Here is a 71,806-nt window from a genome sequence, read left to right on the forward strand (position 1 = left end):
TCAATATCTTGAACTCCAAAAATCAGACTCTTGCACAAAATGAGATAAAAGTTACTCATCTATTACATTTTTTATGCCATTCTTTTTATTAATATATTATAAAAAAATAATACTATATCTTTATATTTGAAAATTTTCTTTTAAATTTTTTTATTTTACTTATAATAAGATGATCCTATAATTACATATATATTATGACATGTTTATAATCATAACGAAAATCTTTCTTTCTTTCTTAATCTTCATTTTCAATCCAAGTCTATCATAACATTATTTGTCCTAATGTATGTGGTACACTTTCCTTTTTTAATTTTTGTCAAAACAAATTTCATATTTTTATATTAGAAATAATTAACTTTAAAATTCTCATTTTTATCATGTGATGTTTTATGGCCACCCAAATGTCTAAGAGCGCGTTTGGACATAAATATTTTTTTCCTTTTTTCCAAAAATATTTCATTTTTTTCGAAATCAGCATTTGTTCATAAATTTTTAATTTTCACTTGAAGATACATTTTGGAAATTTTCGAAAATTTGAAAAACTCCAAAAAATTATTTTTCAAAATTTTCACTCAAATCACTCACAACTAATAATTCTTAGTGGGCGTTTGGACATAAGAATTGTAAAATTTCAAAACAGAGTGAAAAATTCTTTCAAGTGAAAATGGTATTTGAAATTTAGAGTTGTGTTTGGACATAAATATAATTTTTGGTTATTTTTGAAGTTTTGTGAGTGATTTGACTTAAAATTTTGAAGCTTTTTGGAGTTTTTCAAATTTTTAAAATGCATCTTCAAGTGAAAATTAGGAATTTTATGAACAAACGTTGATTTCGAAAAAAAGTGAAAATTTTTTGGAAAAAAAGGAAAAAATTTCTTATGTCCAAACGGGCTCTTACACTGTGTTTGGATCGTTATTTTCCATCGTTTTATAATGTATTGTATTGTACTGTACTGTATTGTATCGTTTTGATGGATACAATGTTTGGATAGACTGTATCGTTTGTTGTTGTTAAATAACATCTTTATTGTTTGGTTTGACTGTATTGTATTGTATTGTACTGTACTACTAAGTTTACTAAAATACCCTCACTTATTTTAAATACGATGCTTATTAAGAATTAATCATAAAAACAATTTATTCATTTGACCTCCGCATCTTCCTCACATGGAATCATCATTCTACTATAATAGCGAAAGCCCCAAATTGATTTCACACAAACAAACAAAAAATTCACAGCCCCATCAAAACAGTATAGACAACGGACCTTGAGTTCCTGACCTTTAATGTAGCAAATAATCCATAACTTGAAGTGCATAATATAATAAAATTTCTAGCAACATGACATATAAAATTCATATCGATCTAGTCAAAGTCTATAAAATCCTCAATAGCTAATGCACAAAAAATATTTAGTCTAACTCAATTGCCAGGTGACGACATCAAGGTCAGTAAAAGAAATTTGCGGTCTTCCAATGGATACCCAATCACTGTGCCGCACAAGTCTGCATGTTTGCAAAGAAAAATATAAGCTTTCATGTGCATACTAGGCTCTAAATCCAACACTTGTACCATTTGCCATATCTCACTCTCAGGAATGGGTGGCATAGTTGAAAGGCAATTAATTGCATTAACCAAATTATCCATCTCACCTCTCAACATAGCAGTCATGCCTTCAAGATGATCATATTTAGATTTTTTATTCCTGCTAGAAGTCGGTACCTCTAAATATGCATTCGATTTACGTGCTTCCTGAGTTGATTGATATTGCTCATGTTGTCCATGTTCCTCGATATTTTTCAAAGAGGCAACATTCATGGAAATTAGTTCATCTACCTCATCAATAGTTAATGAACTATCACTTGATTTTCTCAAATTATTATGAGCACCCCTTTTTACCATATCTGCTCCAGTCTCAGCTTGCTTTCCAGTAGCTTTATCCCTTTCATATAGCTCAATTAGTTTATCATAATTTTTAATCGGCTTGTTTCTCCATTCACCAGCTTCAGGCTTAGCCTACACAAAAAAAGTACAATATAATAATGCAGAAAATAAGATAAACATTATAAGATGCAAAAAAAGAACAAAACTGCTAAAAATAAATGTACCTGTATTAATTGATCCCATACTTCAGATTCAACATTCCACATATTTGTGTTGGAATCCCATGCAAACCCGCTCATCCCATTTTGAAAGGTGTCATAATACTTGCTAAATTTTGTTTTAATATTTCTCATTCGTGAACTCTCTCTTTGATAAAAACTTTATCTGAAAATTTTGATTGCATCTCTTTCACTATATTGTCAATAGTGTGTGCAGTAAAAGTTCCACCAACATGTTTCCAAGTGTGTGCTCATAATAGAATACATCAATTAAGGCATCATCCATAGCATTTGACCAAATACAAACAGAAGTGTTATCTGAAAGATTTGTATCGCTTGAGGATGTCTTTGACCTTTTCGGCATATTGATAACTATATAATTAAGAGATATTCATAAGACTTAATGAAAAATTTATCAGACATTATTTGTAAGAGTTATAAAATAAAATAAATGCATAGTACATAATATATTTTATTCAAATAATAGCCGAAATTACTTTCAAACAACATCAAATAAATAAACACAAAAAAATTCGTTGACTTTTTCTCTCCTAGAAGATTAAACTTGATAATTTATCAACTCCCCCTTCTAAACTCCTCATTACTTTCCCTAGGATTTGGTGGTTCTTCATGCACATCATTATCATTCATAAGCTTTGCATCAACTTGTGCAAGTAACTCATTATTTGGATCTGCACCTCTTAAGTAGTTGTGCAAAATACAACATGCAAAAATAATAAGCTTTTGGGTTTCAACACCATATGACGGTTTAGTTGAACTAGAAATTATAGGAAATCTCTTTTTAAGAACTCCAAAAGCTCGTTCAATAGTATTACGCAAAGATGCGTGTCGCAGATTAAATAATTCACAAGGATTTCGAGGTGGATTTCGTGAATACTCTTTCAAGTGATATCGCTCCCCACGATAAGGCGTAATAAGTCCACTTCTCAACATCAATCCAGCATCAACAAGATAGTATTTTCCTAAAGTTAAAAAGTAAAAGCTTTAATTATTTATTCATCACATCTAACTTTCCCTAGATAAATATATGAAATATTTACCTTCTGGAAGTTTTAGCGGGTCTTGTCTATTTAACGCTTCTTTCATGATTCTTGAATCAGATGCCGTCCCTTCCCAACCAGCCAACACATATGTGAATTTTAAATCAAATGTGCATGTAGCCAATACATTTTGTGTTGAATAATCTTTTCTTCCACGGTATCTGGGTGTTTCACGTTGTAAAACTTTAATACGTATATGTGTTCCATCAATCGCACCAATACAATCCTGACATTATTATAATAAATTATATGCAATCAACCTTGAATTTAGCTAAAAGTTCAATAAAATTGTATTTGTGTTCATCTTAAAATATGGGTAAAATCTTGGGCTGCTGGCAATTTCAGAAGGAACTTGAGAGCCATCAGGTTGTTTAATAAATTTTTCATATAACTCCAAGATTGCTCGTAGGACAATATGAAAATGACGACTAACCGACTCCCCAGATTGTCGAAAGATGAAAGCTAACTCGCGATTCGTCGTATTATGTGCTAATAGGTAAAGTGGTTTTGCAACTTGCTCTTCAATTGTAGCTTGAAGTGTTGGTCTAAGATCACCCTCTCTAACTAACATCTCACATAGATCGGTAAAAGCTAAAGGAATCATTCTTATAATATTACGACAAAGTTCAGTTGAGAATAAATGACTCAATAATTCATGTCTAACTTGTTCACTTTCCAGTCGTATACCATGTGTGATTGTACGTCAGTCATTTTCAATTTCACGTACATAAGTCCAAAACCAAATAGCTACTAAGCAAGCAATATATGTAGCTAAAGAGCTCACTTGTTCCAATATCTGTCTATTATTTTGATTATTCCGATCAGCCATCTATAATAAAATTAAGTGAGATACATCAACCAATTAACTACGTAAAATAAATATGAACCAAAAATAAACTCTTCTTCATAGAACACATTATGAAGTATGAAGGAGAATTCAGATACATACTAATAGGATTGTACAAAAAAGAGAATTCTAGTCAAATATTTCATCACATTACACTAAATTAATTAAGTAAATAGAAAAATATATAAGCAAATTTATTTGTTAAAACAGAAGCCACACATAATTCATGTTTTATATTTTTTGTCGGTTTTGACTGTATCAAACTAATAACTTCGTGCTACACTTTAAACCTTGATACTAACTTGAAAAATTATATCACCAGAACATATAGTTTGCAAATATCATAGATGAACTAACCAGAAAAAATACACAAGAAAAGAGATGGAAAACTACCGTATTGTTTGAGAAAAAGTGTTATTAATAAGTTATGGAGAAGACAAGGTACGAAATTGAATAGATATTTAGAAAAACAAAATTTCAACCAAATGTCACCATATAAATTATTTCAGATTTTTGGGATGCAAGCAAAGATAATGCTGTAAATATTATTGTCGTGTATATAAATAATACCTTTTTCAGCCAGTTTTTTCTAGGCACTTATTATTTAGAGGAAAATTCCCATAGCAACAGGGGAATTAATTAAGAAAAGAGATGAAAACTAACCTGTAAAAACTTTGTTGGAAAGAGACGAAAACTAGGGAAGTACATCGTTGACTAGTTGCACGGCAGAAAGAAGATGGAAACAAAGTACTTATTAGTTTGGTGAATATAATACAAATAATAGGGTAAAGGGTAAAATTGAAATATAGAATAATAAGTGTGGGCATAATTGGAAAGGAAAATACGTAACAATCCCACCACACCGATTTGATTGTTTCATAAAATGGGGTTTTTCATTGTTCCGGAATAATGAATTTAACAATACGATACAATCAGTTTTATATTAACAATCAAAACAAACATTGTATCTGAAATAACAATACCATACAATACAACCAAAAACAACCATCCAAACAATACGTTAAACTCCATACTCAATTAGAGTGCACATAAATTGAGACTAAGGAGTATCTCTTATGCCTTTTACCATTTTCTTTCTCCTTTACATAAAATTGTGGGGTTGAAAATGGGGTTGGGGGGGGGGGGGTGTTGTGTTTGGTATCTTTGTAATTAGGGAGTAGTACAAAAGCACTTTTAGCAAAGGTCAAGAAATAACAACCCCCAACTCAATCAGCATGCATACAGAGTCAGCTCAGTCCCCATTCTGATGATGGCCGCTTTGGCCGCCAAACAACACAAAGTCACAAAATCAAAACAAACAACACTTCCTCCTCTGCTCACCTTCTATGACCCTTTCCCTCTTCTCTATTCTCCTTGGTTTCTGTTCTCACCTATTTATTTTCTCAACTTTCTCTCTTTTGCATTCGCTGAAAAGAAAGAAAAAAGGTAAAGACTTTCTCTGTTTCTTTTGCTGTGTAAAAAAAAAACCATTTTGAAGAAGAGAAAAGGGTGTCTTAAAATCTTGATATTTTATAAAAATGGGAAGCAAATGGGCTAAAGTGAAGCTGGCCTTAGGTTTGAATCTTTGTACTTATATTCCAAGAACACTTGATAATGATGATGAAGATGATAGTTCTCCCTCTGTTTCTGATCCTGAGAAGAACTCCGGCGCCGCCCTTATCTCGCCGGCGACGGCTGACATTCAACTTGCTCCTCCGGCCACGGTGCCTCATGGGTCGAAGTTGTCCAAGAGCTTTAGTAGGTCTTCTAAGGTATATCTTTGTCTTGAAAGCTTTTTGATAAGTTTTGGAATTCTAGTATTTATTTGGTCAGTATGCAGATGTGTTTGGTTGGTAAGAAAATTTTGAAATTAATTTGTTTTGGAGCTGAGTAAAGAAGATATCTATCAATCTAGTAGTACCAGTAATAGTTTTTATGCTTTTCTTTAAGATTTTTGGTATTCATTTTTTGTTTCTTTCCCTCTCTCAATTTGGATGGAGTTACTTTTGCTTCTTTATTCTTCTATTTATGTCATGTAATATGTGGCAATCCCCTATTTCCTTTGGTAGATTTTGATTACCTGTTGTCTGCCTTTTTATGATTGGTGATGATTCATGGTACCCAAGTACTTAATCTTTCATATTGACTAAATTCTTACGGTGACTAACAAAAGAACAGAAGAAATGAAATGGTAATACTAGATAGAAAGTTTACCATAATGTCATTTTGTGTTTGTTATATTTGACTTCAAAAATGTTGATGCTTCCCCTTTAGTTAATTGAAAAGAAAAAAGCATAGTCGTCGTTGTATGTACAATTTGAACTCTTTTTCAGTCTTTTAGCATATTGATTTAGGTGTCTTCTGTTGCCAAATCACTCACATGATAAGTCTATTCAATTTTTTAACATTACTAACTTGAGAATTTTTTTCTTGTGTTTACTTCATAACTTTTCAAGTTGAGAAAAGTGAAGAGATCGACTATTTTGAGCTCTTGCATGTGATTTGTTCGTAAAAGCCCCTTTTGCAAGTGTGTGACTCGTTATAGCATCTCATAGATATTCTTTTCAATAACTTGGAAAAAGAGGTGGTTGTTCAGCAGCTTGCTTATTAAATATCCGAAATATGTATGCACATTTTTTCCCATTTGCTCATGTTGGTAGTCGGTTTCCATCCTTTATTTACATTTTATGATTTCTCGAAGTATAAAATGAACGCGTCCAAGATAAGGCCTGCATTTACTATATGTGTCCTTTTCAGGATCTTTGTTATTTTCTTTCACTAATAGAGGCATTTTACATATCTTGGACAATTTGAAAGGTGGCTTTTTCTGCAACTATCTTTGTAGACTCTTCATCTTAAAGTTTACATACTTATCCCAACCAAGAAAGGAAGCAGGAAAGTTGTGTTTCTCTTTAGCACAGTTTAGGTCATTGGCAGGGCCATAGATCTATTTTGTGGCTGCTGAAAGTGGCATAAGGGAACAAAATTTTGATCAATAGGGATGCTAATCATATTCTTAATAAGATTATGGATGGCCATCTTTTCATCTTGTTAATTTAGATGCCTTATGTTGTCATACCACTACTGTTGCTATGTCCTCAAGCTTCTTTAAAACTGAACATATAATCCATTTTTGATTGTGAAATGTGCTTTTAACCCAACTACTGTGATGTACAAACGGCGGCCCTTTATTTCTCGAGGAGATTAATAAGTTTAAGCTCAAGTTGCAGTTTTTTTCTAATTTCTTTTGTGTTGGTGATCTTATATGGAGCACTTTGGCCAAATCCTCTATATTCAAATGCGAGCCCTTTTAGGAGTACTATTTGTCTGGTAAACCAGTAGTGTTCAGTATGGGCAGTGCATGGTTCTCTGCAGGCTTAATTTCGTTCTTATGACATTGAAAATGTTATTGGCGTTTCTTGTCTTCTAGGACTGTAGTGTATTACTGTAATAGTTGCAGAACTAAAAATATTAGTTTATGCATATCTACTGCACTCTTTGCCTCATATTGTCATGGTTCTTTGCATTATAGTATGTGATGCATTTTTTCTGATTGTACCTTTTCCCACAATTTATGCTATCTCATGTCATTAAATTGTTTTTACTATTCTATTCTTATCTCACCAGTTAGTAGTTTCAACTTGCAGAGAACGTGCTCTATATGCTTGGCTTCAATGAAGCGAGGGGATGGTCATGCGATATTTACTGCTGAATGTTCACATTCATTTCACTTCCAGTGTATTGTTTCAAATGTAAAACATGGAAACCAAATTTGCCCAGTATGCAGGGCAAAATGGAAAGAAATCCCTGTTCATTTTCTCAGCCTGGATACTCCCCTTGGGAGGGCTAGAATCAATCCTGTAGGCTGGCCCCAAAATAATGCGTTAACGACAGTAACACATCGTCCACCAGTAAGTCGTCCAACCCCCAATCGGCATATTTCACCATTATTTCAGGCTCCCGAGCCTGCCATCTTTAATGATGATGAACCTGTGGGTCAACAAGTTGATTCTACTGACAAAAGTGCTTTACATGAGAGTTCAATAGACATTTGTGACAGTAGAGCTGTAAAGATTGAAACTTTTCCAGAGGTTCCCGCTGTCCCAAGGTCTATACCTACAAATAATTTCTCTGTATTAGTTCATCTCAAAGCTCCTGGTTCAGTTTCGGTTCAAGATCCCTGCAGAAACGAGGCTAGTTTGCCCAAAGTATCCCACACGCCTCGTGCCCCTGTTGACCTTGTGACAGTTATTGATGTAAGTGGAAGTATGGCTGGCACCAAACTTGCACTACTAAAACGGGCTATGGGTTTTGTGATACAGAATCTTGGTCCCAGTGATAGATTGGCAGTAATCGCCTTCTCTTCAACAGCTCGCCGCCTCTTCCCGCTTCAGCGGATGTCTGAAACAGGACGGCAGCAAGCACTACAAGCTGTAAACTCCTTAGTTGCTAATGGAGGAACCAATATTGCTGAAGGCTTGAGAAAGGGTGCCAAAATAATGGAAGACCGCAGGGAAAAGAACCCAGTTGCTAGTATAATTCTGTTGTCTGATGGTCAGGACACATATACAGTCAATAATCATGGTAGTAGTAACCAGCAGCAACCCAATTACAAGTTGCTTCTTCCCTTGTCTATTCACAGCGGAGACAGTTCAGGGTTTAAAATTCCAGTGCATGCTTTTGGGTTTGGTGTGGATCATGATGCTTCATCAATGCATTCAATATCAGAGATTTCAGGAGGGACCTTTTCTTTTATTGAGACAGAAGATATAATACAGGATGCATTTGCTCAATGCATTGGTGGGCTCCTCAGTGTCGTAGTCAAGGATCTGCAGGTAAGCATCGAGTGTCTTCAAACAGGAGTCCAGCTTGGCTCTTTGAAAGCTGGAAGCTATCCAAACTGTTTAATGTCTGATGGAAGGATGGGATCAATTGATGTTGGAGATCTATATGCCGATGAAGAAAGGGACTTTCTGGTTTCAATCAATATCCCCGCCGAATCATTGAGCCCAGAAACTTCACTTTTGAAGGTTAAGTGTGTCTATGTGGATCCTTTTACGAAACAAACGGTTACCCTCAGAAGTGAAGAACTTAAAATAAAGAGACCTGAAAAGGTTGTACAAGAGCGTGTTTCAATCGAAGTGGACAGGCAGCAGAACAGACTCCGAGCAGCTGAAGCAATGGCTCAGGCGCGAGCAGCTGCTGAGAAAGGAGACCTAGTTGGTGCAAGTTCCATCCTAGAAAACTGCCGAAAGTTGTTGGCGGAGTCAGTGTCGGCTAAATCTCAAGAGCGGCTCTGTATTGCACTTGATGCTGAGCTCAAGGAGATGCAGGAGAGAATGGCAAGCAGACATGTATATGAAGCATCAGGAAGGGCATATATATTGTCCGGACTAAGCTCACACTCATGGCAGAGAGCAACAGCACGAGGTGACTCTACAGATGGATCAAGTCTCGTCCAAACCTATCAAACCCCATCAATGGTAGAGATGGTAACTCGCTCTCAGGCTACACTACTTGGTAGCCCATCTGCTCAGAGATTTGTTCGACCAGTATGGTCATTAGCATCCCAGCCGAAACCTAGGTAACAGTACATAACCAGGGAGGGTTTCTAATCATAAGAGGTTACAAATGTACTTCATTTGTCTCTTAGTATAATTAGTTTTGGGATGGAACTAGAGAAGTTTTTTAATGTCAATATATTCCTGTCTAATCTTGTAAAGGACTAAACTTTGATCAAGGGGAAAATGGTAAGGGTAAAATATAAATTTTAGAAAAGTGGGGGGATGCACTAGTTAGGTTATTGCTTTTTTGTTGCTTTTCTTTAGAATTTTGTAGTTAGTGAGTGATGTACACAAGCAGAGGCGGATCTAGGATTTAGAGGTTGCGGGTGCCATACTATTTTACGAACATAGATATATTGCTATTTATATGATCAAAGTAAGGTTTTCATTTGATCGGTTTGATCCATGTTGAGTTTCGATTAGGACTATTCATCTTTTCTGAGTTATATAGACAAATCGAACACGCGAAAAGAATTGATATTAATAGTTATGACAATCTAGAGCAAAGTATAAACTTTCAAGATATTATTACATCACAAAAAATAGGAGAAAATAGTTTGAACCAAAATTAATAACTTTAACATTCTTGAGAAGATAAGAAAAGACTTACCAATTTAATGACCCTAGAAATTGAAACTATAGGAGAAAATAGTTTGAACCAAAATTAATAACTTTAACATTCTTGAGAAGATAAGAAAAGACTTACCAATTTAATGACCCTAGAAATTGAAACTAGTTTAATCCTGTATATTTAGCAAATTGTAAACAATGCCAATACATTAGGCACATTTACACCAATACATTTGACTGATTCTTTTCCTTTTCTTTTTCTTCAATTAACTGAGCAACCAAAAAATGTTAGGGAAAATTAAAATAGAAATAATTAACACAATGCAAATATGTACATAGTACATATAGAGGACTCGAAAAAGCAGATGTGGAGAAAACGTTTTTGTCTATGAGCTTTAATTTTGTTTTGGTTGTTATTTGATTAAAGGAGTTGCTTTCTTTAGTTTAAAAATGAAAAGGATATTGTTATATTTAAAAAGGTAAAGAAAAATAAGGAAATTCAGAAGATGAAAATATATGAGGCTGAAAGCCTAAAATTGAAGCTCAAAAAATTTAAGTATCTAAGGCTGCAAAGCCTAAAACTGAAGCGATATAACTTTTAAGAGTAAATGTTGAATTGGATTCGAACACGAGCATCTAGATACAAAATCAAGTACTTCACTAGTGGCACCAAACACATGTTCGCTAATCCGGGTGCCATCGATTGGTATATATCAGATTTCTTCTATATATACACAGAATTATATAAGTTTCGGTCGAAGGTTGCGGGTGGTGTGGCACCCCGTACTCCCTTAATAGATCCGCCCCTGTACACAAGGAAAGATTTGTCTCAAAGGAAAAATGGGTATGAGTAATTTTGCGGGATCTACCCTGTGAAATTTCATCTATATATAGGTGAAGGTGATCCTATACAAAAATTAGTCTTTTTTGCATGGCTTCTTGAATTGTTCCTTTTGCTTTTCTCTAACTGTATGTAAATCAGTTGCTTTCAGGTGTCTGGAAAGTTTCCTCTTTTATTCAAGATTCCAATTGGCTTAATTCTAATTGTATAACGACAAGCATTGACAATGCAAAAGCTAGTCAGCTTGTCCAAAGGCCTTTTCTTTTGTTTCTTTTTAAACACACACACACACACATATATATATATATATATATATATATATATATATATATATAGGTGTGGGGGTTTTACACGGAGGAGAGATTGAGTTTTTTTTTTGGCAATCCACTAGGCAAGCGCCTAGGGCTAGTTTTTTATTAATAAAAGAAAAGAAAAATACAACAATTAGGAAAATTACAAATAAGGGGGACAATATCACCGATATTGTTACCCATATGCCTTGGCTATATGATCACTCCTTTGCGCCTCACATTGCCTTATGATGGCAGCCTCATGTAGAAGATTCATGGTGTAGCTGCCGGCAAAGTCTCACGAGGACATATAATCTTATAGCCGTGTGGATATTTTCCAAAGGCATAGGACCAAGGCAACACAAACCGTGTTAAACCTTACCTTACTAATCCTATTGAGGTATAAAAAATAAGAACTGGAAAGTAAAAAATAAGATTATATTAGATTACTAAACCTTACCTACTAGCCTGCATGTAAAAAATAAGAACTGGAAAGTACCAAATATTCAATAATCGTCACAAAGTTTATAACATACTCTGTGATGATATTACAAACGAGTATACTAATAAAATGATACAATAGAATGTAGTAGGAATTAAATTCTTGTCTCTTCTTGTCCATGCTCAAGACTTCAAGTTGTACCTCTTTGTCGTCTTCATCAACCCGCTTCAAAATGTATTAAAAAAAAATCATTTCTATTTTGAACGGTTGGACCTCGTGGATGTAGTTGGGGCAGCCTGTTTTTGTTTGGCAACTCTCATTGGAAGTCGTCTAACATTTAAAAAATCACTAACCTTGTCGTCCCAACTATTTTTCCTTGTATGAGATTTCCTATTTTTTCCGCTATGCATAGGTGATAAATCACCTTTTCTTGCTGCCTCTGCCCTGCACTGTTGTAACATTGCATCTTCTTCTCCTTCTTCGAAAATTTCTCTCCCCAAGTTCACAGGATGTGGAGCATTTTGGACGACATCAAATGTCACCGAGGCATTTTCACCTTGTGTATTTGCAACAATTACCTTGTTTTTTTGTTGTTGTATGCCTTGATTCCTGTTTTTAACCCCGCAGCTAGTGCGAAGAGCATTACTATTAAGAGAGTTTACTGGTTTGGGACTTACCATGGCGTCGAGTAATTTTCTGTCCTCCACAGTAATCAATGACTTATTTAAATCATGTTGCTCCTTTCCAGCCATTGAAGGCATCATTAAATCAGTTGAACTGGTTGCATTTTGTTGTTGCTGACCATTTTGTTGTCCTGAGATTGAAGTCATCAGTGCTGCCCTTGATGTGCTCGCAATTTGCTGCTGAAGTCATCAGGGCTTGCAATCTGCATCTGCTGTCCAGCTTCAATGCTTGCAAAGTATTTCTGCTGATGCTGCCCAGATTTACTTGCTACTGCCACTACCATCGAGTTGGCTTCAGTTGTAGTTGCTTCACTACGCTGCTGCTGTCCAGTGGTTGACACTGCTGCTGGATAATTTTGGTTATTACGTGTTTCTGCATTTTGGACTACGTTTCCAGCTGCTGCATTTTGGCGAGCAACAACTGGAGAGTTCCTGGGAATGAAAGCTGGTGCATTGAGGTTTAATGTGCTTTTTTGGCTCGCTGTTGGTAAACCATCTGGTTTAGGCAGTGTTAGTGAATCGAATTCTTCACCTGCACTCTCCTGATCGACCTCATGATCTGTCTCTTCAGATGAGTACCCATAAAAACCATCACCCCGGTCCTCTTCATCGTCCTCCTCACGTTGGTCAAGCCAAAGCTTGGATTTGATAGCCATCTCCCTCACCTTTGCTTGTATGACATTGTTGTTATTCCCAGTTGACAGCATAAGCTGCCCAGATTCACCTTCAAATTCCCCAAAAGACTCCACTGATTGTGAAGGTATTTCAAAAACCGAAGTGTTCAAAGTGACAAAAGGTTGTTTAACCACAGAAGAATTCATCATCATTGCATTTTGTGTATCTTTGATGATTTGTTGGACATGAGGATTGGAAAAGTGAGGTTTATTGGAACTGTGTGCCTCAGTCTTTTGCGCATCAAAAGGAATAATGTCCTTCGAAACAAATTGTCGTACCTCTGTGTTCTTGGAATGTTGCTGTTGATTGCTACTGACTGGAGCCTGTGATTGCCATTTTTTTGGAGATGTATTCCTCATCATAGCTACAGGTGCATCGTTTACCATTTTAGCTAGATCCATGTTGGAAATAGTCTGTGTTGGTGTAGCTGCTACATGTATTTGACTTGGCTCAGCACTGTGATTATCAATACTTGCGACCCCAAGTGGAGCATCTATGTCCTCTGTATTTTGCTGCTGCTTTTCACCACCTGTAGAACTGATTTTTCCAGCTATTGAAAGTGTGTCATCATCCATATATTGCTCCTTATTTTCAGCGTCCTTTGTAGAAATCTCCCCCTCATTCACCAAAGCGTCAAAAGAGTTCGAGATCCCAATGACATTTGATGGTGCAATCTGATTTTGAGGACCTGAAGTTTGCTTCTTGCTAGGTGATTTATTCACCACTGAGACTGAGTTCAACTTTTGAATTTAAAAGGATGAGAGTGAAAAAAAAAACTATGTCAAAAAGCATGAAATTAGAAAGGATTAAAGAGGGGAAAAGCTAGGTTAAAAAGGGAAAAAAGAAGCAATCTTTATGACAGAGTGATGGTAAGAGGACTTTGTGCTGTAGTTGTGAGGCTGCATGGTTTAGTAGGGGAAAAGTTAAGAAGGATGAAAGGAAAAAAGAAGCAATCTTTATAATTCATGACAAAATATGATTCTGTGCTGCAATTTTTCTCTCATTAATCTGTGGCCCATTCATTATGATTTATACCCCAACTTTCTTTAATCTTTTATAACTCATGACAATGTATGTTAGCCATGTCATAAACTTTACCACTTCCAAGAGAACTCTGTCCACCTTTCTTCATTGTTACTGTTATAAAAAAGATATATTTTAAAATGTTAATTTTTGTTCACATAATTTGACTTTTGATAAACAAAACACGACAACTAATTTGTGACCCAAGGTGTAATTCTCTTTCGTATTTTGAACTTCAGAACTTTTCAGTACAGCGTTTGTTTGAGGGGAATCTGAGCCTTCCTACTTTATTTTTTTGATATGGTAACAAACACAACAATAAAACTCTATTGCTATAAACCCTAACATTTGGTTACAAATGGAAGGTCCTTCATTAAACTCTATTGATGAAAACAACAAAATGAGACCCCTATTGAACAAGAAAATGGATAAGACTAATATGCCCAATTTTGAAAACTGTACCATCCTGGACAGATTACCAATTTGAATAATTCAAAAAATAAGTATCTGAAATCCCTAACTTGTCAGGCTTCGCTGAAATTGGACACTGGGTTTCACAGAACACTTCCATAAATATTCACATTAATGCCACAGCTGACTTTCCTCTGGATAGGTTAGGTTGTTTCAGGAAATTTAAAATCCCAAAATTGGCTACGAGTCACTTATATTCAGCCTTCTTAGAGCTGCATATACAACTAAAAGCATACACAATGCAACAGCCGATCAAAAAAATTTCACCAGTTAACTCAAGGAAAGGAAGAGCTGCACTGCTGGTATATTATTGCTAAAGCGAATCCCTACGAGCTCCAAAATTATAGCACAAAAGAATCTAAGTAACCTTTTCGTTGTTTTATGAGCTTTCCTTTGGCTTAGGGATTTTTTTATATTCATAATCATTAATATCCACCTTCTCCTGCAAAGCCTGCAAAGGACAATAGGCATCAAGGTAAGCTTAAGAAAGGAATTCAACACAAGCACACATGCACACTTGAGGAGAATATTTGTACCTTTAGTTCTTCCTCCAAGTTAATTTTTTTGGGGTTATATGCATTGACAGGTCCAGCCCTGGAAAGAGCTTTTCTTGTTTCGATGATTTCCCACTCTTGATCGTCCTTTACTTTAGCAATATCCTTGCTGAACTACAAAAGTTTGCACCACTTAGTCTCGAACCAGGGCAGAAAGAAGGGGACAACATCTTAAAAGACATTCATGAGGCCCGCATATGGCATGAGAATAGGGAGAACACCAAAAGCTGAGAATTTTGCTTATCTATGAACTGAAGGGTGGGCATGAACCACAGAATTACATCCAGTGAGGGGTAAGAGATGGCTTATTTACCGTCTGGCCCTCATATTGCCCCGTAGATTTGGGCGGACTGAAATAGCCCATTAAAATTAAGGGCTGCGCTTGAGCTAGAGAAATTTAATCTAGCATGATGTTATTAGTTAGTAGCACTAATGAACTATAGACTATAGTAAGTTATTATTGCATTAGCAATACACATACATACCATCATCACCATAATGATCCAGAAGACAAAAGCACTATAACATCAGTGTATGAAAAGATAAAAGTACAATGATCCAAAACAAGAAGATATACATGGAATTTAGGTCAAAAAAGTAAGTGAATTTTTCAACTTGAATTATTGTCAAACTTTTTCTGCACCATCAATATACTTTCACCTTTTGACTTATTACATTTGCTTTGGCATTTGTCATACTTCAATGATGATTCTCCTCCAAATATTAGTTTTTTAAATAAGTTAATTAATTTCATAGAAGACATCAAGAAGACGCAAAAACTACAATGCAAGATAAGGAACTAACAAAGTCCAAAAAAAGTTTCCGGGGAACTAACAGGGTAAAAGCTAACTTCAACCATATAGTTACCTTTTACAGTGTTAACTATGCAGGGTAAATGTATGTTAGTTAGTTTTGTTCTCTGTTGATGGCAATATTAATTATAAATCTAATGGACTATAAATAATTCATATTCCAGCGCTATTACGAAATATAAGGGTCTGGGATACTTGAAGTTATTTGGACAAGCTATGTTTATATTCCTGCAAATTTAACCGTCTGTTTGCATGTTTGATTGTCTAGAATGGCCAGTTTAATCCTTTGAATATTGGAGTCACAAAATTGAGGAAAGATTCAGTAGTCCCTCCAAAGGGTGCTACCATTAGCCCCATTATACATGGCTCCGTCCTCTGAATTTGTATTATTGACGAAATAACAGTCAGAATGGCTGGAAGAGTGAAAACTTATTACCATTACATGAGATGATAATGAAAAGAGTTCTCCATGCCTTTTAATTCTCTTTATTTCTTGATATTTTTTCTCTTTCCCGCAAAGATCATGCCATTATATGAGATAAAGTCAAAATGAACCATAGAGAAAATAAAAGAGAGAAAAAGTTATAGTAATAGGTAGGTCATTGTTGTGCTTATCATCAGCTGCAATAGCTTCTTTCTTCCACTCATTGACTCTTAATGCTTTGATATATGTAAAATCCTACCAAGCACAATAAGATCTACCCATGAACCACTACGAATCATCAATACACAGCCCTTAATTATTTCACGAATAGGCAGCACCGATCCAAAGGCTAAGCAAGCACAACTTGCAAGTTGTCCAGGTGGAAGGTGATTTGAATAGGCGAGATATCATAAGCTAGTAGCTACACACGATATAGTGTAACCGCTTAACTCTGTTAGCAATACTAAGATAAGTCATCTTACACATTTTGAAGGTTAGTACTTCTCATAATAATATGCAACTAATTTTTTTGTTTATTTTTATAACCGTAGTATCCTGCCAACTCGCGTGTACCTCGATTAAGTCCACGGGATACCTGTTAACTGCCACCAGCACAGGTACATGGTAACTCTGTCCACCACGGCTTGGATAGATGGAAGAGTGGTTTTGCCTCTACTTGGATTTGAACCTGAGACCACATGGTTCTCAACCCACTTCATTGACCACTAGGCCGCTCACATGGGTGCAACAACTAAATCTTATCTATAAAAATCCACAGCGCAAGAACACAAAAAGACCAAAACAAAAAATCACCATGGATGCCATTCCACTCATCAATCATTCAGGATGAACCTTCTTTTTTCGGGGAAAAATCTCATTACACATGCTAGAGTATCATTGACCCTAAACCTTTAGGGGTCGTTTGTTATGATGTATAAGAATAATGTTGAATAGAGTGTATTAGTAATGCAAGCATTAGTTATGCAGAAATTATTTCTTATCAACTGTTTGGTGTGGTATTAAAAATTAAAATGCGTTGAATAATTTTAAAAAAAATTAGTTGTTTACAAAAATGCTCTCCATATTCTTTAGCTTTAAAGGACATCAAGGACAATTTTGTCTTTAACCATACTAATGCATGCATTAATAGCCTTGGTATTGCTAATACCATGGTTTGCTATGTATTAGTTATACATAGAATAATGCCAAATATGTTGTATAACTAATACTTGTATTAGTAATACATAGATTGAAAAAGTGTACCAAACAATAAATTAGTAATACCAAAAGCTAATGCATGCATTATTTTATCTAATACATCCTACCAAACGACACCTTAGAGGTTTCACAATCCCATGCCCCCTACGGAGTTGAAGCTACATATGAGTCTGCAATATCTAAGACCCATATCGATTAACATGTAAAGGTCCTCTCCATCTGACTTCCTCAACCTATGGACTCAGATGTCTAAGAATTACCCAAAAATTAAATAAAAATTACTACATTTTAGCTACTGCCAAGGAAGCAGCAACTAGGAAAGCTTTGAGAACCCAGAGAAAAAAAGGCATCAAAAGGAAAGCAAAGAACTGCGACCTAGATATACAATACAAGTAAATCAAAACAAAGCAAAGAAAATAGAATCCAAGTCCAAACTTGCAAATGCAGGTAGTCATAAAAGGACTAGTTGGAATACTTTTAAAACATGAAAATATGACCCTACAAAGAGCCTCCACTGTAGCAGAAAGGTAGACAAGGTAAACAAGGACAAATTACATAAAACAGGCAAACCCCCTTAACCAACATGTTTTCTGAGCTAGGCTCAAACACTTGTCAGGATTGTTGGTAACGACTCTTACATAACCTATGGGAAGGCAAACTATTTTTAGTTGTATCATTTCATAAATGTGCCAACAGAAAGGCAGGACATGCAAAAACTTAGAATAGGTTATGTCAGTTTGTAAGAGTTACATGAACATCAATTGAGTAGTTTGACATTAAGTATAACTAACCTGCCTTGCAGAAGTTGGCTAAGACCAATAGATCCAAGCACCGTTAGTGAGATCATAGGAAGTCCATATCTCATAAATGGCGATTTCCTTCCCAATCTTTTGTATGATGAAGTTGGGTTCTGAACCTTGGAAGCAGAGGAGGCTGCACGCTCATTTACTTTATTAAGCTGACTCGTCATGGTCTGAGCAGTTGTCATTGGTATACGTCAGGAGGTCCCCTCCTTCACAATCTCCAACTAGGCAAGAAGTTTATAATAATCAATCAAATATTTCCGGGATTTCCTAATCAAAACATGAACTTTCTCTGTTCACAAATTAAAGGTTTTTTTTCTCCTCACAATTGAGAATTAACAAACACAAAATTTAGCACAGCTCAGCCATCAAACTCCATAGGAAGTTATTTGCAAAAGAATGCAATGCCACCCCACTATACATTTTTGACATCATCTTCCACAGTAACCATTGAAGAACCAACACTATATCCAATTCAGAATTTGTCCATCAGCTTCTATACTACTTTGGTCCCACTTATTTAATGGGTTCAAGGCGCACTTCGAAGAAAATAGTTACAGGGCACACAAATTCGGCACTTTCTAAGACCAGAATGCAAAACTTGCATATATTTCAAACGAAGGAAACCTATTGAATTCAATTTCAGAAATAGAAGTCCTTCATTGACAACAGGCACCAGCAAATAATTCAATTTAACACTACTCAATTGAGATGATCAACACCGAAAAGCCGTAAGAGAAACTAAAGCATATGGAGAAGGCAGAAACAAACAAATCAAAGAACAGAAACTAAAGCAGAAAAACAAGTAAATATAAACAGTGAGATACCTTACCAAATAAAAGGGTCAGAGGGTATAATCGAGAATCCGAGATCGAAGACAACCAAACAAGGTAGGGCAGGCAGGCGGCGCACGGCCGAAAGGCAGGTTGATTTGCCAATGGCGGTGAAGGATTATTTTTGACAGATTCTGGGAAAGAAAAGCAGGATCTTTCGTCAGAAATGAAATACCTCTCAAAACTTAAATTCCTATTTTCTTTCTCAATTTTTTTTTTTGGGTTGGAAAATAGCTAAATGAGTGAGTCAAGATATATCAGGCCTTTTTAATATTTTAAAATTAGTGTATTTGTTTGCGTTTTATGCGGTTATTAAAAAAATAGTAATGTTATAACTTCTATGAACAAAAGATGCTTACTAATCGTCCATGTTTATATGATTTTACCATATTTTTTCTCTTTTTATGATTATCTTAAAACAGTATTCGAAATTTTTTTATAAAAAAATCTTTTTATGATTTTTTTAGATCTTATATATATATATATATATATATATATATATATATATATAATTAACGGGACAAATTGTTGGTATCCCCGGTTTGAAACAATTCGTTCAAAATCATTTAGATCAATATATGTTACTTGAACGCAATTTTTTTTTAAAAAAAGAACTAATGAAAAAAGAGAAAAAATGATAAAGTAAAAAACTGGGAATATAAATCTAAGATCGATTGCTTTCTTTTCTTTCACTAAGGACTTTTTTCTTAATATTTTATTTTTTACTATTACTTGCTTATACATATACTCCCTCCGTTCTAATTTATGTGAACCTGTTTGACTGAACACGGAGTTTAAGAAAAAAATGAAGACTTTTAGAATTTGTGGTCCTAAACAAGTCCAAATGGGGCCCAGAGTATTTGTGTGGTTATAAAAGCTTCTCATTAAGGGTAGAGTTGTAACTTTAAGTTAAATTGTTACCAAATTTAGAAAGGGTTCATTCTTTTTGGAACGGACCAAAAAGGAAATATGTTCACATAAACTGAAACAGAGGGAGTATTTCGTAAAGTTGACAATTTTTCAATTCTATCAAATAAAAGTTAATAAAAAAAGTGAAAAGAGAAGGATAGAAACAATACAAGAATTTGAAGGGGAAAAAAGGATCAATTCAATGTATTTCTCTCTTATTTGAGTACTTATTCATCCAATCCTTCTTCCTTTTTAGAACTTTAAAATATGGAGTTTCTGTTCGTTTCTTTCTTCATTTTCTTCACCCTCAGTTTAACACAACCTACTGATCTAGACTCGAAATCAAATATTGCACAAAACATGCATGTAGTGAACTTCTTCAATAATAAATGAAGACTCTTCAAGTAGTATAAACCTCAGAAGAATAGGACCCTTTTTATGAAGACGCTTTATGGTCAATCTTCTACGATATTGGTGCCAAAATAATGGAAGACCGCAGGGAAAAGAACCCAGTTGCTAGTATAATTCTGTTGTCTGATGGTCAGGACACATATACAGTCAATAATCATGGTAGTAGTAACCAGCAGCAACCCAATTACAAGTTGCTTCTTCCCTTGTCTATTCACAGCGGAGACAGTTCAGGGTTTAAAATTCCAGTGCATGCTTTTGGGTTTGGTGTGGATCATGATGCTTCATCAATGCATTCAATATCAGAGATTTCAGGAGGGACCTTTTCTTTTATTGAGACAGAAGATATAATACAGGATGCATTTGCTCAATGCATTGGTGGGCTCCTCAGTGTCGTAGTCAAGGATCTGCAGGTAAGCATCGAGTGTCTTCAAACAGGAGTCCAGCTTGGCTCTTTGAAAGCTGGAAGCTATCCAAACTGTTTAATGTCTGATGGAAGGATGGGATCAATTGATGTTGGAGATCTATATGCCGATGAAGAAAGGGACTTTCTGGTTTCAATCAATATCCCCGCCGAATCATTGAGCCCAGAAACTTCACTTTTGAAGGTTAAGTGTGTCTATGTGGATCCTTTTACGAAACAAACGGTTACCCTCAGAAGTGAAGAACTTAAAATAAAGAGACCTGAAAAGGTTGTACAAGAGCGTGTTTCAATCGAAGTGGACAGGCAGCAGAACAGACTCCGAGCAGCTGAAGCAATGGCTCAGGCGCGAGCAGCTGCTGAGAAAGGAGACCTAGTTGGTGCAAGTTCCATCCTAGAAAACTGCCGAAAGTTGTTGGCGGAGTCAGTGTCGGCTAAATCTCAAGAGCGGCTCTGTATTGCACTTGATGCTGAGCTCAAGGAGATGCAGGAGAGAATGGCAAGCAGACATGTATATGAAGCATCAGGAAGGGCATATATATTGTCCGGACTAAGCTCACACTCATGGCAGAGAGCAACAGCACGAGGTGACTCTACAGATGGATCAAGTCTCGTCCAAACCTATCAAACCCCATCAATGGTAGAGATGGTAACTCGCTCTCAGGCTACACTACTTGGTAGCCCATCTGCTCAGAGATTTGTTCGACCAGTATGGTCATTAGCATCCCAGCCGAAACCTAGGTAACAGTACATAACCAGGGAGGGTTTCTAATCATAAGAGGTTACAAATGTACTTCATTTGTCTCTTAGTATAATTAGTTTTGGGATGGAACTAGAGAAGTTTTTTAATGTCAATATATTCCTGTCTAATCTTGTAAAGGACTAAACTTTGATCAAGGGGAAAATGGTAAGGGTAAAATATAAATTTTAGAAAAGTGGGGGGATGCACTAGTTAGGTTATTGCTTTTTTGTTGCTTTTCTTTAGAATTTTGTAGTTAGTGAGTGATGTACACAAGCAGAGGCGGATCTAGGATTTAGAGGTTGCGGGTGCCATACTATTTTACGAACATAGATATATTGCTATTTATATGATCAAAGTAAGGTTTTCATTTGATCGGTTTGATCCATGTTGAGTTTCGATTAGGACTATTCATCTTTTCTGAGTTATATAGACAAATCGAACACGCGAAAAGAATTGATATTAATAGTTATGACAATCTAGAGCAAAGTATAAACTTTCAAGATATTATTACATCACAAAAAATAGGAGAAAATAGTTTGAACCAAAATTAATAACTTTAACATTCTTGAGAAGATAAGAAAAGACTTACCAATTTAATGACCCTAGAAATTGAAACTATAGGAGAAAATAGTTTGAACCAAAATTAATAACTTTAACATTCTTGAGAAGATAAGAAAAGACTTACCAATTTAATGACCCTAGAAATTGAAACTAGTTTAATCCTGTATATTTAGCAAATTGTAAACAATGCCAATACATTAGGCACATTTACACCAATACATTTGACTGATTCTTTTCCTTTTCTTTTTCTTCAATTAACTGAGCAACCAAAAAATGTTAGGGAAAATTAAAATAGAAATAATTAACACAATGCAAATATGTACATAGTACATATAGAGGACTCGAAAAAGCAGATGTGGAGAAAACGTTTTTGTCTATGAGCTTTAATTTTGTTTTGGTTGTTATTTGATTAAAGGAGTTGCTTTCTTTAGTTTAAAAATGAAAAGGATATTGTTATATTTAAAAAGGTAAAGAAAAATAAGGAAATTCAGAAGATGAAAATATATGAGGCTGAAAGCCTAAAATTGAAGCTCAAAAAATTTAAGTATCTAAGGCTGCAAAGCCTAAAACTGAAGCGATATAACTTTTAAGAGTAAATGTTGAATTGGATTCGAACACGAGCATCTAGATACAAAATCAAGTACTTCACTAGTGGCACCAAACACATGTTCGCTAATCCGGGTGCCATCGATTGGTATATATCAGATTTCTTCTATATATACACAGAATTATATAAGTTTCGGTCGAAGGTTGCGGGTGGTGTGGCACCCCGTACTCCCTTAATAGATCCGCCCCTGTACACAAGGAAAGATTTGTCTCAAAGGAAAAATGGGTATGAGTAATTTTGCGGGATCTACCCTGTGAAATTTCATCTATATATAGGTGAAGGTGATCCTATACAAAAATTAGTCTTTTTTGCATGGCTTCTTGAATTGTTCCTTTTGCTTTTCTCTAACTGTATGTAAATCAGTTGCTTTCAGGTGTCTGGAAAGTTTCCTCTTTTATTCAAGATTCCAATTGGCTTAATTCTAATTGTATAACGACAAGCATTGACAATGCAAAAGCTAGTCAGCTTGTCCAAAGGCCTTTTCTTTTGTTTCTTTTTAAACACTTTCTCCCTTTTCCATTTGTATTTGATACTAACTTATTGCAGGTGTTCGGTTGGGGCTTCAAGAAAACTCTTCAACACGAAGATCTTAGGTTTTTTTTTGGCAATCCACTAGGCAAGCGCCTAGGGCTAGTTTTTTATTAATAAAAGAAAAGAAAAATACAACAATTAGGAAAATTACAAATAAGGGGGACAATATCACCGATATTGTTACCCATATGCCTTGGCTATATGATCACTCCTTTGCGCCTCACATTGCCTTATGATGGCAGCCTCATGTAGAAGATTCATGGTGTAGCTGCCGGCAAAGTCTCACGAGGACATATAATCTTATAGCCGTGTGGATATTTTCCAAAGGCATAGGACCAAGGCAACACAAACCGTGTTAAACCTTACCTTACTAATCCTATTGAGGTATAAAAAATAAGAACTGGAAAGTAAAAAATAAGATTATATTAGATTACTAAACCTTACCTACTAGCCTGCATGTAAAAAATAAGAACTGGAAAGTACCAAATATTCAATAATCGTCACAAAGTTTATAACATACTCTGTGATGATATTACAAACGAGTATACTAATAAAATGATACAATAGAATGTAGTAGGAATTAAATTCTTGTCTCTTCTTGTCCATGCTCAAGACTTCAAGTTGTACCTCTTTGTCGTCTTCATCAACCCGCTTCAAAATGTATTAAAAAAAAATCATTTCTATTTTGAACGGTTGGACCTCGTGGATGTAGTTGGGGCAGCCTGTTTTTGTTTGGCAACTCTCATTGGAAGTCGTCTAACATTTAAAAAATCACTAACCTTGTCGTCCCAACTATTTTTCCTTGTATGAGATTTCCTATTTTTTCCGCTATGCATAGGTGATAAATCACCTTTTCTTGCTGCCTCTGCCCTGCACTGTTGTAACATTGCATCTTCTTCTCCTTCTTCGAAAATTTCTCTCCCCAAGTTCACAGGATGTGGAGCATTTTGGACGACATCAAATGTCACCGAGGCATTTTCACCTTGTGTATTTGCAACAATTACCTTGTTTTTTTGTTGTTGTATGCCTTGATTCCTGTTTTTAACCCCGCAGCTAGTGCGAAGAGCATTACTATTAAGAGAGTTTACTGGTTTGGGACTTACCATGGCGTCGAGTAATTTTCTGTCCTCCACAGTAATCAATGACTTATTTAAATCATGTTGCTCCTTTCCAGCCATTGAAGGCATCATTAAATCAGTTGAACTGGTTGCATTTTGTTGTTGCTGACCATTTTGTTGTCCTGAGATTGAAGTCATCAGTGCTGCCCTTGATGTGCTCGCAATTTGCTGCTGAAGTCATCAGGGCTTGCAATCTGCATCTGCTGTCCAGCTTCAATGCTTGCAAAGTATTTCTGCTGATGCTGCCCAGATTTACTTGCTACTGCCACTACCATCGAGTTGGCTTCAGTTGTAGTTGCTTCACTACGCTGCTGCTGTCCAGTGGTTGACACTGCTGCTGGATAATTTTGGTTATTACGTGTTTCTGCATTTTGGACTACGTTTCCAGCTGCTGCATTTTGGCGAGCAACAACTGGAGAGTTCCTGGGAATGAAAGCTGGTGCATTGAGGTTTAATGTGCTTTTTTGGCTCGCTGTTGGTAAACCATCTGGTTTAGGCAGTGTTAGTGAATCGAATTCTTCACCTGCACTCTCCTGATCGACCTCATGATCTGTCTCTTCAGATGAGTACCCATAAAAACCATCACCCCGGTCCTCTTCATCGTCCTCCTCACGTTGGTCAAGCCAAAGCTTGGATTTGATAGCCATCTCCCTCACCTTTGCTTGTATGACATTGTTGTTATTCCCAGTTGACAGCATAAGCTGCCCAGATTCACCTTCAAATTCCCCAAAAGACTCCACTGATTGTGAAGGTATTTCAAAAACCGAAGTGTTCAAAGTGACAAAAGGTTGTTTAACCACAGAAGAATTCATCATCATTGCATTTTGTGTATCTTTGATGATTTGTTGGACATGAGGATTGGAAAAGTGAGGTTTATTGGAACTGTGTGCCTCAGTCTTTTGCGCATCAAAAGGAATAATGTCCTTCGAAACAAATTGTCGTACCTCTGTGTTCTTGGAATGTTGCTGTTGATTGCTACTGACTGGAGCCTGTGATTGCCATTTTTTTGGAGATGTATTCCTCATCATAGCTACAGGTGCATCGTTTACCATTTTAGCTAGATCCATGTTGGAAATAGTCTGTGTTGGTGTAGCTGCTACATGTATTTGACTTGGCTCAGCACTGTGATTATCAATACTTGCGACCCCAAGTGGAGCATCTATGTCCTCTGTATTTTGCTGCTGCTTTTCACCACCTGTAGAACTGATTTTTCCAGCTATTGAAAGTGTGTCATCATCCATATATTGCTCCTTATTTTCAGCGTCCTTTGTAGAAATCTCCCCCTCATTCACCAAAGCGTCAAAAGAGTTCGAGATCCCAATGACATTTGATGGTGCAATCTGATTTTGAGGACCTGAAGTTTGCTTCTTGCTAGGTGATTTATTCACCACTGAGACTGAGTTCAACTTTTGAATTTAAAAGGATGAGAGTGAAAAAAAAAACTATGTCAAAAAGCATGAAATTAGAAAGGATTAAAGAGGGGAAAAGCTAGGTTAAAAAGGGAAAAAAGAAGCAATCTTTATGACAGAGTGATGGTAAGAGGACTTTGTGCTGTAGTTGTGAGGCTGCATGGTTTAGTAGGGGAAAAGTTAAGAAGGATGAAAGGAAAAAAGAAGCAATCTTTATAATTCATGACAAAATATGATTCTGTGCTGCAATTTTTCTCTCATTAATCTGTGGCCCATTCATTATGATTTATACCCCAACTTTCTTTAATCTTTTATAACTCATGACAATGTATGTTAGCCATGTCATAAACTTTACCACTTCCAAGAGAACTCTGTCCACCTTTCTTCATTGTTACTGTTATAAAAAAGATATATTTTAAAATGTTAATTTTTGTTCACATAATTTGACTTTTGATAAACAAAACACGACAACTAATTTGTGACCCAAGGTGTAATTCTCTTTCGTATTTTGAACTTCAGAACTTTTCAGTACAGCGTTTGTTTGAGGGGAATCTGAGCCTTCCTACTTTATTTTTTTGATATGGTAACAAACACAACAATAAAACTCTATTGCTATAAACCCTAACATTTGGTTACAAATGGAAGGTCCTTCATTAAACTCTATTGATGAAAACAACAAAATGAGACCCCTATTGAACAAGAAAATGGATAAGACTAATATGCCCAATTTTGAAAACTGTACCATCCTGGACAGATTACCAATTTGAATAATTCAAAAAATAAGTATCTGAAATCCCTAACTTGTCAGGCTTCGCTGAAATTGGACACTGGGTTTCACAGAACACTTCCATAAATATTCACATTAATGCCACAGCTGACTTTCCTCTGGATAGGTTAGGTTGTTTCAGGAAATTTAAAATCCCAAAATTGGCTACGAGTCACTTATATTCAGCCTTCTTAGAGCTGCATATACAACTAAAAGCATACACAATGCAACAGCCGATCAAAAAAATTTCACCAGTTAACTCAAGGAAAGGAAGAGCTGCACTGCTGGTATATTATTGCTAAAGCGAATCCCTACGAGCTCCAAAATTATAGCACAAAAGAATCTAAGTAACCTTTTCGTTGTTTTATGAGCTTTCCTTTGGCTTAGGGATTTTTTTATATTCATAATCATTAATATCCACCTTCTCCTGCAAAGCCTGCAAAGGACAATAGGCATCAAGGTAAGCTTAAGAAAGGAATTCAACACAAGCACACATGCACACTTGAGGAGAATATTTGTACCTTTAGTTCTTCCTCCAAGTTAATTTTTTTGGGGTTATATGCATTGACAGGTCCAGCCCTGGAAAGAGCTTTTCTTGTTTCGATGATTTCCCACTCTTGATCGTCCTTTACTTTAGCAATATCCTTGCTGAACTACAAAAGTTTGCACCACTTAGTCTCGAACCAGGGCAGAAAGAAGGGGACAACATCTTAAAAGACATTCATGAGGCCCGCATATGGCATGAGAATAGGGAGAACACCAAAAGCTGAGAATTTTGCTTATCTATGAACTGAAGGGTGGGCATGAACCACAGAATTACATCCAGTGAGGGGTAAGAGATGGCTTATTTACCGTCTGGCCCTCATATTGCCCCGTAGATTTGGGCGGACTGAAATAGCCCATTAAAATTAAGGGCTGCGCTTGAGCTAGAGAAATTTAATCTAGCATGATGTTATTAGTTAGTAGCACTAATGAACTATAGACTATAGTAAGTTATTATTGCATTAGCAATACACATACATACCATCATCACCATAATGATCCAGAAGACAAAAGCACTATAACATCAGTGTATGAAAAGATAAAAGTACAATGATCCAAAACAAGAAGATATACATGGAATTTAGGTCAAAAAAGTAAGTGAATTTTTCAACTTGAATTATTGTCAAACTTTTTCTGCACCATCAATATACTTTCACCTTTTGACTTATTACATTTGCTTTGGCATTTGTCATACTTCAATGATGATTCTCCTCCAAATATTAGTTTTTTAAATAAGTTAATTAATTTCATAGAAGACATCAAGAAGACGCAAAAACTACAATGCAAGATAAGGAACTAACAAAGTCCAAAAAAAGTTTCCGGGGAACTAACAGGGTAAAAGCTAACTTCAACCATATAGTTACCTTTTACAGTGTTAACTATGCAGGGTAAATGTATGTTAGTTAGTTTTGTTCTCTGTTGATGGCAATATTAATTATAAATCTAATGGACTATAAATAATTCATATTCCAGCGCTATTACGAAATATAAGGGTCTGGGATACTTGAAGTTATTTGGACAAGCTATGTTTATATTCCTGCAAATTTAACCGTCTGTTTGCATGTTTGATTGTCTAGAATGGCCAGTTTAATCCTTTGAATATTGGAGTCACAAAATTGAGGAAAGATTCAGTAGTCCCTCCAAAGGGTGCTACCATTAGCCCCATTATACATGGCTCCGTCCTCTGAATTTGTATTATTGACGAAATAACAGTCAGAATGGCTGGAAGAGTGAAAACTTATTACCATTACATGAGATGATAATGAAAAGAGTTCTCCATGCCTTTTAATTCTCTTTATTTCTTGATATTTTTTCTCTTTCCCGCAAAGATCATGCCATTATATGAGATAAAGTCAAAATGAACCATAGAGAAAATAAAAGAGAGAAAAAGTTATAGTAATAGGTAGGTCATTGTTGTGCTTATCATCAGCTGCAATAGCTTCTTTCTTCCACTCATTGACTCTTAATGCTTTGATATATGTAAAATCCTACCAAGCACAATAAGATCTACCCATGAACCACTACGAATCATCAATACACAGCCCTTAATTATTTCACGAATAGGCAGCACCGATCCAAAGGCTAAGCAAGCACAACTTGCAAGTTGTCCAGGTGGAAGGTGATTTGAATAGGCGAGATATCATAAGCTAGTAGCTACACACGATATAGTGTAACCGCTTAACTCTGTTAGCAATACTAAGATAAGTCATCTTACACATTTTGAAGGTTAGTACTTCTCATAATAATATGCAACTAATTTTTTTGTTTATTTTTATAACCGTAGTATCCTGCCAACTCGCGTGTACCTCGATTAAGTCCACGGGATACCTGTTAACTGCCACCAGCACAGGTACATGGTAACTCTGTCCACCACGGCTTGGATAGATGGAAGAGTGGTTTTGCCTCTACTTGGATTTGAACCTGAGACCACATGGTTCTCAACCCACTTCATTGACCACTAGGCCGCTCACATGGGTGCAACAACTAAATCTTATCTATAAAAATCCACAGCGCAAGAACACAAAAAGACCAAAACAAAAAATCACCATGGATGCCATTCCACTCATCAATCATTCAGGATGAACCTTCTTTTTTCGGGGAAAAATCTCATTACACATGCTAGAGTATCATTGACCCTAAACCTTTAGGGGTCGTTTGTTATGATGTATAAGAATAATGTTGAATAGAGTGTATTAGTAATGCAAGCATTAGTTATGCAGAAATTATTTCTTATCAACTGTTTGGTGTGGTATTAAAAATTAAAATGCGTTGAATAATTTTAAAAAAAATTAGTTGTTTACAAAAATGCTCTCCATATTCTTTAGCTTTAAAGGACATCAAGGACAATTTTGTCTTTAACCATACTAATGCATGCATTAATAGCCTTGGTATTGCTAATACCATGGTTTGCTATGTATTAGTTATACATAGAATAATGCCAAATATGTTGTATAACTAATACTTGTATTAGTAATACATAGATTGAAAAAGTGTACCAAACAATAAATTAGTAATACCAAAAGCTAATGCATGCATTATTTTATCTAATACATCCTACCAAACGACACCTTAGAGGTTTCACAATCCCATGCCCCCTACGGAGTTGAAGCTACATATGAGTCTGCAATATCTAAGACCCATATCGATTAACATGTAAAGGTCCTCTCCATCTGACTTCCTCAACCTATGGACTCAGATGTCTAAGAATTACCCAAAAATTAAATAAAAATTACTACATTTTAGCTACTGCCAAGGAAGCAGCAACTAGGAAAGCTTTGAGAACCCAGAGAAAAAAAGGCATCAAAAGGAAAGCAAAGAACTGCGACCTAGATATACAATACAAGTAAATCAAAACAAAGCAAAGAAAATAGAATCCAAGTCCAAACTTGCAAATGCAGGTAGTCATAAAAGGACTAGTTGGAATACTTTTAAAACATGAAAATATGACCCTACAAAGAGCCTCCACTGTAGCAGAAAGGTAGACAAGGTAAACAAGGACAAATTACATAAAACAGGCAAACCCCCTTAACCAACATGTTTTCTGAGCTAGGCTCAAACACTTGTCAGGATTGTTGGTAACGACTCTTACATAACCTATGGGAAGGCAAACTATTTTTAGTTGTATCATTTCATAAATGTGCCAACAGAAAGGCAGGACATGCAAAAACTTAGAATAGGTTATGTCAGTTTGTAAGAGTTACATGAACATCAATTGAGTAGTTTGACATTAAGTATAACTAACCTGCCTTGCAGAAGTTGGCTAAGACCAATAGATCCAAGCACCGTTAGTGAGATCATAGGAAGTCCATATCTCATAAATGGCGATTTCCTTCCCAATCTTTTGTATGATGAAGTTGGGTTCTGAACCTTGGAAGCAGAGGAGGCTGCACGCTCATTTACTTTATTAAGCTGACTCGTCATGGTCTGAGCAGTTGTCATTGGTATACGTCAGGAGGTCCCCTCCTTCACAATCTCCAACTAGGCAAGAAGTTTATAATAATCAATCAAATATTTCCGGGATTTCCTAATCAAAACATGAACTTTCTCTGTTCACAAATTAAAGGTTTTTTTTCTCCTCACAATTGAGAATTAACAAACACAAAATTTAGCACAGCTCAGCCATCAAACTCCATAGGAAGTTATTTGCAAAAGAATGCAATGCCACCCCACTATACATTTTTGACATCATCTTCCACAGTAACCATTGAAGAACCAACACTATATCCAATTCAGAATTTGTCCATCAGCTTCTATACTACTTTGGTCCCACTTATTTAATGGGTTCAAGGCGCACTTCGAAGAAAATAGTTACAGGGCACACAAATTCGGCACTTTCTAAGACCAGAATGCAAAACTTGCATATATTTCAAACGAAGGAAACCTATTGAATTCAATTTCAGAAATAGAAGTCCTTCATTGACAACAGGCACCAGCAAATAATTCAATTTAACACTACTCAATTGAGATGATCAACACCGAAAAGCCGTAAGAGAAACTAAAGCATATGGAGAAGGCAGAAACAAACAAATCAAAGAACAGAAACTAAAGCAGAAAAACAAGTAAATATAAACAGTGAGATACCTTACCAAATAAAAGGGTCAGAGGGTATAATCGAGAATCCGAGATCGAAGACAACCAAACAAGGTAGGGCAGGCAGGCGGCGCACGGCCGAAAGGCAGGTTGATTTGCCAATGGCGGTGAAGGATTATTTTTGACAGATTCTGGGAAAGAAAAGCAGGATCTTTCGTCAGAAATGAAATACCTCTCAAAACTTAAATTCCTATTTTCTTTCTCAATTTTTTTTTTTGGGTTGGAAAATAGCTAAATGAGTGAGTCAAGATATATCAGGCCTTTTTAATATTTTAAAATTAGTGTATTTGTTTGCGTTTTATGCGGTTATTAAAAAAATAGTAATGTTATAACTTCTATGAACAAAAGATGCTTACTAATCGTCCATGTTTATATGATTTTACCATATTTTTTCTCTTTTTATGATTATCTTAAAACAGTATTCGAAATTTTTTTATAAAAAAATCTTTTTATGATTTTTTTAGATCTTATATATATATATATATATATATATATATATATATATAATTAACGGGACAAATTGTTGGTATCCCCGGTTTGAAACAATTCGTTCAAAATCATTTAGATCAATATATGTTACTTGAACGCAATTTTTTTTTAAAAAAAGAACTAATGAAAAAAGAGAAAAAATGATAAAGTAAAAAACTGGGAATATAAATCTAAGATCGATTGCTTTCTTTTCTTTCACTAAGGACTTTTTTCTTAATATTTTATTTTTTACTATTACTTGCTTATACATATACTCCCTCCGTTCTAATTTATGTGAACCTGTTTGACTGAACACGGAGTTTAAGAAAAAAATGAAGACTTTTAGAATTTGTGGTCCTAAACAAGTCCAAATGGGGCCCAGAGTATTTGTGTGGTTATAAAAGCTTCTCATTAAGGGTAGAGTTGTAACTTTAAGTTAAATTGTTACCAAATTTAGAAAGGGTTCATTCTTTTTGGAACGGACCAAAAAGGAAATATGTTCACATAAACTGAAACAGAGGGAGTATTTCGTAAAGTTGACAATTTTTCAATTCTATCAAATAAAAGTTAATAAAAAAAGTGAAAAGAGAAGGATAGAAACAATACAAGAATTTGAAGGGGAAAAAAGGATCAATTCAATGTATTTCTCTCTTATTTGAGTACTTATTCATCCAATCCTTCTTCCTTTTTAGAACTTTAAAATATGGAGTTTCTGTTCGTTTCTTTCTTCATTTTCTTCACCCTCAGTTTAACACAACCTACTGATCTAGACTCGAAATCAAATATTGCACAAAACATGCATGTAGTGAACTTCTTCAATAATAAATGAAGACTCTTCAAGTAGTATAAACCTCAGAAGAATAGGACCCTTTTTATGAAGACGCTTTATGGTCAATCTTCTACGATATTTGGTGTCATAATAGGCATCAGAAGAGGGGGGGGGAGAGTTAGTTGTTGAACGAATGCTTTGCTAGGTAGCAATACATATTTAAATCGAAAAGTAACTATGTGAAAAATAATCGAAAGAGAGGAATAAAATTAGGGGGGAAACAGAAGATTAACTAGAAAATGACACAAATTTTTAACTCAATAAATAAAGAATATAAATAATTTCTAACCGGAAAGCCTGAACATTAAATTATTTATCTTTCTTCATCTAAAAAATAATGCAACAAAAGAATATAATTTTAACAATATATACCTTAGTGTAGTTATTCTTTCAACTCCATATATAGCCCTTGACATAAAGTTGTTGCAAGAGTAAGTCACCTATAGGCTTGGTAAAATTCCTTTCTACTCTGCCTCTCACGATATCATATTTATTAATTATCGAGTTTGCGTCGTCTATAGATGTTTGATGATAATGTCGGCATATTTTCAATATTTCCTATAGAATTGGATATTAAAAAAATTAAGTAACCAAAAATTATCAAATTAAAGACATATTCATTTGTCAACAAAATATGAAATCAATAAAATAATACAATTTATCGATGTATTATTACCTCTGGCACTATTGTAGTACCATAAATTACTCATTGGTGAAGTACCGATGAGAATGGGGAAGGAAAACATGTGAACTATAGAATGACTCATTCTATTTTTCCGCCAATTTCTCTCTTATCTCTACTTTTTCTTCTCTCTCACTCAACCCCTCGACCACAATGGTTTCCGGCGGGAAGGACAAAATCAAGCTTCGATTTTGGGTGGAATCATCTCTATAGACCCAACGAGCATAGTTGCTCAGAACGTGTCAATTTTGGTAAATCCTATTCTTTTTTTCTGTTTCTTACATTTGTGATTTTGAGGTTTGTAGAATGATTCGTTCATGTGCATGTTCAAGATCTATTGGGTTGTGTATAACCATATCTTATGTGTGTGTGTGTGGTTATATTTGCTTATTGGACTATCTTTGTGCAATGTATTTAGAATGTCGTCATAATTGCTGACCTAATATTTATTGATAAACCTGTGGTCGATTGTTTTCTGGTCATAGATGTTTGCTGGAATTGGGGCTTATTTTTCTTGTTCTGATCATAAGTTTCAAATTATTAAATGTGACATTACATATTTGCATGTAGGTAACATCAAGAAGAAATCAATTGCTAAGAATCATATTCCTTCGACAAAGAAGGCAATTGCACAACCTTCAAACATGAAAGGAAATGCAGAAACACAAGAAGCATCGCCAAGTAAAGAAAATGCCGAGCCTTCAAAAACTGCTACTAAGAAACGAAATGTAGATATTGTAGACATGTAATTTTTTATCCTCCCGAGTTTTTACACATTTTAGCTTCTAGATATTTAGTTTAGGTCTAATATCGTTGTTTTAACTAGTTTTGACTCTTTTACTTTATTTTAAGAACAAAAATTGAAAATTACAAAAATAGTTCCATATTTCCCTATTTAATTCACATATTAGATATATTACTCCGAACCTATTTTATTTTAATATAATCTTTGAAAATATCAAAAATAGTTTCAACTTTAATTTTTAATTTAATTTTAAATATAACAGTATATTAAAATCAATTAAGAGTTATTTTATATCTTCTTATAAGTATTTTTAGAAGTAAATTAAATTTTTAACATTTTCTTAGTCCAATTTTATAGATTTAGAGCCCAATTCAAACTTTGGCCCATATTTTTATCTTACCCTAATACATAAAACCTAGACACATTAGACCTAAAACCTTAGAGAGACCAAGACCTCACAACCGTCCACCCTCCCCCGCCCCACAAAAATCCTAAGCAGCGTGACCCTGAACAACCAATGACCCCGATCTCCATCTCCGACACACCCTAAGCCACGACCCATCATCTCTCACACAAAGAGAACCAGTCGTCGTCGCAACTCCACCCCCCACTACAAAGCAGCGACGCTCTTCTCCTTGACCTCATACCAAATGACCTTCATCTCCTAACTCACTCTCAACCAGATCAAACACCGACTAGCAGAAATCTGGGCAGAAAATAATTAAAGAAATCTGGGCAGAAAATAATTAAAGAAAAAAAACGGGAGTTTAGGCTTTTGATTCTGACTTTTATTTTGATTTTCGTTTCATTTTTGATTTCGAACTCAAAATATATAATGAAAATTTAGGTTGTTCTTTTGGTCTTGGCTTCCGAAATGAAGCGGAGTTGAAACAAGTGTTTGATTGTTGGAGTTGTCGTCCGGGGTGCGGTCCATTGGTTTCGTTCGAGTTGGATTTGCTATTTTGAATTCAATTCATAGCTACGTATTCTGTCCATGGACTGCCAAAATTATATTAATTGCAAGATCATTTTTCAGGTTCATCTCTTTGCACCCCGTTTATTAATCCGTGAGTTTGAACCTGCTATGACTTTAATCTTGGTTAGCTTTACTTTGTTTGATTTGTTCTTCGAACGGTTGAATTAATGTGTTACGATTTTGATCTTGGTTAGCTTCACTGAATTATGTTTTATAAGATATGTTCTATACATTTAAGAATGAAGATATGAAAGAATTTTGCTTGAAATGGGACGTGGGGTTGGATTAAATAGAATCAATTGAATTTGAGCATGAGTTGAATTTTTCTCTTAGTTAGTTCTCTTTTTTTTTTATTTATTATCTATTACTTTTATTATTATGTCACCCGCTAGTAGCATGCTTAGGCCGCCATCACTTGGGTAGGCAAGCCTTATGATTCTTGTTAGTTTTGAGGTAAGAGGTCGTTCCCTTAGATAAATTTATCCGGGGAATGCCCCGTAGACTTTGTATATATTTATCCGGGGTATGCCCCGTAGTATTTGTATTTGGAGGCCGAAAATAGAACTTGTAGTATTTTTATTTTATTTTTTCTTTTATTTAGGTGGGGACGACCTCGAGCCTCTTTTGTGTTTTTTTTTTTTTGTGATTTTACCTCAATTTAAATGGTTTAAAAGCCAACTAGATCGAGTATGCAACCGTGACTTTCACGAGACTTGGGGAGTAACTAACACCTTCTTCCCGAGTCAAATGAACCCCCTTACCCGAATCTCTGGTGCAAACTTAGTTTTAGAGTTCAAAGTGTTTTAAAAGGAAAAATCATTTCTAAAAAATGATGACCTGGCACACCGAAATCAAATATCAGGTGGCGACTCTGAAAAGTCTTTTTGAACACAATTTTTGTCACGTTCTAATTGGAAAAAACTTTTCAAGCTTAACAAATCTTTTTATTTTTAAGAGGGTTAATGAGTGGTTTTAAAAGGGGGTGTGACAGATATTTCTAAAGCTTCCCCTAATAAAAGAAATGCTTAGTTTTCTAAGCGTGATAGGAGGAAAAAGAACAAAGAGCCATCAAAGTCTATCAGTAAAAAAAAAACAAGATCGAAGTCTAGATTAGTTGACGAGGATATACCTGTTAGTAATGTTTCAAGGAGGTCAACATTAAAGGGTGTTGATGGGGAGGAGGAAGAAGTCTTGGACATAAATTCAGCACAAACTCAAATAGAAGAGCAGGTTTCCGAAAAACAATTGTCAAAGAAGAAAAGGATAGTAATGATGAAGCTTTAGGTGGGGAGGATGACGAAAATGATGATGATTCTGCTTAGGAGGTTGATAAAAATGCTGAAGAAGAAGAAAAAAAGAAGAAGAAGATGTAGTAGAAGAAGAAGATGATGAAGATAGTGAACAACTTGAAGATGGTGAAGATGAGTTGGAAAGTGAAACACAACAATAGTTGAAGGTGATGGGGATGCTCTGTCAATTCATGTGTTTGTAAGGGCGATCAACGCATCTAAATATAAAATCAGGACGTTTCTAAAAAATCATAGACGTTTCCGGCCAAGATTAATGTGAGGTCTAGGATCGATTTATTCCATGAGTTCAAGGATAAACTTAGAAAAGTCAAATTGATGGAAAAGTTTAAATAGTAGTTTTTTTGGACGGTTCGCAAAACTTTCAAAGTACTGGATACAGTTCGATGAACAACTTGTCCATTCCATGTTGATTTACCGAATTTATTGCGCGAAAAAGCGCTTCACTTTCAATTGAAGGAGTTTGTTATGATGACTGGATTGAACTGTAGTGCTGTCACGACCCAAGTTCACCCTCTGTAAACTGTCGTGACGGCACCTAGTCTCTACGACTAGGTAAGCCTAACAATTGCAGAAAAAGAACCAAAATGTGAAAAACTAATAAAATTAAAGATAAACAAATATAAAAGTGCTTAAGATGCCGCTCGACATATACCAATACAAGATCTCAAAAACTAAACAATTCCTAAAATCCGGAATCTCATGAAATTACAAGCTATGAATACTACATTGTGCTCTAACTCCAGAATGTCTAAATCAAGATAAATACATAAGGGCTAAACTATTAGAGAGAATGGAAAGGGACTTCTCGGTCTGCGGACGCGACAGATATACCTTGAAGTCTTTGGAGAATCGCCTCGCCTCAAGGGTGGTAGGACTGAGTCGAAGTACCTGGATCTGCACATGAAAAACATGCGCAGAAAGGGCATGAGTACACTACAGTGGTACTTAGTAAGTTCCAAGCCTAACCTCGGTCGAGTAGTGACGAGGAAGGTCAGGGCCTACTGATTATAGCTGAAAAATGAGGTAAAACAGTATAGAATACGACAATATAATTAAATGTTAACAATAAGAAGCAACACAGGATAATAAGAATAACAATAACTATAATAGAGACAAAATAATCACAAAAGGAATACTGCTCAACACAGAGATAACAACCGGGGATCTCTCAGTATCCCGAGGATCTCTTAGTATCCTCAATATGTGTGCTAGGGATCTCTTAGTATCGTCAATATATATGCTGGGGATCTCTCAGTATCACAAGGATCTCTTAGTATCCTCAATATACGTGTTGGGGATCTCTCGGTATCCCGCACTACAGTCCAAATCAATATATGTGCCGGAGGATCTCTCGGTATCCCGCACTACAGTCCAAATCAATATATGTACAGGGATCTCCCCGGATACCATCCCGTCGTCCCAAAGTAAACACACAGCAGCAACACGAAAAATACTCAATTAAATTCAATTTCATACCAAGGTAAAACAGGTATTTCTAACCTAGCATGCTACACATAATCCATATAAGGCAGTTTGACCAAGTAAAGCAATTAAGTCAATTAGTCATGCTTCCCTAAGCTAACAACAGGCTTAAATTGCAAGTAGTATAATCAGGAAACACAATTAAAGTTACTTAATGAAAATAGGATTTTCAACAATTAGCACAAGTACGCACTCGTCACCTCACGTACAAGGCATTTCAAATATCAACAATACCAAATCCTAAGGGGAGTTCCCCCACTCAAGGTTAGGCAAGCCACTTACCTCGAACCAGCTTAAAAATCAAACCAAAACCACGTCCTTGCCACGAGTACTCGACTCCAAATGACCCAAATCTATTCAATTCAATTGCATAATGTAAATATAACTTCAAGTAACTGATTCTACAAATAAATTCTAAGCTAATACGCGAAATTAGGTAAAATAACCAAAATGCCCCCGGGCCCACATCTCGGAATCGGTTAAAAGTGATGGATTATGAACCCTCATTCACTCATGAGTCTAACTATACCAAAATTATCCAAATCCAATGTCAAATTCCAATTCAAAACTCGAAAATTAAGCCTAAGAACTTTTCAAAATTCCCCCCCAGCTTCTCACCCCAAACCTGAAATTAGATGATGAATTCATGTTTAGATTAATAGGTTATAAGCAAAAAGGAGTTAAGAATAATTACCCGTAAACTCCTTCCAAAAAATCTTTCCAAAATTCGTCTCCTACCGAGCTCCCAATTCAATTTTGTGATATATTTCAAAACCCTCGATTTTGAAATTTATGTTCTGCCCAGACGCGTTCTTTTTCGCGAACGCGAGACCATTGTCGCGAATGGGATGCACAAAAATCCACTAGCCAGTCTTCCTCTTTCGCGAACACGAGGGTCACTCACGAACGCATAGCTTACACTGGCGGACCCTACGCGAATGCGATGACCATATCGCGAACGCGAAGACCAAAGTGTCCATATCTTCCCGAACGCGGGACATCATCGCGAACGCGAAGCACGATTCAGCTGCTTTACCCAGATGCTCTACGCGAATGCGAGAACCCTCTCGCGAACGCGAGAACCCTCTCGCGAAAGCGATGAAGGTTTTCTATGCACCAAACAGCAGAAAATCTGCAATCTTTCTAAGTTCAAAAATGACCCGTTAAGCATCCGAAACACACCCGAGGCCCCTGGACCTCAACAAAACATGCCAACCAATCCTAAAACATCATTAAAACTTGTTCCAACCTTCGGAACACTCAAAATAACATCAAAACACCAAATTAACATTGGATTCAAGCCTAAGAACTCCAAAAACTTTTAAATCACGCTTTCGATCAAAAAGTCTATCAAACCTCGTCCGAATGACCTAAAATTTTGCAAGCACGTCACATTCAATACTACGGAGTTACTCCAACTTTCGGAATCCCATTTTGACCCCGATTACAAAATTTCACTACGAACCGGAAACTTCAAAAATTCAACTTTCGGTATTTCAAGCATAAATAAGCTACGGACCTCCAAAACACAATCCGAACACACCCCTAAGCCTGAAATCACCCAACAGAGCTAACAGAACCGACGAAATTCTATTCCAATGCCCTCTTTACACAACTTTGATTACGATCCAAATTCTAAAGTTTAAGCTCTCTTTTAGGGACTAAGTGTCTCAAAACACTCCGAAACTCAAAACCAAACATCCCGGCAAATTAAAATAGCAAAAACAAACACGGGAGAAGCAGTTAATAGGGGATCAGGGTGTTAATTCTTAAAACGACCAGCCGGGTCACTACAAGTGACGAACCCAGTAAAAAAGAAATGAACAAAGTGATGAATGATAGCGAAATATTTTGCGACAAAGTTTGCCAGTCTAGCAGGAAGGGGGGAAGAGTGTCACACCTCCTTTTTACACCCCCGGAAGGGGAGTATAAGGGAGTTTTTCCAATTAAAGTGACAACAACCGAAATGGGATTATTTATTTTATTCAGAGTCGTCACTTGGGATAATTTATGGTGTCCCAAGTCACCGGTTTAAAATCCCGAATCGACGAAGTTTTGACTCTTATTTATGGTCTGCCAACACAGAAATCTGGGTAAGGAATTCTGTTAACCCGGGATAAGGTGTAAGACATTCCCGAGTTCCGTGGTTTTAGCACGGTCACTTTAATCATACCTGGCTTAATTAATTATTTGAATTACGTATTTTAGAATCTATGTGCATTTTAACTTTTACCGTTTTTAATCACTTGATTTATTCGTAATTAAAGAATTGAGTCATGCGCACGTGTACTCATTTCGTTTGGTGCGTCAAAAATCATGTCACGCATACATGTCCACAATTAATCACGCTTTATTAATTATTTAAGAAATTTTGGTTGAAGTTGCGCGAACGCATACCTCGATTTATTTTTAGAACGAAATTCGTAATTATGTTACGCGAACGTATACATAGTCACAATAATAGTCTAAGTCGTGCCTAAAGCAAGCTACGAGTGTTCATTATTTTTCCTAAATTTTGAGATTATTGTGATGCCAAATTTATGAACAAGATATTATTGGGAAGCAAAGCTAACATGATCTATTACTTGGCCAGATTCCTTATTGTCCAAGACCCACCTTATGACTCATTCTTATTCCTTGCCAAGAAAGAAACAACTCCAATTTTTCCATCTACCCAATTAAAAACATTTATTCAAGAACCTAAGACTACATGCATCACAATCGAAATAAAAACTAAAACAATTTAAAGGAAAACTAGGGCATGCTACTCAAACAACGTGGAATCACAAATCAACCAACATGCGCACCAAGCTATTATAACACAAGAAAATGAGAATGAAAATTGAGAAATGGACCTTTTATTGATGAACAAAGCTGAAAATTGCAAACCAATCTGGCTAAATAAGACAACAATCCTTGGACCGAAACATCGAAATTAACAAACCGGAACCTCGAATCGGAATCAACATCGGCTCAAACAAAACTCCGTCTCAAATTAACCTTGGTACCTCTCAAATTCATATTCGTGAAATCCATAGACCATAAAAGAAGCAAATATTTTCGTAGGGGCATAATAAGAAGAGTAGGCAACGTGGATTAATTCATTTCATAAAACAAAATGAAATTTATCTCATTTTGTTTGGCCAACCACTGCCAGCAAACTACCTCTATCTCAGATATGAACCTTTCAACCACGTGACTATGTTAATGGAGCAAATATGGAACAATTTAGCTTTCTCTAGCTGTATGTATTTGTGATTTTCTGAATATGGGAGAAAATTCGGAAAGGTTAAGTCGTTTTTTTGTTGTCTCCTAGCTCCCAAAGCAGCAGTTCCAACCGTTGTTCCCACCACTATCGAAGATGCCATGATAAAACGACCAAAACTTCACCAATACAAATGGTCAGTTCCAAAGATTTAAAGATTTCCTATCGGTTTGCGATATATGGGAACGTAAGCTTAGAGTCTGAACTCAGATTTACAATCAATTGCTAATAAATTTGATCGAGGCCTTTTGGCCTTGGTATTCGAAGTGGATTAAGGGCAAGGTAAGGCTGCCGTTTTTGTTGTCTAGGGTCACAGCAAGGTCTAGGAATTGAAAAACTTAGGGTAGAGTTTCTATAATTATGTATTTTATATGGAGGTGAGAAGGAATGATGACCATTGGATTAGAAGAAAATAGATGACTAAGATTAAATCTTGCACTTAAGTGGGCTAATGAGTTGGGAAAAATGGGCTACGGGTAATTGGGTTGGACCATGTCTTTTGGATTTGAACTTAGGCTAAAAAGACCAAATAATACAATGTATTTATAAAATTGTAAAAAACAATCTAAATTAAAATAAACTAATATAAAACTAAATACTACGAGTGAAACTATTTATTTTTTTGTATTTTTAAATGTTATAATACTATAAATATAAATATACTAATTGACTTTAACCTAAAGATGAAAATATTTATTTTATTTTTTTGTAATTTTTATTTTTTGTGATAAAATAAAGTAAAAGAGTCAAAACTATTTAAAATAACGATATTAAACCTAAACTAAATATTTTATGCTAAAATGTGTAAAATCTTGGGGAGGGTCAAAAATTACATGTCTACATGGAGGAAGTAGAGTTGCTTTTGAAACAGTTGAAGTCCAAGAGATTTGACATAGAGGAGAGGTTTAAGGTTGCATTGGTGTGATTTGTCCATTTAGTTTTGCTTGCAAGGAATAACATAGCCGCGTCGATAAGAAGTGAATTTGTATGGCTGACAATTTGAAAGTTTCCATTAAATATCCATGGGGCAAGGAGTGTTTTCAGCTTATAATTAAGTACTTGAAGGACATGTTGCCAATTTACAAATCATATATGACCAAGCGTAAAGAAAACAAGATCTCTGGTAAAAAGTCCAAATCGGCTAGTTATGTCCTGTACGGCTTTCCATGGGCATTCATGGTAAGTATTAAAAAACCTTCTCAAAATCTCTTTGCAGTTTAGTACTATTATTTTATTTGCTACAGACTGAAATTAATACTTTTTGGTTCATGAAAAAATGTAAGCATGGGCGTACAAAGCAATTCCACTATTTGGTTGTAGTGCCGAGAAATCAAAGCTCATACTGAATGCCGCTGCCAAGGATGTTGAGATGACACATCAATATCTGACCCTGATTAGGATCCCTTTAATTGGAGAGTTGATGACCCTGGTATGGTAAGATAAGGAGTAAAATAAAAATCCACCAGTAGATTAGATTCAACCAAAGTATGAGATAATCATATCCTCGTGTCTATTGTTTTGTGATGCTTGTCTATTGGCTTCTATCAATGCTATATTTCAGGAGGTTCACCCTTTACCTTATTCCTACCCTACGTGAGATTTATATGTACTACATGAAGAATTTGGTACCATACGATGATGAGGAAGTGAATCCTATAATCGATCAACTAGCGGTTAATTTAGAATGGGTAACTGCCATTAAAAAGCCACCTGGTATAGTGAGTTTAGACACTAATAACGAAGTTGGCTTTGCTGATGATGAACCTTTGGGTAGGAGTATTCTTGGTTCACCACTAGTTGATGCTTTTTCTGATATTGGTAAAGGAGGACCATACACGATGTGCAATGCTCAACCAAGTGATAGATATATACGTGAAGAGTTAAAGGTAGTGAATGACAAATTGGATAAGGTATTGAAGATCATCGGGGAGATGCAAAATCAGAATGAGAGCCCTTCTAAAGTAGTTGAGTCACCTTGGTACAACGTTATAAAATTGCAAAGTAGATTGAGAAATGCTCCAATTTTTGCAAGCAAGATGAGGAATTGAACAAAGTAAGAAGAAGAAACTGAAGGTAGACATACTCAAACCAGTTGTAGAGGAAGATAAGAAACTATCCTGTGAATGATTTAACAAGAAGGGGAAGTTTCCAAAAATCATCTTGACTGACATCTATGCTTGGAAGTTTTTTGAACAGTTGCGAAGTGTTAAGCCGTCCGTTAATATTTTTATAAGTTACTTAATCACCGCGTATATTTCTTTTTTTAGTAGCTCCATATTTAACGTATACTTTTTAAATATTTAGCATGTGGAGGAACTATTGGCGCTGATGCATGTACCAAACACAAAACGTTCACACCTTTATGCCCGCAGCCATGTTGTTATGGATATTGCATTATGCAAAAGCATGTGCACTGTATAGGATAAGATCAAGGAGGCTGCCAATAAAGAGGGGAAGGATTTGGACTTTAGTGATACCTTACACCCCTGATGCTATATCCTCAAGGAAGTATGCCAAAACCTGGGGCTATGGAATTATGCAAGGCTAAAGTGTTGTACCGTATGTATCAAATTGGTAACAAATATGTTGTGCCTGTTGTTTTTCACTTGACAGAAGTTTTGATTCGAATTTACAATAGTAATATCAGTTTGTATGATAATGGTAAATTAGAAGAACTGGTACAACCCTTCGCATTCATGATGCCTAGGATTATATTGTACCCCCATGTGTGTTCTCCATGGTACTTGGTAATATAAAACTTATCAAAACTCTCGTACTTTAAAGTGCGTAACTTCCACGGGCAGCTCACATCTCGGCATGCCACCGAAGTTAATTTACTTCTACCCTTCTTCATACGAAACATAAAATGCATTTTCACATACGCAACCTCCAAGTGTTTCATTAGATCCAATTTGTTGTCGAAACATTTCCCAAGGAAAAAACCTATACCATTAGGGTGGATGTGTTTTGTAGCTAACGAGTCCACCAAGCCTTCATATCCAGCTGCCTGACTGACAATATCTGGGAGCTCTACTATTCCATCTGCATCTTTTGGACCGTACGAGCTTATTTCATTGTTACCAAAATCATGCAAGTCATGACTAAATTCACTGAAATCATCTTTCACCATTCTTTCCTCCTCTACTTCTAAAATTGGTGGCTTTCTTATTGTTGGTGGTGGTGGTGCAGCTGCGGCATTTGAACCTTGATGAGACCTTTCAACAGGAACTTCAGCCATTTCTTCAAACTTATTTTCAGTCACAATTATTTTCAAACAAGGCCTCATACCATCAATTGTACCATCAAGGAGGTACGATTGCAAATCATTGTTATTCTTAATGAAGGAAGGAGGAATATTGTCCCTCTTTGGCGTAGAGCTAAGCATATATGTAATATTCAAATTCCTCGGTAACATGTCAGTTTTCCATGTTTAATGATGACATCAACAAATTCGTCAAATGTATAATTGCTAGGTATACGGATAGGTACTGTAACCTTTGTATAGGAATTTCAATTCCAAGTAGTTGGTCCCTCAACCCATTCACCAGAATATAGACCGCATACTAATATAAAATCTCCCATCAGTCTACTGTGAATTAGTGGTCTATTCTAACAGTGGTCTATTATGCACTAGTGGTCGAGCACTGCAGAATATTTTTGCAAAAACCCAAATTAACATTGACGAAGAAGATAATATGGAAACACTTACTAGATGAAGGAGTTACTCAATATATACCACCAATAATGAATTATCAATCCAATGTACTGCCAATTTCTTCCTTAAATTCGACAGATAAAAAAACCCCCAATTTTTCGATTTCTTCTCCATAAATGATAAAACAAAAGAATGAAGCTTTGAGAAGAATGGGAAAGAAGGGAGACGACATTGGTGTGTTGAATGCAAGAAAAACAAGCTGCAATGGAGGAATCAACCATGGAAATGGGGATTGGGGCGGTAGATGAGGTGGGAGGGCATGCGTTTTTTTTTTAAAATAAAAATAAAAAACTAGTAATATTAGAATTATATAGGTTAAGGGATAAAGACTGAACTCCCCCCTCCCCCTCCCCCTCCCCCTCCTCCTCCACTTTATAATCCCACTTAAGAACTAATTAAGCATGAAAGTTAATCTTACAATAATTAAAACTTGAAGGTCACTTGGTCAATTCAAGTCTAAAAAGAAGTCAGTTCGCCAACTACTCCTAGTTACTAAAAGAAAAGAAAAAGAATATTTTTTTTAGTGATTATGAAGACATGCCCACTTTACATGATATATTACCAATTTAGTTTGTTCTTTAATAAATGATATGTTCTACTTATAAAAATATTTGTCTTAGCATCCCCATTTTCTTAGTGATATGATTTGCTGGGACCAATTAAATATAAAAGTTTAATGTTTCATAACGAGAAAAAATAAAAAGACAACTAAAATGGAAAGTCTTTTCAAAATTTTTAAACTCAACGCATTTATATAAAATGGGGAAGAAGGAATAAAATATATTTTTGGTTTTGGCTACTTGGATATATTTTCTAAGAAAAGCATATTCCTCTAAAAGAGCAAAAATGAACTATCCATTTGTGGGAGAAAAATATTTTCTTTAATAGTGTCTCAACTCTTGACTTATAATCATTGCTTTAACTAACACTTACACATTGTTATCAATCTTTAATACTCAAATATTTCTTCAAAATACTTTTTGCTTTGTTAATATTATTATTAATTTTTACTAAAATATTTTTCTAAAAAGTATTTTCCAATCAACAATCAATGTCGAAAATCATTTTTCAGAAAAATATATTTCAGAAAATGACTTATATTTTTCAATAAAACGTTTCTTTAAATGGACTTCCGTGTATCAAACACATTTATATATTCACTTCTAGTCTCTACTATGGCTAACTTCAATTCGCCTTTTGCCACAGCTACTCATGTATGTTCTCTCTTTCTATGGGAGCTTGCTCCTTAGGAATAAATTGTTATTGTAATTCGGTGGATATTAACTTCCTATTGGTGCAACCTTATGCTATAGATAACATTTAATTTTTACTTGCCCTTTATTTGTTTTAAAATTTGCTATAAAGGTTAAAATGTAAAAATAAAAATGTAAAAAAGGTGAGCAGATACCCATGATGGGAAATGATCCTTTGTCAAATAACAAATGGAGAGGCTTTCTTTCAATTACCTAATGTTGTATCATTCACTCAATACTAAATTTAATTATTTATAGGACGAATATAAAAAATTAAAAAGAAAGAAGTCTCGTTCAGTACTTGATTCAAATGTATTGTTATAGATGACACAATATAGAACAAAGGAAACATCCTAATATCAACGAGATTCTTATATGTTTTCTCAATACGAGAAAAATGAGACAAACATGACATATTGAAAAAGTCTAATTTTGATTATACTCAACAAGTTATCGTAAAAACTAGAATGATAAGTTTATTAAGAATCCGGCACCAAATCATTGCTAAGTTTACTACATTAGCAATGAAAGTTTCTCTTGCTAAAATCTAGAAGAGCATTTTTCAAATCCAAAAATCTGTCAAGAATGAACTAAACAGTCTAAACTACCATAGTTACCTTGTTCTAAAGCTCAAAATTGAAGCATCTAATCATCCTTCTTACATGCACTATGTTGTTCCAAATTCATAACTGCTTTTCTTGAGGGATGCAGCACTTTTCCATTGGAAGATGTCTTAGATGATGACTTAGGACCACAGGACTTGACCTTGAGCCTTAAACCAAGAATTTTGAAGATGCTATTCCAGCTTCCTTTAGCTTTCACAAGCTTGTCAACGTCTTCTTTCATGTTCAAGCACTCTTTCTCAAGTGAACGAACTCGATCTCTCATGTCATCAAATGTCACAAGTTGGTCCGCCCTGGTGCCTTCAATGACTAAATTACCACTCAGGCTTTGTGAATTGTCAAGGTTGTCTGAGACAAAGAGCCAACCAGCCACAGAAGTGCGGAGCCGGAGTTGCTCAAAGAATAGAACTTGGACAATAACTCGTAGAGGTAGTCTTTCGTTCTGTGCTGCATGAGTACTTGCTTCTAAGGACAGCTTCTGGCAGTTCATGACCCTGCAAAGTTGTTCCCTCTCCGACCCCGTCAGCCAGGAATGTGCCTGAAATTACTTAAACAGCACAACATCTTAACAAAGACTACAACTTGGTGATAACTTTAGGCTGGCTCTACATTCATTGGTTTGGAAATGATAAATGGTAATCCTTAAAGCAATTAATCTTTAAGGAGTATATTTCCATAATCCAATTACCTTGAGGTATATGTCAATTGCACGGTAGATACCATCATCCAATGGTCTGGCATACCCTGGGATTGCTGAAGCTAGCGCGTTAAATTTAGTTAACTTCAAGTTAGTATCAGGCGCCACTTCTGCGAGGTAGCCGTCTACAAGATTAGCTACAATTGTCAGCGGGGCTAGTGAGTGCGATCCTCCAACTAACTGGCCTTCATTTATCAGTTCATTGGAGGTAGGTTCAATTTCGTCCTGATCAGCCATCATGAAGTGATCAACCATTCGCTGAATGCAGTCTATATCATATAGGGTCTCCACAGTGTGGCCCATATTTGGTATGAGAATATCTTCTAAAGCTGCTTCATCTAACTGAGCCCCAACCCTTCTCTCCAGATTCTCTCGGGATGATTTACTAGCATCTAGGATCATTGATGTTTTAAGAAGCCTAAGCAGAAACTTGGTAGGTATGAAGCCCTTTTGCTCGGGTAGTAACGCCACAATCTCTTCAAGAAGAGTCCTTTGATCTGCATCAGATGCAGCAGGAAGGGTTGATCCTGGAACTGCACCATTGTGTTTCTGGAAATTTGATTGCCTACCGTTAAGAGGAAGGTGTTTCTTAGCATAGAAAATTAGGGAACCAGCGATTCTCTCCGGTGTCATGCCCCTAGCACTAACAGCAAGGATTAGTTTTCTATAAATATGCTGTTTAAGGAAGGACACATCTTCATACCACCAGTCCTCATTCAGCGGACATTGTTTAGAAGCCGCACCACTTGCATGTATTCCATTCCAAGCAAAAGCATCATCTTGGCTCTGACCAGCCACAGGCCAACTTAGTAAAGTTGGGTCAGCACACGCTTTCGTTGACAGGGAATCTATGCACCTTGAGACAATGTGAAGCTCTTCCGCCCATGGAAGAACATCTTCGCATGTCTCTAAGGCTTTAAAAGTGTCCGTCCAAAAACCAAAAACTTCAATGAGAAAACTCTCTGTCTGTGCAATGAGGTTTCCTTCTCCATAATCTTCATTCATCTGAAGATATTCGGCTGCACATCTAAGGCTGACAACATTGCGCGCTGTGAGTTCCATCTTGACGCCATAACAGAACTTGGCGACTTTCAAGAATGCTTTTGCTCTACCAGGTATCCCGTGAAGATGCAAAACACAAAGTTTCTCATTCTTCTCCTGTTCAGAAGAATCTTGTATAAGCTTCTCTAAGAGCCTGCTTCTAGACAACAAGGGAAACTGCAATGAAATTCATCTCGTCAGAATTAGTGGATAATACATTGTCAAATGAGAAAAAGCCGAGATTAAGATGATATCTGATTTAACTCTACAGGTTATGGTTTCATCACAAGGTTAAATAAAATGCATGAACATGGTATAGTAATTGCATATGCATATAGATATTAGATATTCTCTAGCACTTGGTGCATAAGCATATATATGAAAGTGCCAAAGGAAGGAAACTCGGATCAATGTCAATTCTACTTAAGCAAGCAGATTAATGCCTGAGACTAATGCCTTTGAGACAGCGCCTTGACTAGAAAGAAAGTTAGATGGAGTAAGGACTTTTGTGTCAGTTATTGCAGATTGAGTTTGTTATGAAACTGCAGCACTTAAGAAAATGTACAGAGAGAAAGCACCCAACAACAAGAAATGCCACACTTCTAATTTTCTCAAAGCCTTACTTCTAAGAATGGTATGGTACAATTGAAACATCACATGCATATCATTCTTTATTTCAAGTAGGTTATTCACTTTGCTACTAAATCCCATGATATAAAAAACAAAATGTTTGGAGAAATTCCAGCAAAGTAAATGGTTGTCTAGTGTAATATATTAAGGTGTACCTTATGCAGATGAAAGGATGTGTCTCCAACTTCAACAACAACATCACTCGGAAGGCCTGTAGAGCAGATCCTGCATTATGACATTCAAACTCAAGAGAAAAAAAAAAAAAAATCAGAAAAGCATGATTCAATGAGACATTTGGACAATAGAAATGTTTTGTTACGACCACGTATATCTTTTCTCTTCTCTTTCTTCTTCTTCTTCTTCTTCTTCATTATTCTTGGATAAGTTACGACCACCAGTATCAATATCTAATGAGAGAAATCTTACAGGTTTTATAAGAAAAAGATAATTGTGCACTTTTAGTAACATAGATCTTTAAAAATGTTATAATCGGAAATTTTCTGCATCAGAAGTGGTATATAGTTTGGTACTAGTCCTGTTTATCCCCACCCCTCAAAACCATGGAAAAATAAAATTCAAGTAAATGACAATGCACCTGGTCGGACTTAATTTGTAAGTTCAAAGCCCGTCTGGTTTTTGGACAAGAGGGATTGCTCTGATGGTAAGCAACCTCCACTTCCAACCGAGAGGTTGTGAGTTCGAGTCTCCCCAAGAGCAAGGTGGGAAGTTCTTGGAGGGAAGGATACCGGGGGTCTATTTGGAAACAGCCTCTCTACCGCAGGGTAGGGGTAAGGTCTGCGTACACACTACCCTCCCCAGACCCCACTAAGTGGGATTATACTGGGTTGTTGTTGTTGTTGTTGTTGTAAAGCCTGTCTGGTCTGACCTAAACATATATATGTCTAATCTGTATACACTTGGGTGCTCTGACAGAAAAAATGCTAAAGAGTAGTGTCTTATAAATTATGCAAAGGATCTTAACCATAAATTAGAGCGAACCCCTACCCGTCTTGTCCCTAGAGTACCTTTCCATGCCTCCTAGTCTGCCGACTAAAGATTAGCCCCGGAAAACTCATTTTACAAGCTTTCTTTGCGACAAATAGCAGGCTGAACCAAATGCGTTTCCAAAATAAGTGTAACCTCATAGAGTTGGAGTTGAAATTCATTTTGTTGATCTAAAGTTGAAGGTAGAATTTTGGTAGACAGTATCTACTCCGTAAACGAAAGAAACCACAATTTTGCATGCTTTCTTCAGAAAAAAACAATACACTTGACTTGAGGAAGTATCCTTCCTGATAATTATTGAGAGAGGCTTCAACTGCAACAGTCGACTAAAACATAACCATTTTCATAAAAGCAGGATGAACCAATGGGAAGCTTACAAATTCGCTGCCATCTTAGCATCGAAACTCCTCCATGTTCATTTAAATAACAGATTAGCAAGAAGAATATGCAATGATCTATATACATGAGTTCAAAACAATTGACTTTTCTTGTAGTAGCGTTAACACAGTGACTTGATATGTCATTGAACTAGTGGCGGAGCCACCTTGACACCCCTTCGTCCGGAAAATTACACTGTGTAGTTTGGTAATTTTTATTTTATATGTATATATTACTATATGTTGACTCCCCTTGACTTCTTCGTGTACTTACTTCTTTATATTTTGACACCCCTTAATAAAAATTCTGGCTACGCCACTGCATTAAACGAGGTACAATAAGAAGCAGGAGTTAATCCAACCTCTCAATTGTAAAATGTACAACAAGGGATTATTATTATTATTATTATTATTATTATTATTATTAAATGTTCTTACTACTAAATGCATATCCATAGTTAGCTAGCTAAGCTTTCCTCAGTCCTAGGTTTGGAAGTATATATATAACAGATTCAGAATTCAGAAACAGATTTTTCAGAACTTATAAACGAGTGATTTGTCAAAAACAAGGAAATGAGGCACATCCCTAAAATCCAACTTACTCTATTGTTCTTCTCCATTACATAAAAAATGATTTACCAGAGACCAACAACTGTTCTCGTCAAATGAGAAAATAGAAAATCCTCATTTTTTTGGTGATATACTTTTTTTTTATCATCCTCTGCAGTCCACCTTTTGCTAAGGGTGGTCAGTATAATACGAAAAATTACACTATGTATATAAGTAAAATATTGATTTTAGATGTATAAAACATATATCGAACACCCTTTGTCGGGAATTTTTTTTGTACTTCTTTCAAGTTTAAAGACCCTTGGAAACATTTCTGGCTTCGCCATTGTCTGCAGATCCTCCTAACATACAATCTGAGGCTCAGTTTCTGCATTTAACCCACTCTGCCAATCCCACAACGTTTTCTTCTTCTTCTTTTGTTTTGTTTTGTTTTGTTTAAGACACTCCAACTAGATTTATATTTCCATTCCACGTTTGGCTCACTAATTTCTGATTCATTTTGAGAGAAACAACAATTCAAAAGGCACGCACTGAAAAAGGCAGTGAATGTAACAGAACTTGGTCTTACAAATCACAACAAACAATCGCAGCAGTATGCATAAATATTCTGTCAAATTGATGAAATTAAAACTCAAATGTCAGAGTAAGCCAAATGCAAATGAGACACTCCATGCAATAATTATCATTCTCACACTCTTTTTCTCTAATTAAATCCCCTCTTTAAAACAACATAAACAAGACAACAACAATCAAAAAGCTTATCTTTTACCAAAAAATTAAATATTTAACTGAAACTAACCATGATTGGCCATCAAGATGAAAAACCTCAGACTTGAATCCTAACTTCTTGCATGCCATTTAACTTCAGAAATGTGTGTTTAATTTGTGTATAAAGTGGAGAATAATGATATTACCATAGAAAGGAAATACACAGTGTGCAAATTAAAGATGATGATAGTAACAAATAGTGGTAAGAGAATACAGATGGTTGTTTCCTTTTTCAGAGAGAGAGAGAGAAAAGGGATATGGTCCCGAGTCAGAAGGGAGAAAATCCAGAAAAATGAGTTGCAAGAAAAGGGTTAGTTTAGATATTGTATCAAGGATATTGTTTGGCCAAATCACAAATAATGATTGTTAATAAACAACTCTTCAATATAGTATCATACAACTAATAATGGGGATTGAACGAACAAAAATTGTTTCTTGGAATTCTGCATATTATATTATGTCTATCGTTACTGGTTTGTGGGGACCAACGGATCTTCGGTATGGACTTACTAATTGGTGTTTTCTATCTGGACAGGACTGGCTTGTACTTTCCTTAAACCCCAATACCTATGCCAAGTGAAAAGCCACCTTGGGAAATGTTTTCTTTCTCCTACTTTATTGTGGAGATCTTCGTATAAATAGTCACATTTACCGTTTATTTTATTTAATTGATAACATTGAGTCATATATTCTGTCAAGGCTGTTTGTCTTTTTTCAACCTACTCAAGTTTAATCCATTTGGATCCCTAAAAGAAATTATACATTAATTATACATATATTATACATAAATTATAAATATATTATGGAGAGAATTTCACATAAATACACTATGGCAAATAAGAAACAAGTTGGTACATATATCTAAACCTGCCCCGCCCCGTCCCTCACCCGCCCTGCCCTATTGCCATCCCTAGTCAAAAGTTCTTGAAATAGTAAAATTATTCCTAATCGCTAATAGTTTCGCACTTTGAACAAAAAAAAATTCAATTTAATAATTGGGAAACCAGATTCGAGATTATCATTGTTGCGGAAGCGAAATGTATATAGTGTGAATGAGTCACAACTACTATATCAAAAATTATGACAACCATCAAATAATAAATAAGACAATAAAGCAACAATAAAAGGAACACCAGAATTTGCGAGGTTCGGCCAATTTTGCCTACTTCCTCAGACACAACCAATATTTTATTCCACTCCAAAAATACAAGTGAAATAATACTAAAGAGAGAAGATACAAATGCCTTAAGAAGATAAGAAAGCAAATGAGAGGTGTATTTAAATCCTAAACATTAGGCCTCCTTTTATAGGAAAAAATTCTCAAACCCAAATTGTCACCCACCGATGTGGGACTTTTGACAATCAACAAATCTCCACCTTGGCAAAATTCCACATCTTCAACTTTCTCTCAATAACAAATTTTGGTTATGTCTTCATCTTTAATCTTCAGTGTTCAACAATGTTGATCAAATCCAAACAATGTTGAAACTTGACCGCAGTCACCACCTTTGTCAGCATATCAGCAGGATTCTCCGTAGTATGAATTTTCTTCACCGTGACTCCACCTTCTTCTATGATTTCTCGTACGAAATGATACCGAACATCAATGTGCTTTGTCCTTGCATGATAAACTTGGTTCTTCGCTAATTGAATAGCACTTTGACTATCACAAAAAATTGTGATACTTTTTTGTCTAATGCCAAGCTCTTTTAGCAACCCCTGAAGCCAAATTGCCTCCTTCACAACCTCTGTAATAGCCATGTACTCTGCCTCTGTTGTAGACAAAGCAACTGTTGACTGCAAAGTAGACTTCCAACTAACTGGTGCCTGTCACACCTCCTTTTTCACCCGCGCCGCCTCAAAGGGGCACGGAAGGGAGTTTTTCCAATTAAAGGACAATCAAAACGGGATTTTATTTAAAGATTCAGAGTCGCCACTTGGGAGATTTGTGGTGTTCCAAGTCACCTGTTGAATCCCAAATCGAGGAAAAGAATGACTCTATTTAACAGTCTGCGCACCAGAAATCCGGATAAGGAATTCTGTTAACCCGGGAGAAGGTGTTAGGCATTCTCGAGTTCCGTGGTTCTAGCACGGTCGTTCAACTGTCATATTCGGCTTGATTATCTGATTTTATACAATTATGAACCTACCTGCAAATTTTAACTGTTTACCGCTTTTGTTATTATTTATTCAAAGAATTACAACGTCGTGAGAATGCATCTCGAATTGCGCCACATAAATGTACCCGCAATTTTCGATACGTTCCAACTTCGTTGAGATTTGGATTTGGATCACATAAATATGCACCCGAGTTTAGGAAGATAACATTATTAAATACGCGCCTAAAGATACTAACACGTTGTTATTTTGAGAAAAGCCGTAAAGTTTGCTATGCGACCTGTCTCGAAATATAAGCATTTGAAATAACTGTCCGTTGAGGGCCCCGCAGTTTGTGTATTCTTGTTTGTCGAGGCTCGTCTAATTCATTATTTTTAAAAAAAAAAAAAATTTGCAACGTCATGGAGATGCATCTCGAACCACGTCACAATCAATGTACCCGTGATTAATGACACATTCCGACTTCGTTGAGATTTGGATTTGGGTCACATAAATGTGCACCCGAGCTTAAGAAAGTAAATTATTAAAAGTACGCGCCTAACAGTGACTAACGCGTTATTACTTTTGGGAAAAAGGCCGTGAAATTCGCTAAGCGGCTGATCCCGAGTTCTAAGTATTTAATATATATACAATCGTGAGGGCCCCGCAATCGGTGAGTTTTACTAGGCGAGGCTCATCTCGTTTATTTTGAAAGGACAATCCTAAAGTGACTACCTTTTCTATTAAGTTCGTCTCTAAAATAAAAGAGAAGAGGTCCTAATTAGTTACATGTTTATAAGTTTGTGCCTCTTATTGTTTATTAGATTAAGACAAATGCAAACGGAAAATTGCAACAGAGCTTACTCAAGGGAGATTGTATGGTTCCTTATTCTATTAGTTAATAACACTAAAGTTGAGATTATGAATAGAACACGAGATTGACACCCAGTAATATCAAAACAAACTAACTATTCTTTGATTAATTTAAACTAACATTATTAGATGAATTGAACTATTGGAATTAACTATGTGTAATACAAAGCCATTTTTTTTACTCTTTTTACGACTTGTCGAAGAAATGCGTCAATGCTTAAAAAACTGACATTAGGCTAACATCAATCATTAACATTTGAGAATATTAGTTACTAACATTATTCACATTGCTATTTAAAATGATGTTACTTACTCAAGCGAACTCGCAATTTCAGAACTAACCGTATTAAACCAACATGCTGATTTCCATGAACTATTTGAACCTGTTTCGTGGCATAACCTATTTGAAACTATTACACGACTAATGAAAAAAAAAATTAACTACACTATATTTCATAACTAGTAATCACAAACTAAGATTAATTGCAATTGATATTCACATGTTTGTAGAAATAGATTCAACAGTCCAGTTTATGCATTCCAAAGTCATTCTAATACATGCTATGCGATATCAAGTGAATTACTGCTTATACATTAAATTAAACACAAAGAAATAGTTATTTTTAGAAATCCATTCTAACAACTCTTTACTTCCTTTCCTTTAAATTTGAGAGCTGTAGAACATGTACCTGGATAATGAAAATACAAGAAGATGAAGGAGCAGTCAGCAACAGTAGTAACACAGCAAAACAACAGCAACCCAACAACAATTCGAACCAAATTCGAGGCTCAGAAAAATTTGAAGAAAACCAAACAAGCTCGATAGAACAGCCCCAAAAGTTTGTAAAAGACTAAACAACAACAATACTAGTTATGATATTCAGCAGTAAAAGAAGAGACCCACTTTTCAGTTTCTTAGCTCTCCAAACACTGAACCTTTTGGATTAAAAACCAGCCTATTTTTTACTCTCAAATTACTGAACTTTTTTGTTAAAAATCTAGCCTAGACTCTAAGAAAAACTGGAAGAGAAACGATTTTCTTCCTCCAAAAATCAACCCGTTTTTCTGTCTTGAAATGACCCGATTTATAACCCAAAAACAGGTATGGGCAACATATTTTAATCAATCCTTTTTAAACTTTTCATACCATTATGTTTTGTTCCCCACACTTGCATGCCTTATCCCCCACTATATTAAACAAATGTATTAGTTCCCACTACTACATATCTTTTCTTTATTTAATTCCCTTATTCCTCACTACTGCATGCTTTGTCCCCCACTATATTAAACAATGTATTAATTCCCACTACCACATGTCTTGTGCCCCACTATGTATTAAACAATGTATTATTTTAATATTATTAGTATTTTGTGGACAGAGCACTCAAATTAATCATTTTTTAAAATTTAAAATCCCGAAAATGCCCATGAAACTACTGAAATTACCATTCTACCCCATCAACTATATCCAATCCTCCTAAATCAATTAACCAAACTATAGCAGCAATAACCAACCTTAAGTGAGAAATCCTAGCAATTGACTAATCAAAACACATGGAACTAACTCCCAATCAACAACATTAGGTCAATTCAACAAGACCAGATTCATATCAGAACAAACTTAACAGAACAAACAAGTATATCCAAATCACTAAACTCAATCATCAATTGAACTTCAAATTAAATCCAACAACATTACAACCAAGATATAGGATTCAATGATTCAGAACCATTGTATTAAACTAGTAAGGTCGAAATTGATTCACATAGATACAAGGGAATAAACTAACTCTATTGGGAACAAAATTACAATTAACTTAGACAACATGAACGAGAAGGGAACCAAACAATATGATGAACAACCAAGAGCAGGGAAGCAAACAATACACAAAAATGAAACCATTTGAACCAAAAATGCTAGCAAACATTTATATTAATAGTCACTGTTTGTACAAGAATATGAAATTGACTAATCAAACAAAGAAGTGTCATTAAAGCTTTAATCAAGACCTAACCTTAAAAAACCAATAGAAGAGTTCGATTTAACTTAGAACCCTTCATGCGCACCTGTAGCCCCCGTTGCCATTAAAAACCAACAAGAACCATATTCGCTTCAAGAGGGACCAGAAATGGATCCTCGGCGCGAGAGTGAAGCATTTGACGAACATCCGATCGAACACTGTCTTTAACATCTTGAAAAGCTTCATGGTGCCACTGTTGGTGACCTAGTGTTCAAATGTGAGCTGACTGGAACGGAGGGTGTGACGGACAGCGTGGTCGACGGACTGGTTTGGCTGAGGGTGAAACAACGAAGTGAGGAAGACGTGAAGCAGTTGATGATGAAGCTCAGGCGTGGTGGTTATGGGGATAATAGAAGCAGACTGGTTGCTTGGTTTCGACGACGAGGGAGGCTGGGCTGTTGGTGCTGGTTTGGTGCTTGAAAATAACTGGTTTGAACTGCTATTTTCATGTTCTTGGAGCTGGTTTTACAGCTAGTTGCAACGGAGGTTGGAGATGTTGTTGCTCGCTGCTGCTCGATGGAGAAGGGTGGTCGTTGGTCAGCTTTGCGTCGAGTTGGCTTGCTGGTCGTGAGGCGAAGATGGGGTGGTGACGACGTGGTCGTGGTGGACGTGAGGAGGCTGTTGAGCAGTGACTAAAGAAGAAGAAGCAGCGGCTATGGTGTACTGGCTGGAGCTCGCGACTGGAGGGTTGCCATGGGGGGGTGGTCGTTTTGACGAAGACGAAGAAAGAGGGGACAACTAGGGGTAGATGGTGGTGAGGGGGAAGGAGGGCAGCCATGTGGGTTGGTTGTTCGAAGAAGAAGAAGAGGAAGGGCTGCCATGGAGGTGAGGGGAAAAGGGAGGGTGGTTTGGAGAAGATGAAGAGGAGAGGGGGCGGGTGGTTTAGGGTTTTGGGGTTGAAAAAATGAGAAAAATGAAAAATGGAAGAAGGGGGGTGTTTGGGTTATGGGGTGGACCGGGTCGGGTCGACCGAGTGGGGGTTTGGTTCTTTGGGCTGGGTATCCGGGTTTCGAGGGGAAAAAATTCTTTGGACTTTAAATTGATTTGACCCAAATATGACTTAACACTCCTTTATTTTGTCTTTCTTTTCTTAAACTAATAAAACTAAAAACTCCAAAATCCTAAATTAGCTTATAGGACTAGATTAATTTACAAAAGTACTACTAACTTTTTTAATAACAATTAACACACACAATCAAATAAAAATGACATAACTTGGACATGAAATGCTAAAAATGCAGAAAATACATTATTTTGTGATTTTCTTTCTCTTAAAAACAAAACATGGTTCAATTAATTCCTAAGTGCACAATTAAATCTTAAATGTGCATGCAACACATATTTTTGTATTTTTCTTAATTAAAGTAGAAATAAACATGCACAGACAAAAATACAAATAAATCACAAACAACACCAAACAATTTTATTTTGAATTTTTTGGGGGTAATTCTCATAGGGCAAAAATCACGTGCTCATAGCTGCCCCTCTTTGTCCGAAAAAACAAAGAGTTTTCGTGCAAAGATAAAGTGAGCGGATATGAGCGATTTTTGCTCGTTGGAATACTCCGTGCGAAGCATTTTTGAAAAGATTTAACCGAACCTTTGCTTCAAAGGTTTCCTACATATCCCTGGCTAAAAGGGAATCAGGTTAATGTAGTTGAGGAAGTTTTGGTAGCTGGGCCTGCCATGGGACTACAATGTTACTGCTATTGCATGCTGTTATTACTGCTTGCCGACCTCCTTATTACACCATGCTGAAAGAAAACAAGAAGCTAGACTAAACTATAGTCTATGGATTACAAAATCTTATCTAGATCTTCAGTCGTGCTGTATCTCTTGTTGCTTTGATGTATCGGTGACTCCTCTGGTATTTCTTTACTTCTGATTTGTCTTGTATTCTCCCTTGATTGCCGATCTCGAACTGCTTATTTCCTTTTCGTGAGCTTCGCATTATTTTTCCATCGAATCTTGAACTTCCTTCCTCTGCTGGGGATTTTTGTTGTTTCCCGCTGGGGATTTCGGTTGTATTCCTCTGCTTTACTGACTTCAACACCAATTACTTCTTAAAATATAACACCTTTGTCGTTTCTTTACTTCTGGCTCGACTTGTGGTCTTCCTTCTGATTTCTGCTGTTTTTTATTGTAACACTCCGCTTTACTGACTTCAAACTTCAATGTATTCCTCTGTTATATGGGCGGGCTCCCAACTTCAAAACTTGAAATGTAAAGACTGAAATGTATTTCTCTGTTATATGGGCGGGATCCCAACTTCAAAACTTGAAAATAAAACGCCATTCCGTTCTTCAGGCGGGGCTCCTGACCTCAACAGCAACTTCGAAAAATAAATCGCCATTCCATTCTTCAGGCGGGGCTCCTAACCTCAACAACAACTTCGAAAAATAAATCGCCATTCCGTTCTTCAGGCGGGGCTCCTGACCTCAACAACAACTTCGAAAATAAAGCGCCATTCCTTTCTTCAGGCGGGGCTCCTGACCTCAACAACAACTTCGAAAAATAAAACGCCATTCCATTCTTTAGGCGGGCAAGACTTCAATAACAACTTTGAAAAATAAATCGCCATTCCGTTCTTCAGGCGGGGCTCCTGACCTCAACAACAACTTCGAAAAATAACTCGTCATTCCGTTCTTCAGGCGGGGCTCCTGGCCTCAACAACAACTTCGAAAATAAAGCGCCATTCCTTTATTCAGGCAGGCGAGACTTCAATAACAACTTCGAAAGATAAATCGTCATTCCGTTCTTCAGGCGGGGCTCTTGACCTCAACAACAACTTCGAAAAATAAAACTTCATTCCGTTCTTCAGGCGGGGCTCCTGACCTCAACAACAACTTCGAAAAATAAATCGCCATTCCGTTCTTTAGGCGGGGCTCCTGACCTCAACAACAACTTCGAAAATAAAGCGCCATTCCTTTCTTCAGGTGGGCGAGACTTCAATAACAACTTCGAAAAATAAATCGCCATTTCGTTCTTTAGGCGGGGCTCCTGACCTGAACAACAACTTCGAAAAATAAATCGCCATTCCGTTCTTCAGGCGGGGTTCCTGACCTCAACAACAACTTCGAAAATAAAGCGCCATTCCTTTCTTCAGGCAGGCGAGACTTCAATAACAACTTCGAAAGATAAATCGCCATTCCGTTCTTCAGGCGGGGCTCCTGACCTCAACAACAACTTCAAAAATTAAAACGCCATTCCGTTCTTCAGGCGGGTCTCCTGACCTCAATAACAACTTCGAAAAATAAATCATCATTCCGTTCTTCAGGCGGGGCTCCTGACCTCAACACCAACTTTCCTTCTAACTTGAATTATCTTTCTTCAAAATTACTTCCCTCAAAACTGATGTCTCATTTCTATGCGAACTGCTGGGGATAACACTTTTTAAAAAAATATGTTATCTTACTCCTTCCAAGACTACTTCCCTTAGGACTGATGTTTCATTCCTCTACAAACCTTTTCCTTTTGCAAAACTGGTCTTCCTTTTTTTTCTCTTTTTTTTTCTTCTTCTCTTTTTTTTTCTATATTCTTCCTTCGAAGACTACCTCCCTTAAAACTCGTGTTATCTTCCTCCTGACATCGCTTTTCTTTAAAACTTGTTTTGCCTTCTCCCGAAAAACCGCTGGGGATACCGCTTTTCACCAACTTGTGTTAGACTTCCCGAAAATTTTCGAAATGAACAAAAATTTTCTGCCCCAGTTTGAAAATCTTTCTTGTGGCGCATCTTTCCGTCATCAGTAACATTCCCTGTCCCTGTTTCAAATCAAAGAAAATTTGGTCAGTTTAAAATGTGGTGGTTGCTTGTGACACTCCTGCTGGGGATGTTATCAACCATTTTCCCATCTGTGCGTCGTCTGACCATCTTGAAGCTTGGCTGATACCTTCTGTCCTTTTTGGCGATTCCTCATTCACAAACCTCTTAACCATTTTTCCAGTCCCCTTATCCGACCTCATGTATTTTCATGATGGCCGATTTCACTTGAAGATCTTGCATGTTCATTGATTAACCACTCCCTCCATCGTATGTGTTACTGAAATACCTTTTTCCGGTACAGACCCAATATCTTCTTTTGCGGTACTGTCCGTGAACTGGCATTTCCCCAACCTTTGAGTCTCATATGAATTTCCCAATTATGTCCATTGCTTTCCACGTGGTTCTTTCTTGATTTTCCGCTGCCCTTGGCCTTATAACCCTCGATTTCTGGTGGGGGTATCCTTCTTGACACTGGTCCATCCTTTTGTCAATCTCATCATCGAATACACCCTCGGTTCAATCCCCCTGGCCCTCTTTTTGTTGCACTGTCCCTGAATTGATATGGACCAATCTTGGGTATTTTGCGTGAACCTCAAAGCACGTTGACTATTACCAGCTCATTGCGCTTGTTCTTTCCTGACTTATACCACTTTGATGTACTAGTCAGATCTCGTCTTGCATAATTGGAAAGTTGATGGCAAACTTTGAAATCATTTCTCGCTTGTTCTGACCAAAGAGACTCAAGAAGAGAAAATGACAAAGGTAAAAGAAACAGAGTAAAAGGCAAAAGAAAGAGATGACTCCTAACAAGAAAACTACAAAGTAAAACCTATCAGATGTGGATATCAACTCTATTGGCCATGACATGCACACGTGGCCTATCCTTCGTCGTTAATCGCCTTTCACAATCTTCGTCTGGTGCTTTCCTGTATGATTCTTAATCTTTATTCGACTTGTAGTACCCGAAGGGTTTTCACTATCAAGCCTCTCTCATTTTGATTTTTCTCTCAACTTATAGTCGCCTCAAGGTGCCCGTGAAGGTTTTCACCGATAATACTCTCTCATTTTATTACTTTTCTGCCGGGGATCAGAGTGTTATTCTCGACTTCCATTTGCATGACTTGGAATCTTTCGAAGACTGGTCAAAAGGTCTTTCTTTGGACCGTAACGTGGGGTTTTGGATATGGCTAGAAAGAAAGGGTATTAGCGGCTCAAAACGAATCAATTTGGGTTCAAAATTTACAACCTTCGGAACCAGATTTCTTTACATCAAAAACAACTTCTGCCCCAGTTTCTTGCTTGGGAATTTTTGATTTTTTGTTATACTATGTTACCTTATGCACACTATGACCGAGCCGTGAGGCGCCTACGTATCCTTTTTGAGGAATCAGGTCAAACGTAGTTCCCAATTCTTTTTTTTTTGTTTTTCTTTCTCATTTCTCATTTCTCCTTTGTCGTTCGTTGTTTTGTTGTTTCTGTTGTTTTCTTTTCCTTTTTCTTTTTCTTTTTCTTTATCTTCCATGCTTATATTTTCTAGTCTTTGCTACTGATTCCGAATGAGGGGTACGAAAGAAAACCAATAAGGCTCAAAAGGGTTAACGAATGATAAAGTGTTTAGATAGCAGAATAAAATGCCTTCGTCATTCTAATCTTCAAAACATGCCAAGCACAAACAACACAATTAAATATTCGCCACATCTTCTGATTGTGCCAGACTTGATAACCATATCCACACATTCGCCTTTTCATTTGTCATTTTTAAAGCACCGTTGGGTAATACTCTCACTTTCATTACCATGAACGGCCCCCTTGTCAATATGGCTAACTTGCTTTTATGGTTTTTTTCTTTATGTTTTACTTGCGCCAGTTTCACGTGGCTCGGGCTTCAAAGGATCTCAAGCTGTTCCTATTTCCCTTAAGTGTCCCGATCATCCCCCAATGGCTTTATAATTAACTCTTGCCCAAACTGTGCGTGCATGTCATGTCACTAGAATTGGCTTTGAACAAGGACAAAAAGAACTAAACAAAGAAGATGACTGGAGGTAACAAAAGACCAGAATTTGCATTAGACAAGCGGTGAAACAGTTTGTATAACGAAACAAACAAAACAACTGGGGTACAACCTTGGAACAAACCTAAAACAATCCTAGACAACACTAAACAAACCACTATGACAAAATGGAAGGATAAGAGGGTTTGACACAAGACAATGTCCGGATTACAACCCTGCAAATAACCCGGACAACATAAATGATAACAAAATGAACCACCAAAACTCCTCCCTGACCAACCAAGAAAGGAGCGTCTTTCCAATTGCCAAGCTCGACATCTTAGCCACTGAATTCGGCATCAACATTACTGGGACCTCCACCAACTTCCATCTCATTGTTCTTAACAAATTGCTTTTGGGTTCCCTTTGCGGGCTCGTTCTTAAGAGCAACCTCTGATAGCATTGAAAACTCTGCAACGCGCGGACCTCCGAGGATCTCAGAAGACTTCTCATATTCCTTTTCAAAACAAGTCATATTCAACATATGCATCTCATTACGAATAAGCGACGGACTTTGGCTAGTGTCTGTTGCATCTGGATTTTGCATGACAATGTCACCTGCATCAATAAGCTTCTGAATTGCTTTCTTCAGCTTCCAACACTTCTCTGTGTCATGCCCTGGGGCGTCTGAGCAATATGCGCACCTTCGAGAAAAATCAAACTTCTTTGACAGAGGGTTTGGCATTTTTATATGAATCGGCTTCAGCATGTCCAATTGCTTCAACTTTTGGAATAAGCCGGCATATAATCCTCCAATATGGGTGAAAGCCTTTTCTTTTTTCAGCAACCTCTCATTCTTAAATGCTTGATTAGGCCGGAAACCTGATCCAGAGGGCTTTCGGTAGGCTTGTGAGGGTGGATAGGCATTTTGTGGAGCTGGGTACTGGGAAAATGAAACATGTTTTTGGGAGTCCCGTGGAGAGAAGTAGTGTCGGGGAGGGGAGTAGCGTTGGGAGAATATAGTTGGATGACGAGTTATGGAGCTACTCGGGTGGTTGGGAAAACTGCCATAAGTGGGTAGATATGGAGAGTATGGGGGATCATCCGTTATTGTGTTAGGTGCTTGGGTAAGGACAGAGTTCAAGAAGCTAGGCGGTGGCGGGGTGGTGCTTTCCCAGTCATCCATGCCTGATACATGTCTGCCACATGCTGTCTCAACATTTTTACCTCTTCTACCAACCTGTAGTCCTGTTCAACCAACCGCTTTCGGGCATCGGTATCAACCCACTCAGTTCTGTTGTTCTCTGCCATTGTCTTTTGCCTTTGTTGCAGGGAAGCGTTACTTTAGAATCACAACCAACCACCTTTCTGATTATTGAAAGAGGACAAAAATGGAAGCAACCTGTTAGCGTTAGGGTTTTCCACAGATAAGAAAACACACATTAAGGATGCAATGCAACTAGGCAATTAACCCTTTCTATCATGCATTTGCTTCAGTTATGTGCGTCATTCCGGCTTCTTGTAATTGTGCTCTCTTTTTCTTTTTTCTCCTTTTTTTTTCTTTTTTCTTTTCATTCCTTTATTTTCTTTGTTTTCTCATTTTTTTATTTTTTTTATATGTATATATATTTTCTTTTTGATGGTGGTCGAATCTTATGTGGATTGCCTACGTATCATGTCCCCGCATGAATCAGACCGGGCGTAGTTCTGCCACATAAATGCGAAAGCAAATTTTGGGAATTTTCCATTTTCTTTATTGAAACGTTATAATACAAACTGGACATTTTTTGGAAAGGAGAACAAACCCGAAGTAAAACCAATTACGGAATAAAAAACTACTGACACATTTTGATGCAAAAGAGAATATACAGACAGACAACAGACTCTAAAAACAAAACACTGACTCGAACTATGAATACATTAAAGCTCCAAAGGTTGGTGCCCGCGAGGCATCGTTCGGCCTTGCCGCAGGCTTACTTGTGAGATCCCTTTCAAGTTGATCCAGTTCGTACATTGTCCGCTTGACGAAAATCATTACTGCTGTCATGAAGGTAGTGCGGGTCATGTCTTCACACATTCGGCATCTCCTAATGATGGCATGGGAGATAGTCCCAATCTTGTTCCTGGTTCGACCTTTCTCTATGAGCAGACGCCTTATCTGATCACTACAGCCCCCCAAAACCTGAGAATCCTGGAGATGATGCCTTTGCAACTGCTGTATTTCATGTTCCATTCGAGCCAGTAAATCGTAGCAGTGTCCACTTTTGATTTCATAAGCTTCAGCTTGCTTAGCTGCCTTGTCCTCAAGGGTGGTCATTTTTCCTTTTAGTTTGGCAATGGTTTTTTCATATTCCTTCTTTACCTGCTGCAAGTACTGTGTGCGCTCTTTTGTTCTTTTTGCCCATTGTGCCCAGAGCTGTGCTACGGTACCCTCGGATTTCTTCCAGTCATCCCGGCGCTCAATGATTTCCTTCTTTAGTTTGCTAATCAATCTTTCATCCGACCGACTCCTTTGCTGATTGTCAGCATCTATCCTCATTTGTCGGATCTGAGCCTTGAGAGTCTCATTTTCTTGGGCTAACTTGTTCTTCTCTCCTTCATCGGTAGCAACTTGCACCTTTGTTCTCAAATTTCAGATCCTCGATCTGTTGTTTCAGCTTGCCTACTTCAGCCCGGTATTCTCGCTCTATGGCCAACTATTCCCACGGTTCTTGTGACGCCTCAACGAACTCTTGAATGTGAGGTTTTTTGGTTGGCCGTTCCGGCTCATCTCTTACAACGTCTCTCTTCCTGTACCAGGCGATATAAGCAGGTGAGACTTCGCCTCTGGATGGGTTGCGCACTCGAGTGTTTACCATTAAATACTGACATTCATTCCATATAGAACGAACGGTTTCTTCATGACATTGGCCGTTGGTGCTAACCTTGATTGCATAAACACTGAGATCTTCATCTGGGTGTACCACCTGACACCTCTTTAACTGTCTCATCACCCGGTAAGGCGCATAAGGCTGAATGCCTCGGAGTCCCATTAAGAGGAAGTAAGGACCCGTGGCGGGCATGTACACAATTTCTTCAACAGGAAGCCAACCCAATGTCCACCCTATTTGTGCTGCAGTGATGGCGCGAAGGCAAGATACCCAGTCTTCAGACCCTTCTGGCAATTTGAGCCCTGAAACCCTCGTTTTATATCCTTCAATGCAAACTTCGTTTGTAGATCTATAGCTTGTATACTGAGGATGATGACACAAGTGCTCGATCATCTACATTTGCAATAACAAATTGCATCCTTCGAAAAAAAAATTGCCCCGGCTTTACAGGCTGTGAGAGCTCGGTATACTTCGGACACTATCATAGGGGCAAGCGTGCTTTTGTTGTTGGTAATTAGGACCTTGATGACTCCAGCCACCTTCAAATCAATATTTCTGTCTTTCCGAGGAAACACCACAATGCCCAAGAATGCTACCATGAAGGCAAACCGCCTATGTTCATCCCATTTTATCCGATTCCCTCTGCTGCAAACCTCGCCTTGCAGATCGTCGAACCCTCCTATATGCCCATGAACTACGGAGTAGAAAAACTTTATCTGACTCAGAGCACGAGACTCCCTTGCTTATCCTTAGTAGATCCATGAACTGGTGTGTGTTGACGGCTCTTGGAGCAATCAGATATTCGTGCCTTAGCCCCTCAGTAATGTCCTTATAACCTGCTACTTCTTTTAAGGTTAAGGTGAGTTTAAAATCTGAGAAGTGGAATACATTGTGGGTCGTGTTCCAAAAAATGTAACCAAAGCCTTTATGATATCCCCTAGGATTAATCTTCAACTACCCAGTGAGGCCTCCCAGGTATAGCTTGACCGCGTCGCGCTCTGATCCGCCCAAATCATCCCACCACATGTGTAACTCCAAAGGGATCTTGTTCACTATTGTTATGTGTAAATTCTGACTTGTGCTCATTCTGCACATTTATTAGGGTGATTAAGCAAAAATAAAATTTATTTGACTCAACCAATTGGCTATTTTTATTTTAATTTTTAATTTTTCACAGATTAAAAGAAAGATCTGGTTCCGAACACGGCCTTTCAGCACTTCGGGAATGAAGGTTTTAAGGCTGTGAGGGTCAACCGATCAAAATTCTAAAGGATGATCAAAAGTGGCCGTTTATGCAAAGTCAGCCTTCCGGCGTCCCTTTCGGGAACATTCGGCTATTCTTGCAAGAAAAACGGCATCACCCGACTTATTTATGTTGATAATTAAAATTTGATATTTTTTGGCTATTTTTGCAAAGGGGAGGTTGGACCCGAGCCGCCTACGTATCTCACATCCTGTGAGAATCAAACCGGCGTAGTTCGGGCCGATCAGGAATAAAGGAAATAAACTAAATTTTTTTTTCCGAATAAAATACTTACAAAGAAGAAAGAAAATATTTTTGGATTTCGATTTTTTTTTTTGAAAGAAAGATGTCTAAAGAAATATTTTTTTGAATTTTAACTTTTTTTTTTCTTGGAAATTTCGAAAAGACTTCTAAAGAAGAAAGGAAATATTTTTGGACTATTACTCTGAATTTATGAAAGAAATACTACAAAAGAAAAGAAAAAATATTTTTGAATTTTGAATTTTCTTTTGAATTTTTAAACAAATATTGTTGGATTTTGAGAGAGATTAAAAGGAAATATTTTTGTATTATTTTTTAAAAAAATTGAGATCTAAAAGAAAGACTTTCTAAAGAAGCAAGTAATGGAAAATATTTTTTGGATTTTTTGAATATGGTGGGCCGGAACCGAAGAGGTTTGCCTACGTATCTCACATCCGGTGAGAATCAGACCCGCGTAGTTCGGGCCGATAAAACAAACTTCTTTTGAAAACGAAACTCCTTTTTTATTGGCAAATAAAACTATATATTTTTTTTGTCTTTTCCTTTCATTTTCTCAAAAATTCGGCAGAGTTTCGACACTATTTGGACATATTTTTTCTTTTTTTTTTCTTTTTTTTTTCAAAACAGGCGATTAACTCTCTTTAACCCTCATACTGCTATTTCGCTTTCATTCACAAGCCAGTCAGCATGTCAGTCCGAAGCAAATAAATGCACAAGTAGAAGCAAGTAAGATGCATCAGGATGGTCATTTTCATTTTTGGTACACCTGTCCTAGACAGACCCAACCCCTGTGTTGAGCCTCCAAAGTCAAATGCACGTGATGCAAACAAATGTTCCTACTAGGGATCCGGCATGAAGCTGAGTTATTCTAAGTGAATGACCTGGGTATTTGTTCTAGACTGTGTACCCGAGCGGACAACTCGAGTCGAGAAGGGGGCTACGTACCGGGAACCAAAAGGCCATCCGACTTAGTAACTTGTCCGACCTCTTTCTTATTTCAGGTATTGACACTAACAGAATAGGGAGTCTCGACCAGCAAGCACATCCCCGGAGGTAAGAAGAGAAGGGTTTCGGCACAGTTTATATACAGTTCAGATAATATCAAAGCGGTAAAAGCAGCATTTAGCACATTAGGCCCAAACATGTAACAAAATCAGATAAAGCCAAATATAACAATTTATCTAAGCTCGAATTTTGAACCCTGAACCAGAGATTCTGGGTTATAGTCCCCAGTAGAGTCGCCAGAGTTGTCACACCTGCCTTTTCACCCGCGCCGCCTCAAAGGGGCGCAGAAGGGAGTTTTTCCAATTAAAGGACAATCGAAATGGAATTTTATTTAAAGATTCAGAGTCGCCACTTGGGAGATTTGTGGTGTCCCAAGTCACCGGTTGAATCCCGAATCGAGGAAAAGAATGACTCCGTTTAACAGTCTGCGCACCAGAAATCCGGATAAGGAATTCTGTTAACCCGGGAGAAGGTGTTAGGCATTCCCGAGTTCCGTGGTTCTAGCACGGTCGCTCAACTGTCATATTCGGCTTGATTATCTGATTTTATACAATTATGAACCTACGTGCAAATTTTAACTGTTTACCGCTTTTGTTATTATTTATTCAAAGAATTACAACGTCGTGAGAATGCATCTCGAATTGCGCCACATAAATGTACCCGCAATTTTCGATACGTTCCAACTTCGTTGAGATTTGGATTTGGGTCACATAAATGTGCACCCGAGTTTAGGAAGATAACATTATTAAATACGCGCCTAAAGATACTAACACGTTGTTATTTTGAGAAAAGCCGTAAAGTTCGCTATACGACCTGTCTCGAAATCTAAGCATTTGAAATAACTGTCCGTTGAGGGCCCCGCAGTTTGTGTATTCTTGTTTGTCGAGGATCGTCTCATTCATTATTTTTTAAAAAAAAAAGGAATTTGCAACGCCATGGAGATGCATCTCGAACCACGTCACAATCAATGTACCCGTGATTAACGACATATTTCGACTTCGTTGAGATTTGGATTTGGGTCACATAAATGTGCACCCGAGTTTAAGAAAGTAAATTATTAAAAGTACACGCCTAACAGTGACTAACTCGTTATTACTTTTGGGAAAAAGGCCGTGAAATTCGCTAAGCGGCCGATCCCGAGTTCTAAGTATTTAATACGTATACAATCGTGAGGGCCCCGTAATCGGTGAGTTTTACTAGGCGAGGCTCATCTCGTTTATTTTGAAAGGACAATCCTAAAGTGACTACATTTTCTATTAAGTTCGTCTCTAAAATAAAAGAGAAGAGGTCCTAATTAGTTACATGTTTATAAGCTCGTGCCTCTTATTGTTTATTAGATTAAGACAAATGCAAACGGAAAATTGCAACAGAGCTTACTCAAGGGAGATTGTATGGTTCCTTATTCTATTAGTTAATAATACTAAAGTTGAGATTATGAATAGAACACGAGATTGACACCCAGTAATATCAAAACAAACTAACTATTCTTTGATTAATTTAAACTAACATTATTAGATGAATTGAACTATTGGAATTAACTATGTGTAATACAAAGCCATTTTTTTTACTCTTTTTACGACTTGTCGAAGAAATGCGTCAATGCTTAAAAAACTGACATTAGGCTAACATCAATCATTAACATTTGAGAATATTAGTTACTAACATTATTCACATTGCTATTTAAAATGATGTTACTTACTCAAGTGAACTCGCAATTTCAGAACTAACCCTATTAAACCAACATGCTGATTTCCATGAACTATTTGAACCTGTTTCGTGGCATAACCTATTTGAAACTATTACACGACTAATGAAAAAAAGAATTAACTACACTATATTTCATAACTAGTAATCACAAACTAAGATTAATTGCAATTGATATTCACATGTTTGTAGAAATAGATTCAACAGTCCAGTTTATGCATTCCAAAGTCATTCTAATACATGCTATGCGATATCAAGTGAATTACTGCTTATACATTAAATTAAACACAAAGAAATAGTTATTTTCAGAAATCCATTCCAACAATTGTTTACTTCCTTTCCTTTAAATTTGAGAGCTATAGAACATGTACCTGGATAATGGAAATACAAAAAGATGAAGGAGCAGTCAGCAACAGTAGTAACACTGCAAAACAACAGCAACCCAACAACAATTCGAACCAAATTCGAGGCTCAGAAAAATTTGAAGAAAACCAAACAAGCTCGATAGAACAGCCCCAAAAGTTTGTAAAAGACTAAACAACAACAATACTAGTTCTGATATTCATCAGTAAAAGAAGAGACCCACTTTTCAGTTTCTTAGCTCTCCAAACACTGAACCTTTTGGATTAAAAACCAGCCTATTTTTTACTCTCAAATTACTGAACTTTTTTGTTAAAAATCCAGCCTAGACTCTAAGAAAAACTGGAAGAGAAACGATTTTCTTCCTCCAAAAACCAGCCCGTTTTTCTGTCTTGAAATGACGCTATTTATAACCCAAAAACAGGTATGGGCAACATATTTTAATCAATCCTTTTTAAACTTTTCATACCATTATGTTTTGTTCCCCACACTTGCATGCCTTGTCCCCCACTATATTAAACAAATGTATTAGTTCCCACTACCACATGGCTTTTCTTTATTTAATTCCCTTATTCCCCACTACTGCATGTTTTGTCCCCCACTATATTAAACAATGTATTAATTCCCACTACCACATGTCTTGTCCCCCACTATGTATTAAATAATGTATTATTTTAATATTATTAGTACTTAGTGGACAGATCACTCAAATTAATCATTTTTTAAAACTTAAAATCCTGAAAATGCCCCTGAAACTACTGAAATTACCATTCTACCCCATCAGCTATATCCAATCCTCCTAAATCAATTAACCAAACTATAGCAGCTATAACCAACCTTAAGTGAGAAATCCTAGCAATTGACTAATCAAAACACATGGAACTAACTCTCAATCAACAACATTAGGACAATTCAACAAGGCCAGATTCATATCAGAACAAACTTAACAGAACAAACAAGTATATCCAAATCACTAAACTCGATCATCAATTGAACTTCAAATTAAATCCAACAACATTACAACCAAGATATAGGATTCAATGATTTAGAACCATTGTATTGAGCTAGTAAGGTCGAAATTGATTCACACAGATACAAGGGAATAAACTAACTCTATTGGGAACAAAATCACAATTAACTTAGACAACATGAACGAGCAGGGAACCAAACAATATGATGAACAACCAAGAGCAGGGAACCAAACAATACACAAAAATGAAACCATTTGAACCAAAAATGCTAGCAAACATTTATAGGAATAGTCACTGTTTGTTTAAGAATATGAAATTGACTAATCAAACAAAGAAGTGTCATTAAAGCTTTAATCAAGACCTAACCTCAAAAAACCAATAGAGTAGATCAATTCAACTTAGAACCCTTCATGCGCACCTGTAGCCCGTTGCCATTAAAAACCAACAAGAACCATATTCGCTTCAAGAGGGACCAGAAATAGATCCTCGGCGCGAGAGTGAAGCGTTTGACGAACATCCGATTGAACACTGTCTTTAACATCTTGAAAAGCTTCATGGTGCCACTGTTGGTGACCTAGTGTTCAAATGTGAGCTGACTGGAACGGAGGGTGTGATGGACAGTGTGGTCGACGGACTGGTTTGGCTGGGGGTGAAACGACGAAGTGAGGAAGACGTGAAGCAGTTGATGATGAAGCTCAGGCGTGGTGGTTATGGGGATAACAGAAGCAGACTGGTTGCTTGGTTTCGACGACGAGGGAGGCTGGGTTGTTGGTGCTGGTTTGGTGCTTGAAAATAACTGGTTTGAACTACTATTTTCATGTTCTTGGGGCTGGTTTTACAGCTGGCTGCAACAGAGGTTGGAGATGTTGCTTCTCGCTGCTGCTCGACGGAGAAGGG

At 36.6% G+C, this 71,806-nt stretch overlaps 5 protein-coding genes across 9 annotated transcripts; 2 read left to right on the plus strand and 3 right to left on the minus strand.

The window, feature by feature from the left end:
* The first annotated feature begins 5,248 nt into the window (after window positions 1–5,248).
* Window positions 5,249–9,979, plus strand: LOC107814769 (E3 ubiquitin-protein ligase WAV3). The gene is made up of 2 exons (XM_016640227.2): window positions 5,249–5,781; window positions 7,657–9,979. The coding sequence occupies exons 1-2, from the start codon at window positions 5,548–5,550 to the stop codon at window positions 9,595–9,597; spliced, it is 2,175 nt and encodes a 724-aa protein (XP_016495713.2). The 5' UTR covers window positions 5,249–5,547; the 3' UTR covers window positions 9,598–9,979.
* Window positions 9,980–13,680: 3,701 nt separating this feature from the next.
* On the minus strand, window positions 13,681–19,438 carry LOC142166302 (uncharacterized). Of its 3 annotated transcripts, XM_075225183.1 has the most exons (5): window positions 19,212–19,438; window positions 18,368–18,603; window positions 15,105–15,231; window positions 14,936–15,019; window positions 13,681–13,814 (listed from the first exon to the last, which is right to left on the minus strand). In XM_075225183.1, the coding sequence occupies exons 2-4, from the start codon at window positions 18,562–18,564 to the stop codon at window positions 14,948–14,950; spliced, it is 396 nt and encodes a 131-aa protein (XP_075081284.1). In that variant the 5' UTR covers window positions 18,565–18,603; window positions 19,212–19,438; the 3' UTR covers window positions 13,681–13,814; window positions 14,936–14,947. The 3 variants fall into 3 exon arrangements, with proteins under 3 accessions (XP_075081284.1, XP_075081286.1, XP_075081283.1); XM_075225185.1 differs by lacking the exon at window positions 13,681–13,814 and having other exon boundaries at window positions 14,405–15,019; window positions 19,207–19,438; XM_075225182.1 differs by lacking the exon at window positions 13,681–13,814 and having other exon boundaries at window positions 14,405–15,019; window positions 19,212–19,437.
* Window positions 19,439–20,579: 1,141 nt separating this feature from the next.
* LOC142166303 (E3 ubiquitin-protein ligase WAV3-like) lies at window positions 20,580–22,061 on the plus strand. The gene has a single exon (XM_075225186.1). The coding sequence runs from the start codon at window positions 20,607–20,609 to the stop codon at window positions 21,693–21,695; it is 1,089 nt and encodes a 362-aa protein (XP_075081287.1). The 5' UTR covers window positions 20,580–20,606; the 3' UTR covers window positions 21,696–22,061.
* A 3,720-nt stretch (window positions 22,062–25,781) lies between these two features.
* LOC107773354 (uncharacterized) lies at window positions 25,782–31,539 on the minus strand. 3 transcript variants are annotated; one of them, XM_075225188.1, is made up of 5 exons: window positions 31,313–31,539; window positions 30,469–30,704; window positions 27,206–27,332; window positions 27,037–27,120; window positions 25,782–25,915 (listed from the first exon to the last, which is right to left on the minus strand). In XM_075225188.1, exons 2-4 carry the CDS (start codon window positions 30,663–30,665, stop codon window positions 27,049–27,051), a joined length of 396 nt encoding a protein of 131 aa, XP_075081289.1. In that variant the 5' UTR covers window positions 30,666–30,704; window positions 31,313–31,539; the 3' UTR covers window positions 25,782–25,915; window positions 27,037–27,048. The 3 variants fall into 3 exon arrangements, with proteins under 3 accessions (XP_075081289.1, XP_075081290.1, XP_075081288.1); XM_075225189.1 differs by lacking the exon at window positions 25,782–25,915 and having other exon boundaries at window positions 26,506–27,120; window positions 31,308–31,539; XM_075225187.1 differs by lacking the exon at window positions 25,782–25,915 and having other exon boundaries at window positions 26,506–27,120; window positions 31,313–31,538.
* A 14,971-nt stretch (window positions 31,540–46,510) lies between these two features.
* On the minus strand, window positions 46,511–52,318 carry LOC107817558 (BTB/POZ domain-containing protein At5g03250-like). The gene is made up of 4 exons (XM_016643411.2): window positions 51,784–52,318; window positions 49,188–49,257; window positions 47,353–48,579; window positions 46,511–47,202 (listed from the first exon to the last, which is right to left on the minus strand). Exons 1-4 carry the CDS (start codon window positions 51,840–51,842, stop codon window positions 46,687–46,689), a joined length of 1,872 nt encoding a protein of 623 aa, XP_016498897.2. The 5' UTR covers window positions 51,843–52,318; the 3' UTR covers window positions 46,511–46,686.
* Between the last annotated feature and the right edge of the window lie 19,488 nt (window positions 52,319–71,806).

Source organism: Nicotiana tabacum, chromosome 11 (assembly GCF_000715075.1).
Source record: "Nicotiana tabacum cultivar K326 chromosome 11, ASM71507v2, whole genome shotgun sequence".
In the NCBI taxonomy this organism is placed as follows: Eukaryota; Viridiplantae; Streptophyta; class Magnoliopsida; order Solanales; family Solanaceae; genus Nicotiana; species Nicotiana tabacum.

Excerpts from the sequence above, each read along its gene's own strand:
- LOC107814769 (XM_016640227.2), top strand. The coding sequence starts at position 5,548 with ATGGGAAGCAAATGGGCTAAAGTGAAGCTGGCCTTAGGTTTGAATCTT. Across the intron at positions 5,782-7,656 it reads GCTTTAGTAGGTCTTCTAAG|AGAACGTGCTCTATATGCTT; the intron begins GTATATCTTTGT and ends TTCAACTTGCAG.
- LOC142166302 (XM_075225183.1), bottom strand. The coding sequence starts at position 18,564 with ATGACAACTGCTCAGACCATGACGAGTCAGCTTAATAAAGTAAATGAG. Across the intron at positions 15,232-18,367 it reads AGCCAACTTCTGCAAGGCAG|CAAGGATATTGCTAAAGTAA; the intron begins GTTAGTTATACT and ends TTTGTAGTTCAG. Across the intron at positions 15,020-15,104 it reads ACTTGGAGGAAGAACTAAAG|GCTTTGCAGGAGAAGGTGGA; the intron begins GTACAAATATTC and ends TGTCCTTTGCAG.
- LOC142166303 (XM_075225186.1), top strand. The coding sequence starts at position 20,607 with ATGGAAGACCGCAGGGAAAAGAACCCAGTTGCTAGTATAATTCTGTTG.
- LOC107773354 (XM_075225188.1), bottom strand. The coding sequence starts at position 30,665 with ATGACAACTGCTCAGACCATGACGAGTCAGCTTAATAAAGTAAATGAG. Across the intron at positions 27,333-30,468 it reads AGCCAACTTCTGCAAGGCAG|CAAGGATATTGCTAAAGTAA; the intron begins GTTAGTTATACT and ends TTTGTAGTTCAG. Across the intron at positions 27,121-27,205 it reads ACTTGGAGGAAGAACTAAAG|GCTTTGCAGGAGAAGGTGGA; the intron begins GTACAAATATTC and ends TGTCCTTTGCAG.
- LOC107817558 (XM_016643411.2), bottom strand. The coding sequence starts at position 51,842 with ATGGCATGCAAGAAGTTAGGATTCAAGTCTGAGGTTTTTCATCTTGAT. Across the intron at positions 48,580-49,187 it reads CATCCTTTCATCTGCATAAG|TTTCCCTTGTTGTCTAGAAG; the intron begins GTACACCTTAAT and ends ATTTCATTGCAG. Across the intron at positions 47,203-47,352 it reads CAATTGACATATACCTCAAG|GCACATTCCTGGCTGACGGG; the intron begins GTAATTGGATTA and ends AAGTAATTTCAG.